Genomic DNA, 72,089 nt, shown 5'->3' with positions numbered 1-72,089 from the left:
CATAGCTTTAACAAAAAATTATGTGTTCCACGGACGGAGTAAACACATTCATCGACGCTATCACTTTATACGTGAATGCGTTGATAATGAGATGATTGCAGTACAGCACATACCCGGTGCAGAGCAGAGAGCTGATATTTTGACTAAAGCGATGAGTAAGATCAAGTTCAAGGAAATGAGAGATCTCATAGGAGTTCAAGATGTGAAGACAAATGACTTCAATCTTAAAGGGGAGAATTTTGGAGTAAGCTTGAAGTAACTTGAGATGAAAGTTACCTAATCCTAGTGTGTTATGGAAATCTATAAGGATTAGGAAATATTGATTTATGTTAAACCTAATGAGTTTAGGAAATTATGAGTTATATACAAGGAGATGCTAATGTGTAGCATAACTTATAAGTTTTGAGATTGAGAGATTGAGAACTTGAGGTTTTGAGTTATTTTCCTCAATAGATTAATAAGAGAGTTATTCTTATTATTGTGATCTATTCAATTCGAGATTCTATAGGGGGCAATGTCTCATTCTTATAAAGGAGAAGAAGAAAGTGTTATAGGCTCAACTTGATCCTACGCGACAGTGATGTCCGCCTTTAGAGCATTTACTAGGTCCTACATGGTGGTTCTTTCTGATTATCCACTTCCAGGTCATCGGAATCAAGGGTACAACTAGAGACCGAACACATGCCCATTGAAGCATGTTTACCACGTCTCTGCATGGGGTCAAGGATTTTTGTCCATTCTCCAGGTCATACATCTCCAATCAGGCTGCAAATCCTTTCACGCCGAGCGCAAGTACATCTGAGCATTACAGACAAGGAAGTTTGATGGCCCAGGCTATGAGCCGACGTCCTACTCCAAACTCAACGAGGAACTTTATACTACGGTGCAACTCACGAAGTCCTATGAAGAAAACTATGTTATTTCCTGCCTTAAAACATGAAACCAGAAAATAAGGGGCAAACTGTTGGAGAAAAATATTCCATGAAGAGATTTCTCCAGCTTCCGGCTTCCAGGTTCCTGCCTCCAGGTCACGGTTTCCTGCCCCCGAGTTTGGGTCCCTGCCTCCAGCCTCCGGCTTCCAGGCCGAATGATTTATCCTGCCTTATGATAAATGGAAATCTCCCTTTAATAAGATACCAGCTTGGACAAGAAGGAGTCTCCCTAGATCCAAGAAAAAGACGAAGTATTTCAATACATATGACCTCCCTTAAGAAAAAGGTAAATATTATATTATCTAAGGATATAATGAATATTTCCAAATCCTAAGAGGGAGGCACGACCTCCACTATAAATATAGGTTTATAAACCTAAAGAAGGGGTCCACGACGTCCATGACCAGAGATCATCAACTCCACAGCCGCCAAGGCGAAATTTCACACCTAGAAGACCTTCTTCTTCGACGAGCCTATGATGGGCAGATCCCGGCGATATCAAGCAGATGAAGATATATGCTCATTGTAGCACGTCTACAACTCTACTTACTGGCTCAGGCCATGATCTCCAGCTCATCAGCAGGGTCCCTCCATGCTCACTGAAGCACCTCGACACATCATGCTCACTGCAGTATATCGACAGGTCTACCATCTGTTCCAGCCATGTGCCCCCTAGAACAAATGACTCCTACCAACTACAGAGCTACGTGCTCCCAAGGCTATGTGCTTATTAGGCCATGTGCCCACTAGAGCCCCGTGCTCCCTAGGCTACGTGCCTCCATTAGGCTACGCGCCTCCATCAGGCTCCGCGCCCATCTAGGTTCCTTGCCTCCAAATACATGAACTACAAACGGCTTGATCCCCCCCCCCTGAAGGGTACGTAGGCAATCCCCACTGAAGGATGCAGCTATAAATCCAAACACCTTCCACGGTTCCACACCTAGACGCTCAGGGACCGCCCCTGGTGGTCGGAACCATCAACTACAGATCAGGAGGCATCCAAGGACCGACCCTGATAGTTGGAACAATTGATCATAGATCAAGAAGACCCTGCGATCTTCACTATCGGTAGGCGGCCCCCGCCTAACGACCAGTCTCCCCTGCTGTTACTAAGGCACCGACGACATATACTGGCCCATACTCATATGGCAGTATCCTAAGAGCAGGATCTCCTGGTTTATCAACTATCAGGGCTGTGAATACATTCAAATTCGAATTAGAACACCAAACGAACATTGAATAGATTGGACTAATGTAAGATCAAGTATCCATTTATTGTTTATTATTCCATAGGTCAAATTGATCGTTAAAAAATTGATTGTTTGAAAATAAATGTTTTTTTTTTTTGCTTAGATTGGCCGGTTACATTGTCAAATGCCGTGGTGGGAAGATGCGATGGTCAACTTTATGATTAGCGGCGGCTACAATGTTGCTTCACATATCAAACTCGTAATGAAAATACTTCACTTAGCTATTCAATCACAACAGAGAACTGATTAATCTAAACTTCCTAGTTAAAAAAAAAAAATCTTTTGGCTGTAATAACGCAGATCAACCACAAGACGCTCGTTGTATGCAGTGAGAATGATCAGATTGTTAGCAACCAGCTTTCAGTTGTAAGTTTCGTTAATCTCAAACATTGAATAGTTTGGTCCTGACCGAATCGCGAAATTGTAAAGTTTTAACCGGCTAGATCGGTCCGGGGTTTGAAATACTGGTTTTAACTGTCATGAAACAAAATACAGAAATTGTTGTGTGAGCTACAAAATGCGGTTTTTCGGGAAGTACCAGATTCCGGTCATCTTCCACATGTTGAGAACCCTGCACAGTTTGTGAAGCTGATATCGGATTTCGCCAGTGGAAAGCTTAATTGATTCTAATATGCTGTAACGATCTGCTTCAAGCTCATCAAGTGGCTACAAAGAGCTGAGTTGTCACCTTATATACTATTCCCTTTATGATTCATGATGTTTATACTAAACATTTATTGAATTCTTAATAAGCGTTAACATTTTAGAAAATCTTACTTTTGGGAGTCTCTCCCACCAAACCAGACTTAGTAGATCCCTGGCAACAACAACAAAATAAAAGCTAAGAACACACAAACTTAAATGAAAAATATAAAGTAGTGTCGTCACTCCTAACCGTGGTTGAAAGAATAAGATGATAGATTCTTTGATTAACTTTGCATGTCTTCACATCCTGAACAAACTTCACCGTCTCGTACACCGGAGACTCCCAACATCTCCGGGAACAAGAGAGATCGTTAATCCTTCTCCCTTCAACTCACTCACCTGACAACAAACAATCAAAGATCTGAATTCCACAAAAAAAAAAGAAAACTAAATTTCACTGTTCATTCTGGTCAAATCAGATTGTCAGATTCACTATTTTTTACTTTTTCAAAATTAACTTTCGCAGACAATTTATGTTCTCGAAAAAATTAAAAGGAAGAATTTACCAGAGTGGCATGAAACTGAAGCTTGAAGACGATTTTGATCTTGTTCTTCTCGCTCCTCCATCTCCCTGACTTAAACATCTTCTTAACCTTTATATTGTTCGATCGCCGTGATCCTTCTTACAAGAGCTCAAAGCATTCTCGCTGAGAGTGAGAAGAAACAGCCATTTTCAGTCCAATGCAGAGAGCAAAAGAGGATCTGCCAGACGCAGAGAGAGTTTTGCTCCACCAGTTGGATTTTTTTTTTATAAATGAGATAAAGAAAATGGAAAAAAGTGGATCTACTCTACATTATTATTATTATTATTATTATTATTATTATTATTATTATTATTATACTACACACTAATTAGTTTATCAGTTAACGTCAATTGCTTAATTAATTTTAGGATTTATTACAAACATAGGCTCAGGGTTGCCAAACCCGATTCCGTTTTCTAGCACACTATTATAGGTTTTGTACATTTTTGTGTGTAAAAAAAAACCTAAAAAGTTTTCTTCAAAAACAAAAAAATTACTAGTGTATTATTTAGTAAATTTGTGTAATATCTGTAGTACATTTTCTATCGTTTCATTACTTGATTTCCCTTTTATTTCAGTATTTGATCATTTTCCCTGTTAATATTTCAGCCATTGTCATTACAAGATCACAGTTTTCTTATTATACTATATGATACATATGATCTTTTGTTTCTCAAGTAAGTATTGTTTATAGAGAAAAAGAGAAAAATAGCAATAAATCAAGTTTATGTTCTCAAACTAGCACTCAAGGTCAAAAGTCACAAAAATAGCACTTAATCTTTTAACGAAAGTCACAAACTTAGGGTTTAGAGTTAAAAGGTGGGGTTTAGGGTTTAGGATTTAGGGTTTAGGGTTTAGAGTTTAGGGTTTAGGGTTTAAATTTTAAGGTTTAGGATTTAGGGTTTAGGGTTTAGGGTTTATGGTTTTGGGTTTAGGGTTTAGAGTTTAGGGTTTAGGGTTTAGAGTTTAGAGTTTAGGGTTTATGGTACGGATAAAACAAAAAAATAATATAACATACAACAATAAAACAAGAATTTGACTCACACAATTGTACGGATATTATTTTCAGTTGATTAAATTTAAAAATAATTATTTATTCAAAAAATATTTAAGAATGGCTATGTTTTAAAAAAATATATGGTATTATTTGCTCATAACTCATTTGTCATTTGCTAAATTGTTAGAAAGAAAATTTTAGCATAATATAACTCAGTTGTCATTTGCTAAATTTATGGTTTTTATTTATATTTTTTATTATTTAATTATAATATTTTCATTTTATATTCGAAAGATAAATGAATTTTCTTTCAAAACAATATTTTTGAAATTTGTATTTTTTTTTAAAAATAATCAATTTAAATTGTTATTATCATTCAATATAATTATTTTTGACATAATTTAAGTTTTCATTTGCATCAAAACTTATCATATTTTAGGATAATTTTAATTTAAAATGTAATTTTCATATTTTTCAAACAAATTCTAAAAATATTTTTTAAATATTTTGTTATAATTTTTAAAAAAATATTGAGTTGCATTTCAAATAAAAAGGTAAATATGTTAAAAATATCCTAATTAAACTATGAAAAATTTAATATAGTTTAAAGAAATGGTCAAAAAAAATTACACATAAAAAAAATAATGATTTTTGTTAAGTGGGTGGATCATTATTTATATGATATCGCACACGAAAGAAAATTTCTGTTTTTACAATTATCTAATTAACTCTATATACTCATTTTTTAATATTTTTTTATATGATATCACACATTCGTAAAAAATAGATAGTTTAAGATGCAAAAAAATATTTACTTAATGAATATAATATGAACGAATATTACAAATACATCATTTAATAAAATAAATAATTAAAAACTGAAAATTCATATCCGCGCGGATCAGAGTCTAGTTACTAATTACTTCACTATATAATGCCTTTTCAATTTATTAAAACCACGAACATTCTAAAAGAAACCAGACATAATTAATATTTCTTAGCAGTCTATTTTCTACCGCAACACTCAGAAAATTGCTTGTCTTGTGGTCCAGAGAATCAGCTATACTGCGCCTTTTGTGTTTCGATGGATGTCGTTTGAGCATTTCTATCATCTGATACCTGCCATTTTTGTTCCTCAATGTCTATTGGTTCAACTAACACAATCTCAGTCTAATGACCATAAGGATTTTACCCTCCTCATTGTTCACTTCTACCTCTTGAGAAACATCTTCTCTACCTCCACAATCCTAGATGGAGAGACAATAATATTTATTGCCAATACATCCTTATTTACAGACCTCCTTTGTTTAGTTGGTGCAACCTTAGACCAGCTACCTTCGTCTGTTTCACACACCACCAAAGCATAATCTGCAACTCCAACATGTGCACATGCTTCCTCCGTAAGTTGTAGAACCTCGATTTTCTTCTATGTTATTTTCCTCCTTATGTCTCCCCCTTTAGTTCTAGAGTTGCAGATAAATCTGAAGCTGTAATCTTTGGAATAGTTTGATTTGCTAGTACCAGTTGCGAGACACATGAGGGATCTCTGTTTCACTACCTTATTTGCATCATTACATTTTTCCCTTCTTCTTAAGAATCCTTATGGTTTTTCCTTTACCTCCACACACTGTGGCAATATGTTCTCATTTAGAACATATAGTACATTTTGATGGCAACCAGGCATAAAAAATGAACATTTGCATTGACACCCAACTTGGACATGAAATTATGATATTTGGACTTCTCTTTGGTCATATCCGCCTCAACAAAAACCTTTTCCTCCTCAAAACTCTAGCAGAGAATAGTATCCAGATGAAGTCATTTTGATCAAACCAAACTTCCGAACATGATCTGCCAGAACGGAGCCACCTTGACCTGCAATGACTGAAACTTCTATGGCTGAGTAAATCCACTGTTAAGTCGAAGTTTCAATGGAATTGAAGAGATTGAAAGTTTATAATTGATAGATTATACAATTTTCATTAAAGTTCTTAACCCGGATTGATTTGCAATGCCCCGACTGCCCACGGGTAATAGGCCTTCCATACCCTCTCACTCGGTCTGTGGATCCCATTCCATGCGACGGCAATCAGGGACTCAAAAGTCTTGTTTACTGACCATGTAATCACCACATGAAATTTTATGTTCTTTCGCCTCACTCGTACGATATCGTGAATCACTTTCCGATATGTCACCCATCCTTCAACTACTCTATCACCAGCACGCTTAACCATGGAGTTTTTCTGGATATGTGACTGAAAAAGTAAGTGTGCTTTGATGATATAGGTAGCCAAATCAATTCACTTAAGCCTTTCAACATATACCCGAAACCGGGATGTTACAACTCATCCCCTCTCAAAAGAACGCAACGTCCTCGTTGCACCTCAAGATCTTTACCCATGTTAGTATGTACCCACACAGAACTCCACACCCATCTAGGTTCAGCTCTGATACCACATGAAATACCCGACCGCCCTTGGTTAATGGGTCTCCAATGCCCGCTCACTCGGCCAGTGGGTCTAATTCCGTGTAACAGGCGGTGCATTAATATTTTGGAGGCTCAAAAATCTTTTTTGCTGACCATGCAATCACCACATAACATTTTCCCATGCTTTGGTTTCACTAGTACGATATCATGAATCACTTCCGACAGGTCACTCAGCCTTTCACAACTCCATGTTAAGCACGCTTCATGCTGGAGTTTTTTTTACATGTGTGGACAAAAATGTAAGTGCACTTTGGTGACATAGGTAGCTAAATCAATTCTCTTAGCCTTTCAACATATACCATAAACCAAGATGTTACATGATCTTTATGCTTGAACTGATTTTATCATTTAATTCATTGTCCTTTGGTTTATTAGAGATAGAAAATTTTGGTTTAATTGCCTAAAACAAATCTTTGTGAGCAAAGTGTCTATATCCGGTGAAGGTTGATGTTAAGACACTTTGTGAACCTATCATAACTTGCTTTTTATGTGTGTTTAACCTCTTTAGTTCAACGACTGTTAGTTCATTAGATTGTTAAACATATAAATTGGAGCAACGACAGTGGAAAAGTTATAAAACGTTATGAGTTCAAGAGTGGTTCTTCATTGATTCCATGACGAAATATCTGCATTCTCGATCTGATTTCCTCTAAATTACCTGACACCTAGCCTATTTCTCTTATAGATTACATCGTCTTTATTTAATGCATTGTTTAATTTCTCTTATAATCAATCTGTATGTCTTCTAGTTTGAGTTAACTGCGTATTTTGTCCGTGTGAATTTGATCCCACATTATTACTTCCTACTTTACTGTGCATTTACATTTAGTTTATCGAGTTTAAACCTGAGTGATCACACTGCTAAATCGTGTTCTGAAATCAAAGACTTTCAATATATACAAGCAGCGCTTTTGTCGCAACGCATTCTACAAATTCTTGTCAGCTATAAAAGGCAATATCGTAATATTGTAACACCTGATTTGAATTTTTCAAAACCTCTTTGGATCAATCCTGGAAAAACAAGAATGAGTCCAACTCGGTCCAAATTACTAACAACACACCAAATTGACGAAGCTCATTCTTGTGTCTTACCAGGTCTGTAAGAACTTACAGCTCATCACCCATCATATGAGCATGTCTTTGAAATACATTCAAATAAAGATCAAAATCGTTAGGCTCAACAAAGTGCAATATCAGATTGAGAAACATCAATCAAAACCGAGGATTCAAGATGATATTTACATTTGATTTGTCCGAAAGAATTTATGATTTGGAAGATTAAAGAATACAAGAAGAAAGTGTCTACCACTAGCAAAATCGACAAGTACGAGAGGCTGGAAACTTAAACTTGTCTAACGTCTAAACTACAATCCAAACCAATATGAATGTAAAGCCGATCGGCTTCTCCTATAGGTTACCTTGATCACACGTAAGACCAAGCAGCCTTTTAGACAAAGGCAAAATTTTGTCATAAAACCCAAGTCAAATCAATATATGAAACAACATACATGCGATGTCAAATTCCTGGGGCATCAGAACAAGTATTGTTGCACGGATTAGCTCATCACTTCTCTATTTAAGATACCTAATCTGTTCCAAGATGAGCATGGAAAGAAACAACAAATGTTTCGCTAAATATAACTAAAGGAGCAACGAGTCTCTACGTAAGGGAACCGTTATGAAGGAACATTATATCGCATAAACATAAGCTCGTCGGAAAACGACAAGTTATGATATAAAATAACTCAATACATGACAGACCACAAGTTCCGCTCAAAACCTTACGTTAGCTATAATCCAATGCGAAAACATCAAAGACACTACAAGGAAAAATGTCATGTGACAATAAACCTTTTGTTGGGTCGGCAGGATATAAGCGTATAATAAACTCGTCCATGACTACACGGCAGTGTCGAGCTTCAGCCTGCCGGAATTAAACGCATAGATGATAGGACCGTATTATATAAACTACTGAGAACTGAATATTGTAAAGAATAAATTTGATAAAATTATACCAAAAGTTAAGAAAAAGATGATTCAACTGCAGAGACGAGATATCATCTATTTCCTTAACTCAAAATACGTCCCGTAGTGCGACGGTTTGATAACGTAATGAGTCCCAAGATAAAACTGCAAAAAATCTTCTAATTTGCGTTACTCTATCAGAAGCCTGGCGAAACTAGTTTTGTGTATACTCTCAGACTCAAAAGAAAATTAAAGAGAAAGATAAAAGAAATATGGAGGATTGTCTGTTTTCTCAATCTTCTTTGCTACACAAGTGCTCCTATTTAAATGGAGAAAGTGTAACACCTTGTGAAATCATGGAGACCACTAACGTACCAATGCTTTCAATTGTAGTAAAAGAATTTAATTCCCATGACTCATTTGTACGTTAGATATCAAAGTCATAATGCATATTTGACCAAATCAAATACACCAATATACTTTACTAGGTTTATATTTTTATATTTAAGAAACATAAAAATATTTTATGAATAAGATTTAAAACAAGTTAATTGATATAATATCTAATTAACATATTAAATCTAAATTCAAACCGAAATATTCAAAGTGACTCATTTGCTAAAATTCTATATTAGCCAAACTAGCTTTGTATGTCATTCACTTTGGACTTCCATTTCTCATTCAACACAACTCCGATTTTGATCAACAAATAGACTAACTCATAGTGTTCACGGTGAGATTACATCGTGCCCAAATTCCGGTCTTTCCGACAGACGTCTCCGTCGAAAAACCCATCGAAAAAATGGTCCACACCACTTTGTCCAAAACGAGTTCCAACACTCCCCCACATGAATAGAAATGACTCTATACACATGACTCAAGAAGAAGAAAAAAAAACTTTTGAGAGTACGAGCGAAAAATCCACTGCGTGATGAGTTGGTAGCAATTTTTCAGCCTTGAACAAGTCATTGTTAATAGCTATCGGATTTACTCGGCCATGAGGTGGCCATGATATCTTGAACCTCCTAGGCTTTGGTGTAAACCTAGACAATAGCTATAACACAACTTCATTCTCTCACAAAACTAATTTCTCTATTGTGTCCATTTTGGCCGTGAACATTCTTGGTAATCATGAGTGAACTTGGAGAATATAGCATTTCCTTCATTCTCCTAGAAACGGCCCCATTTCACACTCATAAGGTGATTTGCCTTTAGTTTTGTTTAGAGGAGTATCATGTACTACTCCATTCATATTTCTAAACAATGGACACAAATCATTAAAAACAAATGCTTATCCTATATTCCTTACATGCAACACTGTTTAGTCATTCTGAGAACTGGGTATAGACCGAAGTCTTACAGTGCTTTGGGCAGATTTAGTTTCACTTAGTTGTCTCCTTGAACCTATTTTTTGGGATCTCTAGTCAGTTAGGTAGAGTTACCGCGAAACCTCATCTTAATTCATAGGCTAAACAACCATTCCTCTTGATGATATAACAATATGATCTCATGACACACCTTTAATATATAAGGATCCTAGGTTGTCATCATAATGAACATAATCTCTTGAGATTAGTCGAGATCAATTGTCTAATGATTTTTTCATCTTTGTTTTTCAAGATACAATTAATCATTGTACACAAAACTCAGTGCATGACACTAGTTTTTTTCTTAAACTATATTGTGATAATTATCGCTAAGTTCATTTGGCCTCTTGCCAACGACTTTATATGGCAAGCAAAGCTTTCCTCACATTTCTTGAGATAGCTCAAAAACATGAATATTTACATTTAACATCTCTTAAGAGTTTAGAAATTTAATCTACAACTCCTTTAGATTTAAATGAATAAAGAGCAATTTTCGAAAATTATTATAATTTTCTTTAAAATGTATTTCAATCTTAGAAATTCACATTTTACATACAACTATTTACATAGTTCTCTCAAGTTGACTAATAAATCCAACTTGTATGTTTTGGATTTTTCCAAAACACATATTTTGCGTTTTAGCAAATATACATATCATTACAAGATATTATTTTTTATACCATCAAAAATAACCATTTTATATGGTTATTCTCAACCATATTGACTTTAGAAACTACAATACACATGTCAGTTTCAGTCACATTGGTCTGAAAATTCTCATTATTTCTGCATGGTCAATCTTCTTAATTATAACTTGCACTTAAGCATTGATGAAATATAAATGTTTTGATCAATATCACCAAACATTTTATTTCCAATGGCAAATGATTCATATGTGGCAGACCTGTCCCAAACTTAATTTGGGGCGTCGACTCACGAAATCCATTTCCATACATACCATACCATGTTGATTTATTTCACCATACTAAAAAACTTCAATATTTTTCTTCTTTCATGGTTATTCCAAAAAGAAAAACTGAAACCAGAAATCAAAAGGTTAGACATTATTGATAACATGCAAGACAAAAAAACGTGAATGCTCTTTGATAATTAAATTAAACCAATGGCTGAAACCAGTTAAAGAAAAAGAACCACACGCAAGTCTAGCCTTTTAACAAATAACATAAACTGATAAGCTCTAATGGTAACGGAAATTTCAGATCAAACGTCTCTTTTTCTACGAAACTCCAATTAAACTCTTCTAAAAACGCAGATATAGATTAGATAACCGATTAAGTTCTGCAATATAGAAAGATTAATCAGAAAATACCAGTGGCATAAATCCTTGCGGTTAAGACACAAGGACAACAACTAAAAATCCGAACAACAATAATAACTAAAGACGATTAGAACCAGTAGAACTGAGCAAAGATAAGCAAACGTCACGTTGCAGGAGATAAGCTAAAAATTCTATTTTAAATAAATCCTGCAGAACAGAAGCATAAGAATAAAGATAAAAAACAACTTCACGCAACACTGAGAAACTACCGGTACCAAACCGTTTTATGGGAACCTGTTCTGGATCGTTCAACACCTGTTCTTAACAAAAACAACTTTTACAATAATCAGTCCGGTTAGTGCAAAGCAATAAACGGATATTTTGAGTTAAGACTGATAGGACCGTATTATATAAACTACGGAGAACTGAATATTGTAAAGAATAAATTTGATAAAATTATACCAAAAATTAAGAAAATGATGATCCAACTGCAGAGGCGAGATATCAACTATTTCCTTAACTCAAAATACGACCCGTAGTGCGACGGTTTGATAACGTAATGAGTCCCAAGATACAACTGCAAAAAATCTTCTAATTTGCGTCACTCTATCAAAAGCCTGACGAAACTAGTTTTGTGTATACTCTCAGACTCAAAAGAAAATTAAAGAAAAAGATTAAAGAACCACACGCAAGTCTAGCCTTTTAACAAATAACATAAACTGATAAGCTCTAATGGTAACGGAAATTTCAGATCAAACGTCTCTTTTTCTACGAAACTCCAATTAAACTCTTCTAAAAACGCAGATATAGATTAGATAACCGATTAAGTTCTGCAATATAGAAAGATTAATCAGAAAATACCAGTGGCATAAATCCTTGCGGTTAAGACACAAGGACAACAACTAAAAATCCGAACAACAATAATAACTAAAGACGATTAGAACCAGTAGAACTGAGCAAAGATAAGCAAACGTCACGTTGCAGGAGATAAGCTAAAAATTCTATTTTAAATAAATCCTGCAGAACAGAAGCATAAGAATAAAGATAAAAAACAACTTCACGCAACACTGAGAAACTACCGGTACCAAACCGTTTTATGGGAACCTGTTCTGGATCGTTCAACACCTGTTCTTAACAAAAACAACTTTTACAATAATCAGTCCGGTTAGTGCAAAGCAATAAACGGATATTTTGAGTTAAGACTGATAGGACCGTATTATATAAACTACGGAGAACTGAATATTGTAAAGAATAAATTTGATAAAATTATACCAAAAATTAAGAAAATGATGATCCAACTGCAGAGGCGAGATATCAACTATTTCCTTAACTCAAAATACGACCCGTAGTGCGACGGTTTGATAACGTAATGAGTCCCAAGATACAACTGCAAAAAATCTTCTAATTTGCGTCACTCTATCAAAAGCCTGACGAAACTAGTTTTGTGTATACTCTCAGACTCAAAAGAAAATTAAAGAAAAAGATTAAAGAAATATGAAGGATTGTATGTTTTCTCAATCTTCTTTGCTACACAAGTGCTCCTATTTAAATGGAGAAAGTGTAACACCTTGTGAAATCATGGAGACCACTAACGTACCAATGCTTTCAATTGTAGTAAAAAAATTTAATTCCCATGACTCATTTGTACGTTAGATATCAAAGTCATAATGCATATTTGACCAAATCAAATACACCAATATACTTTACTAGGTTTATATTTTTTATATTTAAGAAACATAAAAATATTTTATGAATAAGATTTAAAACAAGTTAATTAATATAATATCTAATTAACATATTAAATCTAAATTCAAACCCAAATATCCAAAGTGGCTCGTTTGCTAAAATTCTACATTAGCTAAACTAGCTTTGCAAGCTTTGTATGTCATTCACTTTGGACCTCTATTTCTTATTCAACACAACTCCGATTATGACCAACAAATACACTAACTCATAGTGTTCACGGTGAGATTACATCATGCCCAAATTCCAGTCTTTCTGACTGACGTCTCCGTCGAAAAACCCATCGAAAAAATGGTCCACACCACTTTGTCAAAAATCGAGTTCCAACAATAGATCGCTCGTCAGCTTTACTCTCTATATCTACGACTCCTTGAGTTCTCTTTCTAGGGATCATTAGTCAAGACACTCATTGCAAGTTCGAAGGAACATCCTCGAGTTCAACTCAACTATTAGAATCGTTCCTCAACTTAGCGACAATATTAAAGTCAAGAACAACAGAGAAACGATCATCAAACATTATAGCTGAGGTCAATGACCTATGAGTGGACTTAGCTCACTGTCTATTTAGAAAGAATGATGATAGAGACTGATAAAGACTCAAACCAAAGCTCGTCATCCCGCCCACATAATATATCACTAAAGCTCGTCAACTTCGGAAACAATCAAAATAACTCGATTCAAAATCGAACAACTTCGACTCTCAACTTCAATATTTAAATTCTCTTGTCTGCAAACTGCAACAACTATTTGTGCTCCATAATCCCTATCCAAGTGGGAAGAATATCACAATGATTCAGCATCAAAACATAAACTAACACAAAACAAAATTGCAAACATCAGTTCTTGACGACTTAAGAACAAGCCACAATCCTCTAGGATCAATCTGCTCGCGTAACATGAAACTAAGTTGGATCTCTTCAAGCAAGCGAGTTTGTAAGTCTTTTCTCCCTCTCGCTAAAGTGAATCGGCACCTACTAAGAGAAAGTAGTTAGTTCAAACTTTTTCGAGTTAACCAACCCTCAGCGCCCGAGCTTGTCCACTTACACTCCCCTCGGCTCATCTAACAAAGGCAAATCCGAAGTCATTTAGCTACCGCAATTTAAATCACACAGTAAGTCCCCGACTATTTTTCAAAAAATCTCGCCCGGGATATACAGAAGCTCATAAATAGAAACTCACGATTGCCAAGCCAAACAATACTTCCATAAGTTGATGATCTCAAAACCAAAACTGATTGAATCCAAGCAATATAGTAGCTGTCCACAAGACTTGACAAGAGATGTAATGACTCATACTCAACAGCTTATCAAGGCGCTATATTCAAAATGACGCATTTATGGCTCCACAATTTAACGTGTCGCTTCACCGATACTTCACCATCACAAACTCATACACAAGCTCCCAAAACATGTTTTGGTAAATTCTCAATTTTCATTCCTTCGACGAAGTCCAATATTGAGACAAAATCTCTCTCTCATCTTACCACAATTAAAGAATATAGGATTTAAAACAGGCTGATCATCTTAAAACAAACTCATGCCTAAGCATTGTCTCAATGCGTCGTCTTAAAATTGATCCAACATCGGAATCTCATTGTCGTCCTTGAATCGACAGAAACTGCCGAGCACCATAATTCTCAGAAGAGGTACACAAGAAACCCATTAAAAGATAGGGTTAACTATTCTACCTCGTAAAAAATGGAAGGGAGTGGGTACATATGCTATACTCATACACTCCCACATTTCAAAGCTTTTACGTGTGTTCTCAGATTTTAAAAAAAATATTTGTATATAAAAGCTTTCGACAACAGAAACGTTAAGCAAACGCTTTTAACCATAAAAGACTTAGGCAATAAAATGCTTCTCCAAAAATCGTCCAACGGCTAACAATAATCTAATATTCGTCTGCGCTAGCGGCAATCGAACTTTCGAAACACTAAAGTCTTTACAAACCAATGGTACAAGATAAAATTTTCAGAAATATTATAGAGATACAAAATAAATGATGAGACATGTAATAAATTACTCTGAGACCTGAAGTCATTAAAAATACTCCTTCCGTTTTTAATACTTTTTTTTTTATTAAATATCAAATTTATTGATCAAAGGTGGAAAAAGAATTTACATAAGATGATCTATTGTTCTAATCTGTAAAGAATAAAAGAATGATATGTTCTAATATGTGTAGACAGTAAACCATCTCACTAGTAGCCCCCTCAGCTTATGGTTTCCCATATACTTCAAAGATGAGATGCGCTTCTTGACCATATTCCCAATGGCCTTAGTAGTTGTATCCACAGATGCGCACACACCTCTATGTCGTCTTGAGTTCCTCTCCTTCCAAAGCACATAAATGGCTGTCTGGAAAACTACGCGGAGGAGCATAGCATCGAGTCTGTTCCTGTTCTGGCGTAACAGGGAGGTGACTCTATCTTCCCAGTCCGGTGTTATCGCTGGACCAAGTAATTTCTCTGCAACATTCATCCATACTGTGAAGGTATATGGACAAGCGAAAAACAAATGATCTCTGCTTTCATCCTTCTCTCCGCAGTAGACACAGCATTGCTCCATTCCCCATTCTCTCATTCTAGTGCATGTTGATAATCTGTCCTTGAAAGCTAACCATACCATGAAGGATTGTCGGGGTATGGCCTGAGGGAACCACACAATACAATGCCAGGGAAGCTTTGTCTTTTTAACTCGCAGGTAGTTCCAAGTCTTGGTAGCTGAGAAGTATGGTTTGAAATCATCCTGGTCATGTCTCCATAGAGCTATATCTGGTCCTGCAGTAGCTACCGGTCATGGAGTCTCTGCAAGCGTATCACAGAGATGGGGATATCGTCTCTGTCCACATCCCCGAATGTTCCAGCTGTCGTCTCGGGTTGCTTCAGCGAGCGTTGCGGACCTGCTCACTCCAAGGTAGCTTATGCCCAGCTCTCCTGTTATATCAATCAATCTGCCCATTTCTAACCAGTTATCGAACCAAAAATGCACTGTTACCCCATTTCTAACCTCGAACCGAATGCATTCGTATGCAATGGGTCTAAGTTTGAGCAGTTTCCGCCATACCCACGATCCCTTTTTGTCACTGGCATCCCAGTGAGAGATATTCTTGAGTAGATACTGTCGGGTCCAAGCAACCCAAAAGGAGCCAGTAAGAGAGAATAGTTTCCAGATAAGACTCAGTGCAAATACTCGCGAAGTGTCGCTAAGACGTCTGATGCCTAGTCCACCTTCTTCCTTGGGGCAACAGAGATCCTTCCAAGCAACTTTGGCTTTATGAGTAATGGTTGGCGAACCAGACCATAAGAAGGCACTGCACATACTCTCGATGGTATCTAAACAGCCTTGCGGCAAGATAAACGCTGAGCTCCAAAAATTGACGGCACTTGCGATCACAGACTTTATCAATTGGGGTCGACCTGCAAAAGATAATGCTCGATACGTCCATGAGAGAAATTTTTTGCGAAGCTGATCAATAAGAGGCTCGTACTCCAGCTTGCTCCAAGACTTGGTCATTAGAGGCATACCCAAATATCTCACCGGTAGCCTTCCTGTTTAAGACTTTATGTTTTGGAAGAAATTTTTTGTTCCAAATTAAATAACGTTTTCAATTTACCATGTAAATTATATTAACATAATGTTATATGAAAAATGATATTATACATTTTTTTACCATTGGTTGAATTGTGGTTAGGTAAATAATTAATGATGTTTTAGTTTATAAAATATAAAAAATTAATATTTTCTTAATTTTTTTAACGCTGGATAATCATGCTATTACAAACTATGATAAATATTACATGTCATATGAGAATCCACGTCTGAATGAATCACCTATAGCCGTCCTATAAAATCCACGTTTGCCGGTACTCCATGCTGAAGATTTCATGTAAGCATTTTTTCCACTAATATGCATAATTTAGTATTTTCTCTGAAATTAAAACTCAGAGTTCGTGGTCTATAAATATTAATGATTTTTCAATCTATGTACAATCCTAAAACTTTATCTATCAAAACGGAGAGAGTAAAAAAAAAAATCCATTTTCAGTTTTAGTTAACTTAATTAGGGTAATAAATGGAACATTGACTTTCCATTTTATGTGTTAATAGCTAATAAAAATTATACTATTACAATCGTTGAAAAGAAAATAGTAGTAATACTCTTACAATCTTGGAGTATTTCATAGTATAAAACAATGAAGGCTTTAAGGGTTTTTATATCCTCTTACAATCTTGTAAAAACCAATATTGAATATTCTCTTAATTAGCTTACGAAAAATAATAACAGAGATGTTTCTAGCTATAGCCATCCCAAGCCCAAGCTAGACTAATCTATTTCTAATTATTTCATATTTTCTCCGTTCCCGAAAGTAAGATGTTTTAGTTTTTTTAATTGTTCCACAAAGATAGATTTTCTATATACTTTTTATACTTTTAAGAAACATTAAATGAAAATATTTGAATTGATTAAATTTCATTTGTGAAAAGTTATTGAAAATTGTATAATAAAGTAAAAAAAAATTAAATTATAAACATTTATTGAATTCTTAATAAGCGTTAACATTTTAGAAAATCTTACTTTTGGGAAGGGAATAGTATATAAGGTGACAACTCAGCTCTTTGTAGCCACTTGATGAGCTTGAAGCAGATCGATACAGCATATTAGAATCAATTAAGCTTTCCACTGGCGAAATCCGATATCAGCTTCACAAACTGTGCAGGGTTCTCAACATGTGGAAGATGACCGGAATCTGGTACTTCCCGAAAAACCGCATTTTGTAGCTCACACAACAATTTCTGTATTTTGTTTCATGACAGTTAAAACCAGTATTTCAAACCCCGGACCGATCTAGCCGGTTAAAACTTTACAATTTCGCGATTCGGTCAGGACCAAACTATTCAATGTTTGAGATTAACGAAACTTACAACTGAAAGCTGGTTGCTAACAATCTGATCATTCTCACTGCATACAACGAGCGTCTTGTGGTTGATCTGCGTTATTACAGCCAAAAGATTTTTTTTTTTTAAACTAGGAAGTTTAGATTAATCAGTTCTTCGTTGTGATTGAATAGCTAAGTGAAGTATTTTCATTACGAGTTTGATATGTGAAGCAACATTGTAGCCGCCGCTAATCATAAAGTTGACCATCGCATCTTCCCACCACGGCATTTGACAATGTAACCGGCCAATCTAAGCAAAAAAAAAACATTTATTTTCAAACAATCAATTTTTTAACGATCAATTTGACCTATGGAATAATAAACAATAAATGGATACTTGATCTTACATTAGTCCAATCTATATTCTCTGACAAGGGAGATGAAAAGGCTAACACGTTGGCCAAAAGGCGGAGAGGAAATGACTTCAACAACTTAACCTAAAACAATAGTGTAATATTTATTAAAATACTTTGCAAACAGTAGTGGTCTTGAGATTATGGGAATTATAATGGTATATAATGTGTATATATTTGACTCTTATAAATCTGGGAATCAAGATCATTGTTTCATTAAGTTATGAATATTAAGTTATATTCATGATCAACCTTGTCAGTAAACTATTGAGTATAATAAGAATTTTTCAGACAAACCCCAGCGTAAGCAATTGATTTTGGTAAATCTTTAAGAGCACCGGTTCCTTCTGAATACACATTCGCATTAATGAGAACCAGTTTATCAACCTGAAATTTATAAATAAGAGGATGTTTTTTTTTGGTCGAAAAGAAGAGGATATTTGTGACTGAGAAATGTATAAAGATTGGTTTAACGGAAATAGTAATTTACAGCTTCAGGGTAAGTAGCAGTGAAATCAACAGCTACAGTTGCTCCTAAGCTTGGTCCAACTAAAATCATTGGTCGTTTGATATATGTTTTCCAAAGCTGAAGTTCAAATCAAAGAACACAGATTAACCAAGAGGAAAAAGCAATATCGTATATCTAACTACATAATTGTATTTGTCAGTAAACTATTAAACGGTCCATATTCCTCTGTTTTCTTATAATGTATTGTGTGTACTGACCTCGAATAGATGATGTCGCTTAGATGCTGCATCACATGGTGGAAGTTTCTCTAGAATATTCATTAAATAAGTGAGCTCTTAAATTTGAAATAAAATAAAAATAGTAGTGAGCTATTTTTGGAGATATAATACTGAGTTCTTGGAACAGTAAAACGAAAATAAAATAGTGAGTTTTCGAAATTGAAAACAGAATAAATAGTGAGTTCCTTAAATTGTAAAAGAAGTGATCAAAATTTTTTTTTGTAGTAATCACAAATCATGTACTCAAAAACGATTTCTCAAGAATACTCCCTCCGTTTTTTAATATAAGTCGTTTTAGAATTGTGCACATAGATTAAGAAATCATTAATTTTTTATATTTTCTAAACAAAAACATCATTAATTATTTACCTAACCACAAATCAACCAATAATAAAATATAAGGTATATTTTCATTGGTCATATAACATTAAGTGTTAATAAATTTTACATAAAAAACCGAAAACGTCATATAATTTGGAACATAAAAAATTCTCTAAAACGACTTATATAAAAAAACGGAGGGAGTATAATTTAATTTTCTCAAAAAAAAAAAGTAAGTGCTGTGCAAATCTTACGTAAATCGGAGAAGCCCCAACCAAGAACATCAATAGCCCAAGTCTCAAGACAAGCTTGCTCAAGCAGAGGATACGCACGTCTCCATTCAAGACACGAACTAAGCCAAAAAAAAAAAATCTCAGTAACGTTCAGACACAGTAAGTGAGCACATGGAATTGTCTTTGTCTTGTTGGCAAACGAACCTGTCAAAACAATGGAGAAGAACGACAGGACTTTTGTCCGGTAATTGAACAGTTGGTTTGATACAGCTACTCATTACACAGCCTCTAAAGTTTTCCATCTGCAAACACATTTTCTATTTTGATTTCCCAAAAATCGAGAAACTAAGGAACTAAAATCGAGAGAGAAGATGGATAACCTGAAGAGGAACTGGAATCCGTACAATCTTTTGAGCCAGAGCTCTTGCGAATGGATCTTTTATGTCTTTTACCCCCTTCGGAAGAAATGTTGGGAACCCATCTCCATTCGCTGTTATCTGCCGCTGCAGCCCGAATATAGTCGTTGGAGGCCGTGGAGAGACCATTTTCAAGCTACACATCATTTCTCTCTCTCTCTCTCTCTCTCTCACTCTCTCTTGAGCTCTCTCTCTCTCTTGAGCTCTGATTGTAGTGTACTGAGTGCTTCTTCTTGAAGCTCTTCTTCTTAAGCTTTGTTAGCTGAATATGGAACTACTGGATTATTTATGACATTGACGAGAGTAACTAGAAATGGAAAAGATAGTTATGTTAGAAATTGGACCATTTTCATGGAGTTTAAATTGAAATGCAACTACCCGACTTCGTATTTTACTGTACTTTTTGATTTCTTGATTTTTCATTGATGGATCATTAATTACAATTATTAACTTATTTTTTGTACTTTTCTTTAGAAATGACCACACAATTTCTTCTGACAGCTTTACAAGCTTTCTTGTTTTAAAAGCTTGAAGACAAAAGCAAAAATCAACATTCACCAAGAAAATTCATACTCCGTCTATAATATCTTCCAAAACTGTAACTGAAAATTGTTTTTAAATAGGAGGGAATAGAATGGCTCAATGGTCAATATCCTCCATGTCTCCTGCGGACATGTGACCATGTGAGTTCGAAACTTTCATGTGAGTCGAAAACAATATGGGGTCTAGAGACTCTAGAACACTAGTCATTAGTTTATGGCAAGGCATGTTAAATGCCTCGACTCAAACACAAAATCTAGTGTACCTCCCACCAAACAATATTTCTCTAAGATTTACTGTAAGGCGGGAAAACGGATCTGGATACGCTGTGAGTTCGGTGTATATGTACCTTGTTTTATGTTCGGTTTATACATATAGGATTAGACTGAGTCTGACATATATACATGATTTGGTGTAGACAGTTGTTTAAAGTTGACTAAGATCTGTCATATATACCTGATAAGTTTGAGTCCCGGTTTGGTGGTATAAAAGATTTTGAAAACTCAAAGATTTTTCTGTTATTCCCAGATCTTGTTTTCCGTCTTCTTTTTAAACAGTAACTACATGTATTATTAGCTTGATTCAAACAGGTTAGCCTCTAAAGCTACCAAAACCCGGAATCGAAGATTTACATGGGATAAAACAGAGTTTTGTGTGTAAACTTGTTTGGAAAGAAGGTCCATGCATACATTAAGCTTTTGTGCGATGAAAGAAAGCGGAAAACAGTAAAAGACGAAACTATATGAGTAAAATCCTTCCATTTACCACAACACGTGGTAGCCCAGTTGATTTAAGCGCGCAAACATTGGTATTGTTGCGCTACTTCTTCGAAACACAGTTGGAGAGGGGTTCATACCTTGTCTAGGTATAAAAAAGAGCAATTTCCCTGAATTGGGAAAATTATTTAGGCCGAAGCCGCAGACACTTCATAGCTAACAAAAAAAAAATCCTTCCATTTTGAGACCATGTAAGGCCAATCTTCTTCATCATTGATCAACTTAACCACCTGTAAGCAGTGAAATGCAAAAGACATAGATTAGAATCCCATTTGCAAAGCGGTTTTCATTTCCCAAAGCAAGTTATTAAACTCCACATGCAAAGGGGAGACGACCTGGTCCTTCCCGATGGAGCTATATAGATATGCGTTCCCATTTCCAAGTAAAAGATGAAACCACCACCAAACAAAACCGAGTTTGTTATCCACAATAGTAGAATAATTGGCTATAGCTATGAAATGGTCACGAACACATCATGGCTATTTTCCAATTAGCTACGAAAAAGTCACAGAATACAAAACATAGTCATTCGTATCTAACTCGTGGCTAAGAAAATCACGAAATTGTTACATAGCCACGTTTCACGAATTTGCCACAAATTTTTCGTGACTTGGTAGTCACGAATTAAAATGTGGCAAAAATCATGGGTAATGTAGTCGAATTGAGTTAAGTTATTATATACAGGCAATTTGAATTTAGTTATAATATCTTTGGAACACAAATTCATGAACATTGTTTATAGTAAGTTAGTACATACGACTGGATTTCATTGTGCATCTTGTTTCTGTGAAGGATTGTGTTGTTGGTTTTGATAGCGGGAAAATCATTCAATTTTGCTGTTCTTATAAACAGACACTCTTCTTCTTTTTCATAGATACTCTTATTTCTATGTTTGCAACTTTATTAAGGATAAATATCCCACACTGAAAATTTAAGGCATCTTAGGTAATATATAAAAGGTTGGGGACAATCCACTTATCACCAATTGGTTTTAGATTGGAAGTCCATAATAAACCGATTCTAACATAGTATCAGATGTCAGAGCCTAAATATCTTAAACTCTTAATTAATATAATCCTTCAGACCGGATATAAATGTCATACTTAACCCTTACGACCGGGTAAAAAGATCGTTTAAACTCGCTCGACCGAGTATAGATGTCCTAAATTTCCGAGATTTTTGGCCGATATGAACCATCATCTCGAGGAGGGATATTAAGGATAGATATCCCACATCAAAAATTCAAGAGAACCTTACATAATATATAAAGGATTATGGCCAATTTACTTATCACCAATTAGCTTTAAGTTGGAAGCCCATAATAAAACCGATTCTAACAAACTTTACATCCATTACACTGGAACATCACTCTTCATTTTGCAGGTTCCATCAGCTAATATGTATAATCTAGACTCAGCCATGCTGGCCTTAAAGCATACATATGCGAGCATGAAAGATACTTAGCAACGGTGCCGTAGACATATAAACGTCCCCACTACAAAATCATATACAATGTCCTCATCTCTGTGCAGAAAATAATTCATGGTTCTGAGCAGAAAGCAAGGAGAAAGAATTCATGATTGAGCAAAGGGTGCAAATAGACATCACAAGTTTCCATCATAAAACAAACAAACATTTATGTGCAAGATTGAATAATACACTGCAAAATGTGTTTTGATCACTTGCCAATAGAAGCCAAAAGAAGTTGATTAGCTCACCCTCTACTGAGTTGCTAGCTCCATAGCTGAGAAATCACTAATTGTTCACATCAAAACGGCTTGCATTTTGAAATTAATTTTTAGTGAGACATAATATGTGAGTACACCTTCGAACCATAACATTTTCAGCCCTTCGATCAAAGGTTGTAGGAACACATAAAGTGACCTACGAGGGTGAGCTGGTCCGGGAACTAGTATGGTCAAGAATATAAATTCTTGTTTCATGCAGAGAGTCGGTGGTAGATTATACGGGGTCACAATAACTGGTCATAGTTAATACTTCCAACATGACTTCCCAAAAGGGTTAAAACCGTACGTGCATAACCCAATATACACATTCCGCGCTTCAGCCTCAAAATCATTATAAACATTTCGAAAATGCTTTGATGCTTCTGCATCAGATGGATGTGAAATTCTCCCAGTGAATTCATTTTCAGCGTGCCATGATTTAGGAAAAAATAAATTATATATTTACTTTACAAAAAAAGAATAATAGAAAAGAGTTAATACAAATTCATGAAAATCTATACTAATTTAAAAAAAGTACGGTCAAATTTCATAAGTCAATCTATATAAATTTTCACAATTTACGTAACCTTATTAAATCAATCAATTCTTAAAATTTATAAACTCTATACAAATTCATCACTCAATAACCCCCTTAATTTTAATGTGGCCTCATCAAATGGGTGGAACTGTCTATGGGTAGTATGCATCCAAAATATAATAGTCCGGTCAGGGTTATGGACAAGCCGATATGCGAAGCGGGTTAAATGGGATAAGCTGTAGAATCGCAATGACACACTGTAGAACAGAGAAGTTCCACCCACACTTTGTTGAGTATCTCTCATTTGTCTTTGCCATACTTTGCTTCTAGCTGCCTCAGGTTTTTAGCTAGCCTGCTTGCATCAAAGAACACTGATTTGCTTCAATGTCTCTTGACTCCCATTGGATCAGTATCATTACAGACGTCAAGGATTTGTTGGAATGAAAAAACTTTATAAAGATGGAGAAAGTGTTTAAGTGTTTGAAGAGAAAGAACCTTTGTGAAGAAGAAAGATTTTATAACTTAAAAGAGGATTTTATTACTTGTTATAAACTTGGATTATTTCTTAATGATGCAAAATGAAAGGGGAGTGGAGGTATTTATAGCCTCCAAAATACAAAATATCTTACATATTTTAATCCTAAATCTAGAGAATTCTACCATAATATCTAAGATTTTTTATTATAATTATCTAGATAATTCTATGAGAATATCTAGATTTTTATTCTAAGGAGGTGGAGGATGATTCTAGATATTGAACTAAGTTGGACTAAAATGATTAGTAAATTATTAGCCCAAAATGTGATCCAAATCAAGTTTAACTTTCAACACCCCTCTTAAACTTGATTTGGTTACTTCTAGCAAACTCCTCATCTTGATAAAGTCGTCTCGCTTGAGTGGCTTGGTGAAGATATCAGCTACTTGATCATTTGTCTTCACATATTCTAACTGCACATCCATCTTGGTAACACATTCTCTAATGTAGTGATAACGAGTATCGATGTGCTTACTCCGATCATGGAAGACTGGATTCTTCGCCAATGTTATTGTCGACTTGTTATCCACAAAGATCTTTGTTGGCTCTTCTTGTGGTAGGCTCAACTCCTTTAGCAAGTTTCGTAACCAAATAGCATGGCAACACACATGAAGTAGCTGCCACATACTCCGCTTCACAAGTAGAAAGAGTGACAATTGGTTGCTTCTTTGACATCCATGTGAAAGCGGTTTCTCCAATGAAAAACACGAAGCCACTTGTGCTTTTCCGGTCATATACATCTCCACCCCAGTCGCTATCGTTATATCCAATAAGCCTGTAATCTTCAGAGATAGAGTAGTACAAGCCAAAGTTGATTGTACCTTTGATATAGGGTAGGATCCTCTTAGCTGCCTTGAAATGAGTTGTTGTTGGATGCTCCATGTATCGACTCACAACTCCAACTGCGTGTAGGATGTCGGGCCTTGTGCACGTTAGATGGCGTAAGCTTCCAACTAGACTCTTAAAGAGTGTTGGATCCACACTATCTCCTTCTTCTTCCTTTGATAACTTGACTCCACATTCCATTGGCGTGCAAACTGGATTTGAGTCATCCATCTTGAACTTCTTAAGCACCTCTTTAGCATAGCCTTCTTGAGTAATGAAGATTCCATTTCTTCTTGTTTTACTTCAATGCCAAGGTAGTATGACATCAATCCAATGTCGGTCATCTCTAACTCCTTTGTCATCTCCATCTTGAAATCTTCAAACATAATCGGATTGTTGCCAGTGATTATCAAATCATCAACATATAAGCATGCAATCAATAGATCATTGTTTTGAGTTTTGATATAATGTGCATGCCCATATGGACACTTGATGAAGCCTTTCTCCTTGAAGTACTTATCAATCCAAGTGTTCCATGCTCTTGGTGTTTGCTTTAATCCATAAAGCGCCTTCTTTAGACTTAAGACTTTGTCTTATTCTCCTTTGACTATGTAGCCTTTTGGTTGCTCAATGTAGACTTCTTCCTCAAGGTCTCCATTTAAGAAGGCTGATTTTACATCCATTTGATGTATCCTCCAACTCTTTTGGGCTGCCAATGAAATGATTAGTCTAATCGTTTCTAAGCGAGCAACTGGAGCAAATACCTCATCATAGTTGATTCCGGCTCTTTGACTATAGCCTTTTGCCACCAATCTTGCCTTGTACCTTTCAACTTCTCCTTTAGAGTTCTTCTTTGCCTTGTACACCCACTTCACACCAATTGCCTTGTGTCCATTTGGAAGTGAAGCTAACTCCCATGTATCATTCTTTTGAATCGACTTGATTTCTTCATCCATTGCACTTCTCCATGACTTCTTTTCTTTAGCTTCTTCAAAGTTCATAGGCTCGCAATCCGCAAATAGACAAAATAGAGTAAGATTGTCTTGATTTTCAGTTACCTCGTAGATGTCTTGTAGACTTCTAAAACGTGGAGCCATTTCACTTGAGCTTTCATCTCCTTGAGAACTTGTTGTTGGTGAGGTTGGTGGTGTAGCTGGCTCTTCTCTCAGTTTCTCCACATTCTCGTCTTCAAAGGATGGAAAAAAGTTATAGTCTTCATTATTTGATCTCCAATCTCATTCTCCTTCTTCATCAAAGATGACATTCCTACTAATGATTGTCTTCTTTGTTTCAGAATTGTAGAGCTTGTAGCCTTTAGAGTTAGCATCATACCCAATGAAGATATACTTCTCACTTTTATCATCTAGTTTGCTCCTCTTCTCGTCTGGAACATGAGCATGAGCAATGCTTCCAAAGACTCTTAGGTGTGAGACTCCAGGCTTCCTTCCGCTTCAGGCTTCTTGTGGTGTCTTTTCTAAAACACTCTTTGTTGGAGAACGGTTTGATATATAAACCGCACAAGCAACTGCTTCTGCCCACAACTCCTTTGGTAGCTTCTTACTCTTGAGCATGCTTTTTGCCATCTCAAGTATTGTCCTATTCTTTCTTTCCGCTACTCCATTTTGTTGAGGGGTTCTTGGCACCGTCAACTGTCTCCGGATGCCATTATCTTCACAATATTTCAGAAACTCTTTGGACATGAATTCTCCTCCTCGATCCGATCTCATGGACTTGATCTTAAGACCACTTTCCTTCTCAACATGGGCTTTGAACTTTTTGAAATTTTCAAACACTTCTGATTTTTGTTTCAAAAAGTAAACCCATGTTTTTCTTGAAAAGTCATCGATAAAGAGAAGGAAATAGTTACTCTTACCAAGTGAACTTGGTTTGATCGGACCACATACATCTGTATGTATGAGTTCTAGTGGCTTTCTTGCTCTTGTCTCCGACTCCTTTGGAAAACTCATCTTGAATTGCTTTCCAAGTAAGCAACCTTCACACACTTGATTTGGATGATTGATGCAAGGTAATCCTTTCACCATTTCTTTCTTGGAAAGTAGCTCTAAGCTTCCAAAGTTGAGATGCCCAAATCGAAGATGCCAAAGCCAAGATTCCTCCTTGTAGCACATCTTGAGACATCGTGCAATGTCATTTTGAATGTTTAGGACAAACATTCTATTGCTTGACATTGGCACCTTTGTGATGAGATTATTTGCATTATCTCTTAAAGAAAGGCTATTATCTTTTAGTCGAATGTCATAACCTTTCTCTAAGAGTTGTCCTAGGCTCAAGATGTTGGTCTTCATGCTTGGAATGTAGTAAACATTGGAAATGAATTGATGATCTCCATTCTTCAAGCGAATGAGAATATTTCATTTACCTTTCACTTCCATCTTCGATTCATCTCCTAAAGCCACATCAGTTTTCACCGATTCATCGAGCTCCACAAACATGCTTCTATTCCCACACATGTGGTTGCTTGCACCACTATCAAGGTACCACTTGTGAACCTCATTTGGTTCATCCTTCTTGTAAGTCATCAATAGCATATCTTCTCATTTACTCATTTCTTCAACATAGTTGGACTTCTCTTCAACTCTATTTTTGTTTGGAGTTTTCCATTCAGAAGCATAATGTCCAAATTTCCCACAACTATAGCATTTGATGCTTGATTTATCGTACCTTGATTTTGCGTTTCCTCTTCCACGACCTCTTGATGATTTCTCTCCTCTTTGGTTGAAATTGTCTTCATATGGTCTCCAACCTCGTCCATTTACACTACGACCTCGTCCTCGGAAATGACCGCCACCACGTCTTAGATTGCTTCGGCCACTTTCTTCCTTGTGATCAATTCTCATCTTGAGAACTTGCTCCACAATATCTTCTTTCTTCTTCTTCTTTTCTTCATAAGCTTGTAGTGATCCAAGAAGTTGCTCCATTATCATAGTCTCCAAGTCTTTTGTCTCTTCAATCACGGTAACAATGTATTCGAATTTCGAATCCAATGATCTAAGAACTTTCTCCATGATTCTCACATCATCTAGCTTCTCACCATTTCTCTTTAGGTTATTAGTAACCGTCAAGACTCTTGAGAAGTAATCTGATATGAGTTCCCCTTCCTTCATTTGTAATGCTTCAAATTCTCCTCTTAGAGTTTGAAGTCGTACCTTCTTAACTTGTTCTGCTCCCTTGTAAGATGTCTGAAGCTTCTCCCATGCTTCTTTGGGCGTCCTTGCACCAGCAACCTTCTCAAATGTATCTTCATCTAATCCTTGATAGATTAGACAGAAAGCCTTCTTGTCTCTCTTCCTTGAATCTCTCAAACCATCCTTTTGTGTTTGAGATAAACCACCATCATTCTCCGGTTCAACGAAGCCTTTCTCGACTATCTCCCACACATCATGTGCTCCTAAGATAGCCATCATCCTAAGACTCCAATTGTCATAGTTGCTCTTAGTGAGCAATGGAACTTGGAAGGGAACATCATTGTTTGCCATCTTCAAAAGGAACTTGTAGCTCTGATACCACTTTGTTGGAATGAAAAAACTTTATAAAGATGGAGAAAGTGTTTAAGTGTTTGAAGAGAAAGAACCTTTGTGAAGAAGAAAGATTTTATAACTTAGAAGAGGATTTTATTACTTGTTACAAACTTGGATTATTTCTTAATTATGCAAAATGAAAGGGGAGTGGAGGTATTTATAGCCTCCAAAATACAAAATATCTTACATATTTTAATCCTAAATCTAGAGAATTCTGCCATAATATCTAAGATATTTTATTATAATTATCTAGATAATTCTATGAGAATATCTAGATTTTTATTCTAAGGAGGTGGAGGATGATTCTAGATATTGAACTAAGTTTGGATTAAAATGATTAGTAAATTATTAGCCCAAAATGTGATCCAAATCAAGTTTAACTTTCAACAGGATTTGCTTGCTGGCTACCTTCTGCAATTGTGTCTCATAAGTGTAAGAAGAGAGATCAAAGCTTAAGAATGATGTCTAGATTAACTGAATTGTAAACCCAAGCTCTGATGACAATTGAAAGTGTTCTTTGTGAATCCAGCATTCCCGTAGTAAGAAGGGGAGGTCTTGCATCCTCTGCCAAGAGAAAATGAATCCAAATGACATTATAGCTCAAGATATATCAGTTTAACCAAACTAATGTACTTTCAGTTCGTGTCTTATCACAAGCACACATAAATGGAAGTGTATAACATGTACCTGAACTTAAACTCCTTGATCGTGCACCGAAGATTCGGTTGTACGTTTGAATATCATGAAAAATTTTAACAGTCTCAACAGACACTTTAACGTACTAATCACTAACAGAGATCTAAACATAATGATTTGTGTCCTCCGTTTTCCACTCTTTATCTCCATCTTAATACATACACCAAGATTTTGTTAAAGACGTTGAAGTTTGGTAGCTCCTGATTGGCTAATTAAATTTTCTTAGGTGGACAGACTGAACACTTAGGTCATTGTCCTTTTAGTACAGCAGATATAAAGGAAGTTAGAATTACAGTAGACACTATACTAATGGAACAACATTGAGATTATCTCATTAGAACAATAGTAGTCAATTTTGTTCTATTTTAGCAAATTTCTCCATTAGTTACAAAAAAAAAAAAAAAAGAAGCAAATTTCTCCATTTTTCTTACAGAACCATGTGCTTATTAAATAAGAGAAACACAATACATTTAATTACTCAAGACGAACTTGATACCATTGAACAGAACCTACTTCTCCATAAACCTCTAGTTCACATACAGCTTTAACCAAGAAATCAACGGCTTCATCAAGGTTATCGAACCTTGCCAGGTCCGGTGGCAAAGATTCTACAGGCCAGTTCTCGAGCCAGCCTTTGAGCTTAGCCTTGAGCTCGTCTTCTGACACAAACTGTTCATCTTGTCCTGCCTCTAGCAGTACGTACGTATCCGAGTTCGAATGCACTCTTCTGCTCCTTATTGCAGAAACCTGTGCACAAACCTAAGTTATATATTCACATCCGTTTATTTAAGTTCAAATATTTATCAAGATCTTTTCAAAAAAAATTCTCTATGCAACTAATGAATTTAGCTAACATAGGGTATGGTTAAGAAGTAATAGAATCATAGAAATTAGAAAATGAAAAATATGCCAAATAAAATAACAAAACCTATTAAGTGATTTTATTGTAAAATTCAAATGACAAACCAAAAAAATCTTTGTCTTTTTGTTCTAAACCACAAAATGTCTTTGAATTTAATTAATCAACGATCCGGTAAATTAAAATAAATGGTAAAGTTCTGTTTAATAGCAAAAGCATTTTCTGGGTTCCAATGAAACTTATACAAGTTCTGTTTAATAGCAAAAGCATTTTCTGGGTTCCAATGAAACTTATACATACATATATATATTTATAGATATATTAATTTCTGAAAATTTTAGCAATGTTTTACTATCAAAATTCAGTTTATATATCAACACTTACACTTAAATGGTTTTTGCTCTTTCTTGGAGTCAAAATGCCCAACATTGGACAACTTATGGGATCATGAAAAAGGTTTGTGGAGTTTGCAGGAAGAAATTCTGTTGCTTGAAATCTTTCAATCCAAGCCCACTGGTTTTGTCGAGCTGAGAGTAAATAAAGAAACAAGGAAGTTGAAAAATCAATTTGTTAGGGTGAGAAGACAAAAGTCTAGTTGAAGAAGAAAAGTATTACGAGCTTACAGTTGAAGAGCTTATCTCCACTGTTAAAAAAATGTTTCTGCAGAGAAATCTCCATTTTGATTTCCTGGCAAAAATACTTCAACACTCTTTTGTATTGTAGTAGGAGCAATATAAGCTTCTTGTAGATAAGATGATATGACGACTAGCATACACCAACGGATTTTTCTCATAATTTCTAGTGAAATCTATATATTAATGGGCCGTTAATGACCTTAATTGGCCCAAATATAGTTGTCCTTTTCCATAATTAGTTTTTATCCAATAAAAATCATAAAAATTAGACCATTTTAGTTTTACTTTTATCAATTCTCATGCCGATTGTGTATCCGCTCGGATTCGGACCAGACAGTTTGAGTTTAGCCTCTTCAGCCCCAATCGAATATCATTTTAGCAGAGGTTGGATAAATAACATTTTGGGTTTTGATATAATTTGTAACTCATACCAAAACTCATTTATGCTCGTACTTATCTTGGATTTGATTGGGTTATTTTAGTTTGGGTTTAGTTACTTTTAATATAGCATACCAAATAAACCTGAAATTGATTATTTGAAGTATTTATTCAAATTTTATATATTTTTAGATATTATATCAAAATAAATATATAATTAAGTATTTGAAATAATTATTAAATTTTAAAAACTTATTTAGGATACTAAGTCGATTGGAGTTTTCGGGTTATTCATTCAGGTTTGCTTAATACTATTTTAGATTCAGATACATTTTACGAGAAAATAATTATGATACACATAATGATAATACTATATATTTTGGCTATTAAAATAACTTGGTAAGTGAGTTATATCATCTAGTAGCTAAAGTGTAAAAGACCATTTCCCCTTTCCAACTAACGTATACGATGCTTTGTTACCAGATCTTTTTAACAAAAATATGAGTAGGAGTGTGCTGTTTGTCACTCCATATGCTAATATCATTTAGAAGATTATGGATTGTCACATTTGCAGAAGCCGGATAACCGGACTGACAAAAACGATATAATAAAAGCGATATCTTAAGGAAATTGACGATTGTAAAAGCGAATATAAAAACGATAAGAGATCATATTCGCGACTGAACATGGAGTCGAGATATAATCTCTTTCCTCTAAATATTCGCTCCGTTAGTGAGACGGAACTGTACGAATATCGAGTCCCAGGATACAACCATAGCAGACGATTCACGCTTCACTCGTGAACGCCCTAACGAACTAAATACTCTATGAAACACTCTCGGATTTTATGACTTACGGTACGTGAATTTTTCTGTTGGTTTCGATGTGAGAAAGCTTAGAAATGAATGAAGAGGAGAGGCGATATTTAAAGAGAAGAACGAGAGCCACCTCCCGCAACAGTTGCTGCACGCCGTCTTCCTCTCTCCTTGAGCCGTTTAACCACTCATAACACATGAACATATATATATTGCTCATCTCCTCTCTACTTCCCCGATGTGGGATGTTCTTAAGTTCCATTCACTAAAGCCAACCAGGCTTTTGCCATGTGACCCGTAGGCCCATGTGTATTCACATTTTGCCTTTTATTAATTTAGCCATTAGGCTATAATATTATGCCCAACAATCCCCCACATAAATAGAAATGAATTTTCTAAACATATGCAGACTAAATGCAGACTTGATAAACTCTAAAAACTATATTTATTCTAATCCTGGCTAGACTAGACAAACTTATCGAGAGTGTTTGCGAAAAATTCATTGTGTTTGAGTTGGTGGCCTTTTTAAGCCTGGAACCACTCATAGTTAATATCTGTCGGGTTTACTTTACCAGAAGGTGAGCATGATGTCTTGAGCCAACCAGTGTTTAATGTAGACCGAGACAACATGCATAACGCAGCTTCATTTTCTCGTAGAACTTAGTTCTCTATTGTGTTCATTGTGGCCCTGAACTATTCCTGGTTTTCATGCGTAAACTTAGAGAATATAGTCTTGCATTCATTCTCCTAGAAACGGCCCCATTTCACACTCATTAGGTGATTGACCATGAAAAGTATTGAGTGATACTCCGCTTTAGAAGCTATGAAATCATTAAAAGCTTATGCTTATCCTTCTCACATTCGTTAGCACTTTTATCATCTTAGAAGTTGGGAAGAGACTACTTTGTCTCAAGTGCTTTGGTTAGATTCTGTTTGATTTTGTTTTCCCTTTGAACCTTTGTGTTGGGATCTCCAGTCATGATAGGTAGGGTTGCAATCAAAAATCCTCATTCGTTATAGGCTTTAAACCCATTCTTTTTGATGATTTAGCAACAACATCTCGTGGCAAACCTTTTGTAAATGGATCCGCTAAGTTGTCAGCCAATTTGATGTAGTCTATTGTGATTACACCAGTTGAGATAAGTTGTCTAATGGTTTTATGTCGTCTTCTGATGTGACGAGATTTACCATTGTAGAGATTACTCTGATCCCGAGCTATATTTGATTGACTATCACAATGTATGCGTATAGCTAGCACAAGTTTCTCCCACATAGGAATATCTTCCAAAAAATTTCTAAGCCATTCAGCTTCTTATGCTGCTTTGTCTAAGGCTATGAACTCAGATTCCATGGTGGATCTGGCTAACACTGTTTGTTTGGTAGATTTCCATGATATTGCTGTTGCTCCTAGTGTAAAAACATATCCACTTGTGGATTTTGAGTTTTTAGAATCTGATATCTAGTTAGCATCACTGTATCCTTCTAAAACTGTTGGTTCTTTACTATAGTGAAGCCCAAAATCTTTGGTGTAGCACAAGTAATTGAGTACCCTCGTTATAGCTTTCCAGTGTGTATGACCTGGATTACTTGTATATCAACTGAGTACGTTTACTGCATGCGCTAGATCTGGTCTCGTACAATTAGTCAAGTACATGAGACTTTCGATCACATATGCATACTCGTTTTGCGAAACCGCTTCACCTGAATTCTTTGTCAAGTGCATTTGGGGATCTAACGGAGTTTTTGTTGTACTTTTAGAGTAATTTTTAAATCTCTCTAATATTGTTTGAGCATAATGAGATTGGGTTAAGGTAATTCCATTTGAATTTCTTATGACTTTAACCCCAAGAATTACATCTGCTAATCCCAAGTCTTTCATCTCAAATATTTCTTTGAGCATGTTCTTTGTTTGATTGATAATGTCTTTATTGCTTCCAATAATGAGCATATCATCTACATATAGACATAGCAAAACATACGCATTTTTGGTTGTTTTGTAGTATATGCATTTGTCACATACATTTATTTTGAAACCATTTGACATAATAGTATCGTCAAATTTTTCGTGCCATTGTTTAGGAGCTTGTTTAAGCCCATATAGTAACTTTACAAGTCGGCATACTTTGTCTTCCTGTCCGGGAATGACAAAACCCTCAGGTTGTTTCATGTAAATTTCTTCTTCCAAGTCACCGTTTAGAAAAGCGGTCTTTACATCCATTTAATGGATTTCTAGGTCTCTTGAGGCTGCGATTGCTATAATCAGTCTTGTTGATATTATTCTCGTTACCGGAGAATATGTATCAAAATAGCCAAAGCCTTCTTTTTTTCGGAATCCATGAACTACAAGCCTAGATTTGTATTTTCCACCAGGTTTTTGTGTCATTATCCATCTATTTCCTAATGCTTTGCAGCATGTGGTAAATATGTTATGTACCATGTATAATTTTGCATGATAGAATCAAATTCACTTCTAACAGCTTCGTTCCAAAATGAAGCTTCTGGTGAAGCCATAACTTCTGCCAAAGTTTTTGAAACATTTTTTTACAAAAAATATCATTAAAAAATCTTCACCAAAAGATTTTTCTTTTCGAGCTCTTTTGCTTCTTCGAGGTTCATCTTTTTCTTTATTTTCTGAAATATTATTTATAGAAATCTCGACGTTTGTCTCAGTTTCTGAGTCCTTGTCATTTTCTCTTTCTTTCCGCGTTCGTTTTGAACCTTGTTTTTCCTTGTATGAAAAAATATTTTCGAAGAAAGATGAATTTCATGATTCCATGACTGTATTTTCATGAATGTCTGATATTGCAGATTTATTTACCATAAATCTATAAGCACTACTGTTATGTGCATATCCGATGAAGATGCAATTCACTGTTTTAGGTCCAATAGTGACCTTTTTTGGTGGCGGTACTGCAACTTTTGCCAAGCACCCCCACACTTTGAGGTATTTATACGAAGGTAAATTCATATGGAGTTTTGTCAGTTACTTTGTGTGGAATTTTGTTGAGGATATAATTAGTGGTAAGCAACGCTTCCCCCCACATGTTCTGGGGTAACCCAGATTCCTGCAACATTGCATTCATCATCTCTTTTAGAGTTCAATTTTTGCATTCAACAACTCCATTAGATTCTGGTGAGTAAGGGGCTGTAGTTTGATGGATTATTCCATGTTGTTTACAGAATGCATTAAATGGATCATCATACTCGCCTCCTCTATCGCTTCTAACTACTTTAATAGTTGTTTTAAGCTGATTTTCGACCTCGAGTTTAAATTCTTTGAATTTTGCTAAGGTTTCATCTTTGCTATGTAATGAATATACATAACAATATTTTGTACAGTCATCTATGAAGGTCACAAAGTACTTTTTCCCACCTCAAGTTTGTATTTATTTTAAATCACATAAATCAGTGTGAATTAAATCTAGATGTTTGTTTGTTCTTTCAACATGAGGTGATGGCTTTTTTGTGAGCTTAGTCTGTACGCATACTTCACATTTTTGTTTACTTATTTTGCATTTAGGAATTAGATTTAAATTCATTAATCTTTGAATAGATTTGTAGTTTACATGGCCTAATCTTTCATGCCAAGTATTAAAAGACTCAACCAAATAAGCAACTGGCTTCTTATTCATTGAAACATTTGGAGCTACAACTTTCGGAGGGACTGTCATTACATTCATCTTGACAAGTCCATCCTTAACATACCCCTTTCCAAAATACATCACATTCTTCTTAATCACGAGCTTGTCTGCTTCAAGACTTGTGGCGAATCCATTCTTGCTGAGCAAAGTTCCCGAGACCAAGTTCATCCTCATGTCAGGTACATGCTTTACATTCGTCAGAGTGACTTCACATGCAGATGTCATCTTCATAACCACATTGTTGCGGCCTTCAATCTTGGAGACTGCAGTGTTTCCCATGAAGAGCTTCTCATGAGTATTGCTTTTCTGATAAGTGATGAACATCGCCCTATCAGTGCAAATGTGGGTGGTCGCTCCTGTGTCATACCACCATTCCTTGGGGTTGCTGCCTTCAACAATGTTGACCTCAGTCACCATTGCAAAGAGATCCTCCTCAGTGAGATTCGCTTGATGCTTCTCATCTCTGATCTTGCTGCAACACTCAGCAGTCTTGTGTCCCACTTTGTGGCAATAGTGACACTTCCCCTTGAACTTCTCCACATTCACATTGATTTCGATGCCTTCGTTCTTGAAGTTTTTTCCAGAAGCCTTCAAGGCTGCAGCAGTTTTGGAAGGCTTGGCAGGAGAATGGGCGTGTGCCTTTCCTTTGCCTTTGTACTCAGCCATGTTGACACTATGCTCCTTAGCAGTGACCTTGTCAGCAGTTCGGTTTTTGGATTCCATCTGAAGCCTCATGATGAGCCCTCGAGCCCCATCTTCTTCTTCTTGTGCTTCAAGTAGTTATTGAAATCCGCATAGCTTAGGGGGAGCTTTTCAATGAAGCTGAGAGTTTTCAATGTCTCGCAGATGGACATTCTTTCAGCATCAATTTCGTGGCAGATGAGCTGAAACGCTTGCACCTGGTCCATGATGGGTTTTGAGTCTACCATTTTGAAGTCGTGAAATTTTGAAACCACATACTTCTGGCAGTCAGCGTCCTCACCTCTGTACTTATTGTTGAGGGATCTCCACAGCTCCTTCACAGTGGGAATCTCACAGTAGACTCGGTACAATGGGTCGATGAGGTGACCCAAGATGTATCCTTTGCAGACAAAGTTGGAATGCACCCAGATGTCAACACTTGCGAGAGTGTGTACATCATCAATCCCGTAAGGGACAAGGGGCTTGTCCTTCTGGATGAATTTGTCCAGCTTCAGTGTTGTGAGGAAGAATAACATCTTCTTCTGCCACGTTTTGAAGCCTTTGCCGTCAAACTTGTGTGGCATCAGTCCGTGAGTGAACACGCTAGGTACAGACGGAGGAGTTTGAACTGCCACCGGACCACTTGTGGTTCCTGAAACTGAACTTGTCTGATAAAGACCAGCCCCGAATAGGCTACGGCGTGTGGTTTCATCAGCAGCATTACCCGCTGGAAGGGTAGTAGTTGTTGTTGCTGCAGCGATTGACGCTGTGTTGGTTCCAGCGGTTGTCAGACCAGTTGCATTAGTTGCTGCAACTTTGAGTGGAGTCTGAGTGACAGTCGTGGTGTCAATGGGGGTGTTACTATCGTTCGTCATTGTTTTTTCTGTAGATAAAAATATGAAAGCGAATCAGTACTCCATTCAACAAATAACATATTTTTTTTAAAGAAAAAAGAATAGTTTAAAATCGATGGTCATTTTTGGTGGTTGAACCAAATCATATCGATATTAGTCTGGAAAAAACGTTTTGCAAAACTCGCTTAGAAAAGCGTTAGCAGAAACCATTTTGTATAGACTTAGAATGTTTCATAAACTCGCTTAAGGAAGCTGTCATGTCCCTGATTCTGGATAGGATCGTCCGGACGGACTGCGGTGCGTGGAAATGCACCAGTATGGTCATATGGCCCAAAGACAAGCGTGTCATAGCCTGGAAGTAAGGTTAAGGGCATCAGGAAGCTAAGGCATAGCTAATCCAAGAAGGAGACAAGCTCAAAGGAGCTGGACAAGCGAGCTGGTAGCTGGACAAGATCCAGGTGAAGCTCGATGAAGTGAGTGATCAGAATGGATCATGGGAAAACTAAGTCTAGGTCTGGAAATTGACCAAGGGACTTAGAAGGATTGAAGAAGATAAAGGAAACAAGCTGGACACAGTGTATAACAGCTGGGTGATGCAGTAAGCAAGCTCGACCAGCTAGGTAAAGTGTAGTGCAGCTCAGTGTAGCTCACTGAAGAGTGTGTCAGCTCCCTGAGCTAGATGGACTAGCTCACTCAGCTGTGACAGCTGGGGATCAGCTCAACTCAGCTGGACTGAGTGTTCAAGTCATGGGCAGTTGGGCCGGGTCTGGACAGTGGCCGGGCCACATGGGTGACCCGTGTGTGCCGATGGGCTGGTGGGCTCTTGGGATTGAGCCAGGAGCATGGGCAATCCGTGTGGGCTTGCTTTGGACATGTCCAGGAGTGCTTTGACAGTTCCAAACCGTGTGGTAACTGCCAGAGGTGAAAAGGTGTGATCTGGACCATTGATTTAAATCAATGGCCAGGATTGAAACCGAAGGGATGGAGTGGTTAAAAAGTAACCACCAAAAAGTAACCACCCCTTCTCCTATATAAGGAAGGCAAGTCCGTGCCTTTGCAGGCACACCAGGGACTTCCTTCTACACCCTGAAACACAAAGAAAACCAGAGAAAAAGAGAGAGAGAGTCGGATTGCTCCATCCAAGATCAAGAGTGGTGTGAAGGCAGCAAAGAGGCAGTTTTGTGGGCAATCACAAGGGGAGTTGAGAACGACCCTTTGATGGTGATTGATCATGGATGATCATGTCCTAGGCTTCCTCTGTGGCCTGGGAACACACTCAAATGGTCAGGAGGGAAGGGAGAAGGCCGGACTCCACTCTCAATGGCATGAACAGCCTTAAGGGCAGATGTGTGTAGAAAGGCAGTTTCATGGGCACTGAAGGGGGAAATGATGGACGACCCTGTGAGGATGTTTGATCATGGATGATCACATCCTGGGCTTCCTCTGTGTCTTGGGAACACACGCAAATAACCAGGAGAGAAGGGAGAAGGCCAGACTCCACTCTTACAGGCCAAGACAGCCTTGAAGGCGGATGCAGTGTAGAAACTGGTTTCATGGAAGTTCCATGGATGGGAAGTTGGTGCGACCCTTGAATAGATCTTATCAATACTGGAGGTATGTGATAGGACAATGATGGAGGCGTTCCCTGGAGGAGCATGGCCGTCCATGATAAGGGAAGGCACATGATCTAATCAGATCATGTATAAGGTAACCGGTTTTATGATTCCCTTTTGAATTCCAATTCTGTTGACTGAGGAATTGATCATGGCCAAGTATGGCACGTCCTTGAGGAATATATATATTATGAATGATTATGGTGTAGTCTGTTGGATCAGACTTGATGACACTAAACCATGGCCTTGGCCGGTTAGGAGAAATCCTCCATGGCCTTGGTTTGGAAGGTATGATCAGATCTCATAGTTCCTGAAGGACTTGAGGGGATCTGATGATTGATTCTTCTTAGTGGGTATTTATAATGAATTATCATGGTATTTGGGGATTTTTATCTGATTGATTTCGAGATGGTCAAGGTGGCCGGTGGGGCTGTTCTAGGTCAAGATCTATAGGATCGAGATCGGTTCTTGGAATTCTGACTTGACCATTCTCTTAGTTAAGATTTATCATGAATTATCATGAATCCTAATGAGTTTTTAGGGATTGATTTAGAGATGGTCCCTTGGGCCGGTTTGGCTGATCTTGGCCGAGATCTAGGGGCTGGAGGCCGGTTCTGGGAAATCCGATTGGACCATTCTCTTAGTTATGATTTATCATGAATTGTCATGAATTTTAATTGATTTTTGGATCACATTTGAAATCGGCCAGATTTGGGTTTAATGAGAAGATGATCGGTTAGTTATGGAACCAGCCATGCAATGATAGATCCTTGTGTTAGGTTATCGGATCATATGCATGTGTATTGTGAAATGTTTGTCACTTATGATTATTGATCATAAGGAATGTTAGTTATCAACCTTGGGTTGGTAAGCTATGTGCAAAGCATTGGCTATGTTTTTGGAGCAGGTTTGCTTGCGGTCGAAATTGCACCTGAGGGCATATTGGGGTCAGATCCTTGTGTTAGGATATCTGATCATATGTTTGTGTGCTGGAACATATTGTCACTTATGATATTGATCATAAGGAATTGCTGGTTATCAACCTTGGTGTTGGTAAGGCAGGCCGTGTGTGATCTGATCATGGGTAAGGATGGACGACCTGATCCTTGGATGATGGATCAAGGTGTCTGATCTGATTGATCAAAGGATGCACCGGTGGTAAGAGCAACACTAATCAGGTTCAGTGGGACATGGTTCCATGACTGATTAGGAAGTGTGAAGACTCATCAGTTCTGAGTCATGTGGGGTGGTTGGTTGATTGACTCAGGATCTGATGGGCATTGTTAGTCCATGAGCTGGACTTGGTATCATAAGTTGAAGACTTCTCAAGGGTTACTTATGTCTGTGGGGACGGTTGGCTGAATGACTAAGTACCCAAGGGAAGAGTTTATGCAGGTATAAGGGAGTTGGACGAGTGGACGGGGAGTTGGGCAAGGCTACCTCGCAGCTCGATCAGCTGGTTTATGAGTTCATTCAGCTAGTGTAGCTGGGCCGATGAGCTAACAAGCTCCGTGGATGTGGCAAAGGTATGATCTAGAAATGTTGCATAGATCTAGATAGAATGGTTAGGGGAATGGAACCTCTGATTGTATGACTTGGTCTAGTCTCAGGAGACCTTGGAGCTAGTTGGCAGTTGTGTTTACTGACCAGTAGCTGAGGTGATCTGACCAGACAAGTGTTAGATTGGATTTAGTCCAATGGATGATAGATGTTATTCCGCTGTGCATAAGTTGAAATGATCTAAGTTAGGGAATGACTAAGGTAGTCTTGAGCTAAGATCTGAATTAGCCCTCGCCAATGGGCGATATTTTAAATAAAGGGCAAAATTTTTAGAGGTTCGGTCCGGGTATGGACTAAGCGACGTGAGGCATCGACCGCGGCCTAGTCGGCCGGGATCGGGTCTTACAAGTTGGTATCAGAGCATGCTTGATCCTGTTACGGACAGTGCTCAAAGATGTTGAGTTCCAAACCGAATTATTTCTGAAAACTGAGATGACTTGGAACCTTAGTTGTGGTGAGCCAAGTGATGGTTGAGGTAAGTTTGGGTTTCATGCTTGTGAACGGGGAAGTTCCAAGATGAGCCGGCTTAGCCAAGATACACTCTTCCACGGCAAGACCCTGAAAACATAAAGGTTAGTTTATCTAGTTATTTGGGAATAATGGACGGATTGGATGATGGAGCAATGCAAGATCTTTGTATGGACGACCTAGACAAAGGAAGTAACATGGACCAGAGAGTGGCTTAGGTTGAAAGAAACGTGCAGCACTCTCTTGGAGGTAAATGTTATCCCTTGGTGGCCGTTCAAAACAAGTGAGCATATGCAATGTTCATGTTAGTCTAAGGGAGACGCTACATGGCTAGTACATGAGTGGGCTTGTGATCAGATGGATCAGCTTGGACTCAGTGTAAGTCAAAGTAGGATTCCTTAAGATTGAATGAATGGAATGGATCAATTCCAAGAGGAATTGGAAACACGATGTTAAGTATCTTAGTATGAGGAGGATTGAGGTATACTATAAACACTTTTGTGAATGGTATGGGACGTTCACAAATGTGTGATGCTTTGGAGAATGGTATGGGACATTTTCCAAATGTGTGATCAAACCGAGATCCTACTCATCTAAGTACTTAATGATTGTGGTGATCTTGGATAGGCCGATGCCTATAGATCTGATTGTGGTGATCTTGGATAGGCCGATGCCTATAGATCTGATTGTGGTGATCTTGGATAGGCCGATGCCTATAGATCTGATTGTGGTGATCTTGGATAGGCCGATGCCTATAGATCTGATTGTGGTGATCTTGGATAGGCCGATGCCTATAGATCTGATTGTGGTGATCTTGGATAGGCCGATGCCTATAGATCTGATTGTGGTCCCCCTCAAGTATCATGAAGTGATCTTGGGCATGGACTGGTTGGGAAAATATCGGGCAACTCTAGATTGTCACCTGGGAAGGGTGCAACTTGAGAACGAGTTTGGACCCCGATTAAGTACCAAGGAATCAAGCCAACCTCTTGTATTTTGGTGGTTTCAGCAGTCCAATAGAACGGATGCTTGGAAATGGTTGTGAGGCCTTTTGGCTACCATTTACACTGATGAGGTTGTAGGGGCCTGTGACCCGGAGGGTATACCGTTGGTTCGGGAATTTCAGGATGTGTTTGGGGCACTACAGGGCATTCCCCCTGATAGGGCTGGCCCATTCATCATTGAATTGGAACCTGGAACGGCCCCATTATCTAAAAGTCCATATAGAATGGCACCAGCTCAGATGGCAGAGCTGAAGAAGCAACTTGAGGAGTTGCTTGAGAAGGGGTTCATATGCCCTAGTGTATTGCCTTGGGGAGCACCAGTTCTTTTTGTGAAACAGAAAGATGGTAGCTTCAGGCTGTGTATTGATTGAGACGGTTGAGTCCCTGAGTGGACCAGAACCGTAATATGATCAAGTCCGGTAAGGGACGAGGATCAGGACACGACCTACTCGGAGATGGACCTATGGTCGGAATGCACGGTCGAGTCCTTCAGTGGACCAGGACCGGAATATGATCACGTCCTAAATGGACCAGGATCGAAATATGACAAAGTCCAGTGATGGACAGAAGTAAAGATAAGGCGGTTAGTCTAGTAGGGACTAAGATCGCAATATGGCCAAGCTGGAAAAGGCTGTGGTCGGTTAAGGGATGATCCAGTACGATTAGGCTGTGATCATGAACCCTTGGTGTCTGTAAGGACATAAGGAAACAAAACAATCTGTTAGGACTTGTGGTACAACAAGCAGCCTAAAGATTGGAACGAGTTCATTAAGACTTGACTGATACATTGAGTGGCTTGGAGATTGGGTAAATCTACTAAGACTCGGGTATGCAGTAAGTTCTTAGGGACTGAAGATGATCTAGTCATGGACTAGGGTCAGAGAGTAAGAGACTTGGTGTCTACTAGGACCCCAACCTGGAGAGTTGGGTCAGTGACACAAGTCATGTCTTTGTATGGGTGCTTGATGGACCACTTGATAAGATTTTGGGTTAAATATCTATTAAGTGGGGGAGACTTGTTGTGTATATGATGACCAGGACGTGGTCAGTGAGAAGGAACAAGGTGGGAGATGCAATGAATTGGTTAGAAAGAACCAATCAAGCATGCTCCATGTTCCGGGTACAAAGGAGTTCGGATGGAACCTTTGTCATGAGACAAGAGGTTAACACCACTGGATTCGAGGACGAATCCTTCGTAAGTGGGGGAGACTTGTCATGTCCCTGATTCTGGATAGGATCGTCCGGACGGACTGCGGTGCGTGGAAATGCACCAGTATGGTCATATGGCCCAAAGACAAGCGTGTCATAGCCTGGAAGTAAGGTTAAGGGCATCAGGAAGCTAAGGCATAGCTAATCCAAGAAGGAGACAAGCTCAAAGGAGCTGGACAAGCGAGCTGGTAGCTGGACAAGATCCAGGTGAAGCTCGATGAAGTGAGTGATCAGAATGGATCATGGGAAAACTAAGTCTAGGTCTGGAAATTGACCAAGGGACTTAGAAGGATTGAAGAAGATAAAGGAAACAAGCTGGACACAGTGTATAACAGCTGGGTGATGCAGTAAGCAAGCTCGACCAGCTAGGTAAAGTGTAGTGCAGCTCAGTGTAGCTCACTGAAGAGTGTGTCAGCTCCCTGAGCTAGATGGACTAGCTCACTCAGCTGGGACAGCTGGGGATCAGCTCAACTCAGCTGGACTGAGTGTTCAAGTCATGGGCAGTTGGGCCGGGTCTGGACAGTGGCCGGGCCACATGGGTGACCCGTGTGTGCCGATGGGCTGGTGGGCTCTTGGGATTGAGCCAGGAGCATGGGCAATCCGTGTGGGCTTGCTTTGGACATGTCCAGGAGTGCTTTGACAGTTCCAAACCGTGTGGTAACTGCCAGAGGTGAAAGGGTGTGATCTGGACCATTGATTTAAATCAATGGCCAGGATTGAAACCGAAGGGATGGAGTGGTTAAAAAGTAACCACCAAAAAGTAACCACCCCTTCTCCTATATAAGGAAGGCAAGTCCGTGCCTTTGCAGGCACACCAGGGACTTCCTTCTACACCCTGAAACACAAAGAAAACCAGAGAAAAAGAGAGAGAGAGTCGGATTGCTCCATCCAAGATCAAGAGTGGTGTGAAGGCAGCAAAGAGGCAGTTTTGTGGGCAATCACAAGGGGAGTTGAGAACGACCCTTTGATGGTGATTGATCATGGATGATCATGTCCTAGGCTTCCTCTGTGGCCTGGGAACACACTCAAATGGTCAGGAGGGAAGGGAGAAGGCCGGACTCCACTCTCAATGGCATGAACAGCCTTAAGGGCAGATGTGTGTAGAAAGGCAGTTTCATGGGCACTGAAGGGGGAAATGATGGACGACCCTGTGAGGATGTTTGATCATGGATGATCACATCCTGGGCTTCCTCTGTGTCTTGGGAACACACGCAAATAACCAGGAGAGAAGGGAGAAGGCCAGACTCCACTCTTACAGGCCAAGACAGCCTTGAAGGCGGATGCAGTGTAGAAACTGGTTTCATGGAAGTTCCATGGATGGGAAGTTGGTGCGACCCTTGAATAGATCTTATCAATACTGGAGGTATGTGATAGGACAATGATGGAGGCGTGCCCTGGAGGAGCATGGCCGTCCATGATAAGGGAAGGCACATGATCTAATCAGATCATGTATAAGGTAACCGGTTTTATGATTCCCTTTTGAATTCTAATTCTGTTGACTGAGGAATTGATCATGGCCAAGTATGGCACGTCCTTGAGGAATATATATATTATGAATGATTATGGTGTAGTCTGTTGGATCAGACTTGATGACACTAAACCATGGCCTTGGCCGGTTAGGAGAAATCCTCCATGGCCTTGGTTTGGAAGGTATGATCAGATCTCATAGTTCCTGAAGGACTTGAGGGGATCTGATGATTGATTCTTCTTAGTGGGTATTTATAATGAATTATCATGGTATTTGGGGATTTTTATCTGATTGATTTCGAGATGGTCAAGGTGGCCGGTGGGGCTGTTCTAGGTCAAGATCTATAGGATCGAGATCGGTTCTTGGAATTCTGACTTGACCATTCTCTTAGTTAAGATTTATCATGAATTATCATGAATCCTAATGAGTTTTTAGGGATTGATTTAGAGATGGTCCCTTGGGCCGGTTTGGCTGATCTTGGCCGAGATCTAGGGGCTGGAGGCCGGTTCTGGGAAATCCGATTGGACCATTCTCTTAGTTATGATTTATCATGAATTGTCATGAATTTTAATTGATTTTTGGATCACATTTGAAATCGGCCAGATTTGGGTTTAATGAGAAGATGATCGGTTAGTTATGGAACCAGCCATGCAATGATAGATCCTTGTGTTAGGTTATCGGATCATATGCATGTGTATTGTGAAATGTTTGTCACTTATGATTATTGATCATAAGGAATGTTAGTTATCAACCTTGGGTTGGTAAGCTATGTGCAAAGCATTGGCTATGTTTTTGGAGCAGGTTTGCTTGCGGTCGAAATTGCACCTGAGGGCATATTGGGGTCAGATCCTTGTGTTAGGATATCTGATCATATGTTTGTGTGCTGGAACATATTGTCACTTATGATATTGATCATAAGGAATTGCTGGTTATCAACCTTGGTGTTGGTAAGGCAGGCCGTGTGTGATCTGATCATGGGTAAGGATGGACGACCTGATCCTTGGATGATGGATCAAGGTGTCTGATCTGATTGATCAAAGGATGCACCGGTGGTAAGAGCAACACTAATCAGGTTCAGTGGGACATGGTTCCATGACTGATTAGGAAGTGTGAAGACTCATCAGTTCTGAGTCATGTGGGGTGGTTGGTTGATTGACTCAGGATCTGATGGGCATTGTTAGTCCATGAGCTGGACTTGGTATCATAAGTTGAAGACTTCTCAAGGGTTACTTATGTCTGTGGGGACGGTTGGCTGAATGACTAAGTACCCAAGGGAAGAGTTTATGCAGGTATAAGGGAGTTGGACGAGTGGACGGGGAGCTGGGCAAGGCTACCTCGCAGCTCGATCAGCTGGTTTATGAGTTCATTCAGCTAGTGTAGCTGGGCCGATGAGCTAACAAGCTCCGTGGATGTGGCAAAGGTATGATCTAGAAATGTTGCATAGATCTAGATAGAATGGTTAGGGGAATGGAACCTCTGATTGTATGACTTGGTCTAGTCTCAGGAGACCTTGGAGCTAGTTGGCAGTTGTGTTTACTGACCAGTAGCTGAGGTGATCTGACCAGACAAGTGTTAGATTGGATTTAGTCCAATGGATGATAGATGTTATTCCGCTGTGCATAAGTTGAAATGATCTAAGTTAGGGAATGACTAAGGTAGTCTTGAGCTAAGATCTGAATTAGCCCTCGCCAATGGGCGATATTTTAAATAAAGGGCAAAATTTTTAGAGGTTCGGTCCGGGTATGGACTGAGCGACGTGAGGCATCGACCGCGGCCTAGTCGGCCGGGATCGGGTCTTACAGAAGCGGCTTTGGAAACGATTCGTATACTTTTGTTTTAAGAATCTTATATCAAAAAATGTTTGGTGATAATGCTTGAAAGCATTCCGCAAATCGTTATGAAATACATAAGAAACGTTTCGCGGAAGGGCTATAAAGCAATTTGCAAACACGTTTACAAAAGAACAAAGAAACGTTTCACGGATAAGCAAATAGCAAATCGTAAACATCGTTTCAATGAAACCATAAAAAGTCTCTTCGAGTCGTATATAGATAAACGTTTTTCAGTAGTGCTACAGAGCAAAACGCAAACCGTTTATGAGATAATTAAGAAATGTTTCGTGGAAATGCTACAGAGCAAATCGCAAACATCGTTCTAAAAACCGTTAACAAATCCTTGTTAAACCGTTTTTCAATCCGATCAAACGCTTTAAATAGAAAGCGAATTTAGAGTTAAGATTGTAGAAGCCGGATAACCGGACTGACAAAAACGATATAATAAAAGCGATATGTTGAGGAAATTGACGATTGTAAAAGAGAATACAAAAATGATAAGAGATCGTATTCACGAACGAACATGGAATCGAGATATAATCTCTTTCCTTAACCCTAAATATTCGATCCGTTAGTGAGACGAAACTGTACGAATATCGAGTCCCAGGATACAACCATGGCAGAGGATTCACGCTTCACTCGTGAACGCCCTAACGAACTAAATACTCTACGAAACACTCTCGGATTTTATGACTTACGGTAAGGGAATTTTGCTGTTGGTTTCGATGTGAAAAACCTCATCAATGAATGAAGAGGAGAGGTGATATTTAAAGAGAAGAAAGAGAGCCACCTCCCGCAACAGTTGCTGCACGTGGGCGAAAATCTCGCGGAGATCACGGGAAGTTGAGTTTCGAAAACTTATTCCCAACTCTCTCTCGTCTCGTTTAAAAATTTCGAGAGGATAAAATGCATGACGTTTTTATTTTCTAGACCAACTACTTGTCATTTTAAATAAAATTGCATGTTGTTTTTTTCCGAATTGAATGGCAAAACATTGAGCTTAACTTGGTCCAAAAAAATTTTTATTGGGCCAGAGACCCTCTGTCCAGTTGAACCGGTCAGACGGCGGAGGTTCGCGCGTGGAGAGATTTTCTCTCTCCTTGAGCCGTTTAACCACTCATAACACATGAGCATATATATATTGCTCATCTCCTCTCTACTTCCCCGATGTGGGATGTTGTTAAGTTTCATTCACTAAAGTCAACCAGGCTTTTGCCATGTGACCCGTAGGCCCATTTGTATTCACATTTTGCCTTTTATTAATTTAGCCATTAGGCTATAATATTAGGCCCAACAACATTTTCATGTGTACCATTTAAGGTATTAATCAAAACTTTTGAATCTCCTTCGACAACGATTTGAGATAATCTTGCACTCCAAACATTTTGTATTGCTATAACCATCTACTTCAAAACTCGGTCCAGCGTTAATTACCTGCACAACCTGATCCCCACATTTTTGTTAAGCCTTGACAATCCCTGACGATCCAGCCACCAATAACGGTTACCCGTATGGAGACCGAAGGCAGCTTCATAATTGCATTTGAGCAGACCGGTAATGGGTATGGTCCATCAGGTCTTTTGTGATAGTTGCCAATGGGTATTGTTATGGTGATTTGAGCTCATATATGCCATCCATTCTTCAACGTCAGCCATTGCATAATCCACTGTTTCATGAAAATAAAATTTCTGCTTCCTGAATAACAAGAATTTGTGTGATTTCCATATCCGCCATAACATTCCAAAACGGTAAGTGTTGTTGATGAGTAGTAATTGATGTTTGTCCGTATAAATTGGCCAAAGTATATATTTTTCGTCAACACTATAATTTGTGTTTAACAAATAATGATAAGGGAGTTTTGATAGTCTCCATATCCCCACAATTCTAAACATGTAAACAATGATCAATAGATTCTGGTTCAAGGGCACATTGCTGAAAAATAAGATCTAGATGCATTCCTCTATAGTTTAACCTTGTAGAGTTGTGCTTAAAGCTTTGATAGAATTTACGAGAGAAGACGTTTCAGTTTTGGCACTATATTGAGATTCCTTTTTTTTTTTTGAGAATTGGATCCCTAGCTACATGGATGGTTCACAGGATTGAAAGGCAGGTGTTGACATAGAAACCCATACCCCGAGGAGACATAATAGTTACAATCATGTGTGTAGTTCTATATCAATTGGTCATGTTCTTGTTTTTGAGAAAGATGGATCAATTTTACTGAAGTTTGATCATCAGGAGGAAGAGCTGATTGCATTATCTCCAAATTCTAATGTTTATATGGTGATGTGTTAATAACTGGTCTACACAAAAGGTATTGGAAGTGGTCATATTTGCTGGCCATGGTGGATATACTGGAAACCAATCGTCTCGAGAGGCAGTAATATCTTTCCCATCTCCAACTATAAACCTTGTCCCTTGCTTAAGTATAATTCTACACCTGATAATATTGACTCCCAACCATATGATTGATTGCGTCTTGTTTTTGCTTCAAACAGATGACGATCTCAAAAATATTGGGTCTTATATAGTTTCGCAAATGAACAGTCCGGTTTATTGAGTAACCTCTATTCTTGGTTTGCAAGTAATGCATCATTAAATTGGGCCAAATCTCTGAAACCAATGCCCTCTTCTTTCTTTGTATATTGATTTTTTTTTCAGGTTACACATGGAATACCATGTTGTTGATCGTGGTATTGGCTGGTAGATTGAAACACGGCAATCGAATAAACTAGAGTTTCAATTGCCACTGTTTTCAACATAATTTCTTGACATGTTTGACACAAAATTCTGGAAATCAAATGGGAAGTATGTTGTTTAACTCGATTTACAACTACGGTTACATTTACTTCCTTTTTCAAATTGTTCAGATAAACCTAAACACTTTCTCGCATCCACCAACCACCATGCTAAGAAATACTCAAAATACTTTTCAAGAAATCTTGCTTATCTCCATGGACTCTTGATCCAAAAGTAATCTTGATTGATCTTTTGACCCGTGCAATGTTTGCACAAGATGAACACATCCTTTAAATCTCAATTCTTCTTCTTGCAATCCAAAAGAAAAAAGAATCATCAGCACAGAAAATAGGTCTTGTAGCTGGAACTCCAACGACCACTTTAATGCCATTGTTTTTTCTTTCGTATCAGAACAATATTATACAAATACGGAGACAGAGGATCCCGTTGACGTAGACATCGACGTGATATTTTCTTTGCAGTATTCCATTAATTAAGACAGAATTGGAATGTGAATATTAGAACCACTATCCAACTGAGGGGTTGATTGGTAGAACTGATGATAAAACAGTAATGGAATTCTATAAAAGAAATATGATGTAAGATGTATGCTCTCATTAATGTATTTAATAAAAGGATTGGTAGGGAATTAATGATTCATATTTAAAATATATGAGGGGGAGGTGAAGGAGAGAGAGAGGAAGAAAAATATTTTAAATATGTGCTAGAATGAGATATTCGTAGTAATAACAATTTATATATTTTGAAAGAAATAAATATACGTTTGAAAAATTTAAAATACAGTATATGTAAAAAAATGTATGATTTATTCTAATATTATTATTTGGCTAAACTATATTGGTAAATAAATTATAGATCATATTAAATGTCAGGGGAAATGAAGAAAAGAGAATAAGAAAAAAAGCAAAAAAATTGAATCAAAGGTTGAGATTGTTTAGGGACAGATTTAGTAATATCACATAATAATGTATTGCATATTCTATCCATATTGTTCATATGGTTATTTGGTGATTTTTTTTTATGGTTATACATGCTAATTTCCCTTATATATAATCATTTTTGAATTTTTATATATTTTAAATATAAATTTTCTACCAAAAGCTTGAGAGCATTGATAGCATTGATCAAAGATCAGTAAGAGAGTATTAGCATAAATGTTATCCAAATTCTTTTCCAATAACTTTTGATTGGATAATAAAGAGGATGATGCTTTTACAATGCTTGCCAATCAAACAATCATAAGATTTCATAGCTTCTACATGTTAACTATCAATCAAATTTTAATAAATACTTAAATTAACATAATAAAAATTTATAGTTAAATTTCACCCACCAAAATTCTAAAATCACGGCCTAAAACGAAATGTTAAACCAATCAGAACTATTATCTGCGAAGTTTGAAGGCTGCCGGCTTTTCTTTCTGAATGAATGTTAAATTGATTCAAAAAGAAAATACTGTTTTTACATTTCTTTCACAAACATAGCCTTATGATACTCATCTTGTTTCTAGCCACACTTGGTAACAGTCATCATACTTCCTATCTCCCATCAGTTGCGGATCGAAGAAACTCTATTTCGCACTACCCTGTCTAACATCTTGGCGATAGTTGAAGAGCTCTCTGGTATTTCGCCATGTCGCCTTCCATTCCTTTCCTTCCATATGATGTGTATAGCCAACTGAAACACATATCTTGTGATAAACTTATGCATTCGCAGCTGGTGTGCAGCTGTTAGAACCTGCAGCAGACCACTCCAGTCCTGTACATAATGCTCCTTGAGCAGTCCCTTCATTAATTTTCCCCAGCTCAGCAGAGAAAGTACACTCGAAAAATAGATGGTTCCTTGTTTACATGGCTAAATTGCATAAAACACAATCTGTGTTTGTGCTTTGGTTCCATTGACTCATTCTATCACAGGTTGAGTGCCTGTTTTGGATCGTGACCCACTCTAGGAAAGCTAGGAAAGACTACTTTAGTGTGGAGTGTTTAAACCAGATTGCTCGGGCCCAATCTACGGTTGGGGCATGTCATCTTAGCTGGTTCCAGGTATTTTTCAAGTTGAAACTGTCCTTGTAACCTTCAGTTCATGGCAACCACGATGAGAACTCAAATTTTTTAAAACACTCAAATTTTTTTAAATTGTGGAAACAACAAAAGTCTCCAAGTTTAAATATTCAAAATTGGTGTTTCTCGATCAGACATCTTTTGGATAACAATGACGTGTATGTAGCTTGTCGTTTTTGTATATTTCTTTGTTTACGTGTTCTAACTTTGCTATTACTTGTAGTTTTTGTTTTTTTTGTTTTTTTTTCGTAAATCACAAAATCGTATAAGATTAATATTTTACCCAAATCCCGTCAAATTCCGACTCCGTTTGCTAGCTCCTTTGAGCTTTGGTTGTTGGAAGCACTTTCTGTTGCATGATATTAACACCTTCGAACAAGGCTCTTAATTAGCTTTTTGATTTGTCCCAATTCTTCAACAAACAAAATTTTGGTTATAACTTATAACTGAAGTCCACACGTTTTATCTTTACAATTAACTCTCTAATGACGTTTGTTTATTTAATTACTTTTGTTATCCAACGAAAACAACAAAGTCATTATTAAGGACGACACAGTTATAGTTATAACATAACCGAAACCCAAACTTTCTGCCTTATAATTAATCCCCTTAACGGAGGATTAGTTCGTTAGGTAAATTACATTTGTTATGATGTGTAAATTAGATCATTATGGTTACAAATATTCCGTTTCTGAAAAAGATAACCTAGTTTACATATTATATATTGATCTCTAATCGTTACTTCTATTTCTTTTTCTTGGGAGACAGACACAATTATGGATCAGGGAACGAAACCAGGCTATGAACCAGATCGGATTCCACCATCTGTTTTCGCAACCACAATGACTTCTAAACAAGAATGGAGTACTCAATCTAACGATTTGTTTAGTATTCACATGGGAGATCAAAGTTTCACCAAAATGTATAAATCTGGAGAACTCTCCAATTTCGACTATACTGCTACGTATATTAACGACAACAACAACATTGATAACAAGACTAATTTGACGGATGCTGGAACAAAAGAGGTCAACATCCTGGAAGCGGAAACCGGACCAGAAGCCGCTAATCGAGATGGCCGAACCAATGTATCTAAACCGGATCAACCTCGGCAACGTCAGTTAAGTCCGACCAAGTCTTATCGCTCCGACACCAGCAATAACAGCGCAGCTTCTTTTGCATTTCCCATGTAAGTAGTTGTCCAATCTTCAGAACGGGCTACATAGTAGGAACCAGATTTGTTGGACCAAACCGGTTTTGAATTAGTTATTAGTTAAGCTCTAATATTTGCTTTAATTTTGTTTCCAAATTTATTATATTTCTGTAGATTACCTGAGTCCCAACAAGATCCAAAACCGGCACTTCAGGTGAAGGATGAAAGTGGTAAAACGGATATATCAAGACCAGAACCAAAGCCCATTTCTTACTCGGATGATCCCAAACCAGGGGACGGTGGTGGCTGGCTTTCTTGTTTTTCATGTTTCTCGGTGAAAAGTTGAGATTAGTTCTCTTTGTCAAGCCTATTTATTTAGGTCGTAGTTGTCGAAGAGACACGAGACACTAGACAAGATAAATTACTGATTTTATCTTATGTCACACAATTTAGACATGTACTATGTAATCGTAATGTCTGGACTCTGGATGGAAGCGAAAAAAAGAGTGTTATTTGTTTTGCTATAGACATTTTTACTAGCACCTTTTATTTGTTATAGATTTGCGACATATTTACTAGAGATTTGTCTCAATATGTAGCAGTCATAGAACTGTCACACTAGTACAAATTACTACGGTATTAATTGCGATATGTTATTGTCAAATGTATATACCTTTATTTGACAAAACTTATATTTTCTGTAAATAAACAAATCTTACATTATTTAATGTCAATACTAGTTTACAAAAGAGGAAATTAGCATCTACCTCTAGGAAAATAATTATTCTTGGGTTCACCAACCAATAAGATTGTGTTATTTCATAGAGTTATTCTTGGGTTTACCAATAGAAATTCGTTATTTTATATTCAATATCTTTTAAAAAAGGAAACAAAATATTATCAATTTGTATCATAATTTTAAAATTAAGTAAAAAAATAAAAATAAATAAAAATAGTAATAGATGCAAAAAAAATATATTTAACGCCGTCAGCAAAATACTAAACCCTAAACCCTTGGATAAATCATAAACCCTTGGATAAACCATAAACCCTTGGATAAATCCTAAACCCTAAATCAAAAATACTAAACACTAAATTTTAAAAACACTAAAACCTTAATCTTAATCCTTAAACCCTTGGGTTTAGTGTTTTTAAGATTTAGCTTTAGTGTTTTTGATTTAGGGTTTAAAATTTATCCAAGAGTTTATGGTTTACCTAAGGGTTTAGGGTTCACCCAAGAGTTTAGGGTTTAGGATTTAGTGTTTTGCTGACGGCGCTAAATATTTTTTTTTTTTGAATCTAGTACCATTTTTTTTTACATTTTATTTATTTTAAAAACATGATATAAATTGACAATATTTTGTTTCCTTTTTTAAAAGATACTGAATATAAAACAATGACTTCCTATTGTTTGATGAACCTACAGATTCACCCTTGGGGGTGAACCTACAGATTCACCGTAGGGGTGAACCTACAGATTCACTCTATTTCATATGCAATATCTTTTATAAAAGAAAACAAAATATTGTCAAGTTATATTATGTTTTTAAAATAAAAAGATAAAAATAAAAAATAAAAAAAATAGTAATTACAAAAAAAAATATATTTTAAACCAGAAAAACACTAAACCTTAAATCCTAATCCTTAAACCCTAAATCCTAAACTCTAAACCCTTGGGTAAATCCTAAACCCTTGTATAAATCCTAACTCTAAATCAAAAATACTAAATACTAAAACATTCAAGGGTTTAGGGTTTAGGGTTTAGGGTTTAGGATTTAGGATTTAGGATTTAGGGTTTATGTTTTAGTGTTTAGTATTTTTGATTTAGAGTTTATGACTAATCCAAGGGTTTAGAGTTTATGATTTAGGGTTTATGGATTTGCTGACGACGTTAGAAATATTTTTTTAATTCTTTTTTATGTAACTGCTATTTTATTTTATTGTTTATTTTACTTTTTTATTTTAAATACATAATATAACTTGATAATATTTGGTTTTCTTTTCTAAAAGATAGCGAATTTGAAATAATAAAATTCTACTCTATGGGTGATCCCAAGAATAACTCGTCAGAAAATTAAATTTCATAGAATGTATGATTAACGTCAGAGAAACTCACGGTTTACAACATGTAGGAAATTGGTAATCTTAGATTACACTCTCAAACACGGCTGCACGTCCGAATACTTATGTGAAACGTTGCAGACTGAACCAAGAAAAGGAGCATCTTCCCTCCGACAAGACTTCTTCTTCAAACCTGGTTTCGAAGGAATTTTTCGCTACACGATATCGACTTTTATAACTTCGATTTACTCATTGAGCTATCTAGAGCTTAACTGTCGTCACTTTACTTTTGAGTATATGACTCTTCCTCCCATGTACCAAATCTCGTCCATCATAGTCTAAAACCAGACCTATTTATTCACATAATTCATATCCGTACTAATTTAACACAGATAATCTAGAGGTAAACCAGGAAAGAATTAAAGCCACATAAACCAGTACGTACAGAATTAAAACCAGACATAAGATTAATTTTATTTTTTTGAGGGCCTTCTATTTAAAAATAACTTCTTCTTTTTTGACATCATGTGGATCCAAAACTAATCCTAGTCTGGCTTACATTATTTTGATATGTGGATCATACCATTTTAAAAGTGAGTAAACAGGATTCCATACTCCAGTCTATATGTTGTCTTTTTCAGGAGCTAGAGAAAATACATCTCAAGTACATCAATTAGTAGGTATGGTAAAAATATGTGAAGTTTTAGAACAAAAATTCCTACGGGTAATAAGGTAACTAGTTGCACGTTGTTTAAATTTTCGTATTATCTATGTTAAATGTGTATATATATATATATATGTTGCAAAAGAGAAATATAATTAAATTCACAGGTCACATTTTAAGCTTGTTCAGTAAAAACAAATATATAAAATATAATTAATTTAAATTTCTACTATGCATTCTCATTAATATTATAAATCTTTAGCTAGCATATTTATGTTTCATTGGCTTTAACTATGATGAGTTTGGGCCTTGGGTCCTAATCTTTTCCATGGTCTGGAGCCAGACTTTGATGATATGGGGTGTAAAGTATTCTTTTCACCGGGTTTCAAACCAGGAGCACAATAGTATCAACACATGTGCTTAAACTCACGTTCGATGATGAGGATCACACAATTAAATATAGTTTTCTAAAGAGCGCAACATGAAGCACTTAAAGCAACCAAAAAAAACAAGCATGAAGATAGTGGAAAGACAAAAAAAAGTCTAGACAAGAACGTCAACTGAATGTTATGGGTGGGATCCAAAGTCATTGCTATATTTTCTTCATAAGGGTTGTCACGATTCTCGGAGTCTAGCATTAAAGACAGCATTATATATGAAACCGAACCCTCGAAACAAAAGCAGTAAACCAACGGAAGATCGATTGGACCATAATAGGTGAACTATATCATCAGCGGATATAGTCATATAGATATAGACTCGTAAACCACGATGAGGCAACTGAGAATTTGAGAATCGCAAACCAGGACCACGTTATTGTCGAGATGGATTGATGTCTTGAGATTTTGCATGGTTTTAAACATCATTTCCTTACTTATTTAGATCATTTAAGATGCATTTAGAGTCTAATTAGGTACATAGCATATACATGTGTAGTATTTGAGGTTTGTAAAAGCTAAAGTTGAAGTTTGGAGAGTTTGATGGGCAAGCATGAAGAAAAGTGGCAAAAGCAAGAAAATGAACCAGGCCGCAGACGACCAGGTCGGACTGGACCAGGCCGCGGAATTGCTCCCAAGAGATCAACCGAGACGGACCATCCCGCGGACGGAAACCGCGGACAACACCAGTCCGCGGATTCGAACCAGAGAGCTTGAGGTTCGCGTGGATAGGCCGCGGACGTCGGCCGCGGGTGAAGGCTGTCCGCGGAATTGGACGAGGGTGGACCGCGGACGTCGACTGCGGGTCGACTCCGTCCGCGGATTGCGTCCCGAGAGGTCGAATATGGAGTGGGTGAACCGCGGACCACGGCCGTGGGTCAAGCCTGTCCGCGGCCAATTCCGAGACCACTTTTCCATTTGGTTTTCCAGGTCGAACCCGGGTTTGTCGGGTCGACCCGGTTCAAGTTTTAAGCTATTTTAAATACATTTTAGACCTAATTTTATATGGTATCTCATTTTCTCTCAAGACTTTGTCTAAACTTGTAAAAGCTTGAATCTTTTGATAATCTAAGGAAGTACTTCATCTTATATTTGTGTTTCTCTTGCTAATTAACATGATTAGCCTTGATTCTTACATGGGTTTAAGGTTTCTCATGGAGATTAGTGAGTAGTCACTTTGTGATTCATGGGTTAGATAGATTAGGGTGATTAGGTGGATATTTATGATGTTTCTTGCTTGATTAACAATGTTCTATGCTTACTAAGTGTTCTTAATGTTTGATTTGATTTGACTTGATCACTCTCATCTTGATATTAAGCTATTTTAAGCTCGGAAGGTGTTTGTTAAAATGCTTGAATGAACTTAGTATTGCTCTAGCTTTAATAACCAAAGGGATTTGATGTTAAGATTGCTAGATGGTTAGTAGACTTGTGATTTATGTATGGTTGAATGTGTTAGCCAACGGGAGTTGATGTTTAATGCATGACTAGCATAGGGATCATTATCACGGGAGTGGATTAATCTATTTTGAATGAGATCTAGACCTATAGACTTGTTGATTATTTTGTTTGAACATCCTAGATTGAACCTTGATCACCTTATATCAATTATCTTTGCCCATGGATCCATCCTTAGCATTTGATTGAAAGTTCTTGCACTTATTTCTTGATTGGATTTGAGATCACCTTGTTTATATTTCTAGGACATTAGCATGTTACAAAATCATCCATCTTCTTGTTTGCTTGGATTAGGAAAGTTTGTGTATTCTTGGTGTAATAAATCTCTAGTTCTCTGTGGATTCGATCGTAAAATGCTACAATGACATACCATTCGATTGTGGTATTGTTGGCACATTAAGTTAATTGGTGTGTGCTTAAACGCTTAATCAATTAAACGCTTAAAAGATGTAAAAATGCAAGACAACAAGAAAGATGTTGGAGAATAAAGAAAGGGGAAGGATTGAGATGGAAAGGCAACCTGATTCTCTTTCCACCAAGATAAATGCTAATGACAAAGCTCTTAGCTCAAGGTTTGATGGAGTTATAGCACATGTGAAGTCTTTCAACAACAACATCTTTCACATGAATGAAGATCAAGAAGAAAGCATCACTCCTCTTTACAACACCAACACTTATGAAGAACACACCATGGATTTGGAAATTGACGTTGAAGAGGATGTTCAAATCAAGGATGGATTCCAAGAAGAAGCTGAAGACTCTATACATGAGCTTGAAATACACCTTGGATGCATGGTAGATGAGAAACTTGTTGTAAAATATGAAGAGCAAGTTGAACCAATTGCATCCATGGATTATTCAACAAGGAGCAATAATAAAGAAGTAGGCTTGGTTGAAAGAACACTTAAAGATCTTTGGGGTGATGGTTTGATTGTCGAGTGCATGAAGAAGACAAGATAGATCTCATTAGTTATGGATGAGTTCTCAACAAAGGAGGAAATGCATGTTAAGCTTACTTCCAAAAAAGGAACAAGGGGTGAAGAGTCTAAGGAAAATCAAGTGCTTCACATTGAAGAATCTCCCAAAGAGGTGCAAGAAGTAGGCTTTCCTATGGACAAACCCTTTGACAAGCATCTTGGTATTCTCTCCACCAAGAAACTCATTGTTGATGATCCAAGGAAGATACCCTTTGAAGAGATTAGAATGAATGAGTTTAGGGGTTGGTTCTATGATGAGTATGATCCTGGTGATCTGGGCTTTAGCAAGAAGGTCTACATGGGTAAAGCGCTTGGATACATTCCGCAATCACTTTTCCGCATCAGCCTGTCCCTTCCGGTGGAACAAATCTGAGGCCAAGGGTCATCTACCACCCAATTCAGCCCATAACTCCAAGTAAATGTCACTCCAACCTTGTACATATTTAGTTTTCATGTTTATGTATTCCCTTTAGATCTCTTCTTTGAGCTTACTCTCACACAAGGGACTGTGTGAAGTAAGTTTGGCGGAGAGTCTACTATCTCACATCATTTTCTCTTTTGTTTACTTTCCATGAGTCTCATGCATTGAACTGCATGCCTCTTTGCATAGAAAACCCACAAAAAATTGAAAAATTTTGAAAATCACAAAAAGAAACATTTAGTTGCATCATTTGCATCTTTAAGATTGAGTCTAGAAGCATTTAGATTGCATTCATGTATTGGGAGAAACCTTGTAAAGAACACATGTCTAGAACTCAATTTGACATCATAGCTAAACATACCAAGTAGCTTGAGCATCTTTTGAAAAAGCTTGTAAGCTTCGAGCCTTGAAAACTCTTCTTGAAACTTGTTACTTGCTTGATGATTGACATTGTTCTTGAAACCAACTCCAAATGAACTAAGGCTTAATGAACTTAATCTCTCTTGCATATGGGCATTTGCACACTTGATCATGGATATTATACACATTTGGGTTATCTTTCTCTCTTTGTACCAATCTTTGTTAACTCAAATGGCACTCTCATACCCTTTAACCCTCACTATTCTTTGAAGCCAACATTAATTTGTATGAGTGAGGCCTTTTATTGATAGCATGTCACGTGCAAAATCTTGAGAGTATTAGGAGCGACAATGGGTTGTTCTCATCTGTGGCTAGCATTAGGACCTCATTTGAGCTAGCCTCTAGGATGGTTGTTGGGTTTGTGAATTTAAAATTCTTTTGATCTTGGGAACGAGAGAGATTGAGTGAGAAAAAAATGAACCAAAAAGAGTGCTTAAAGTGAAGAAACCCCTAGGGACAAAGAAAGTTAGAAAAGAGAAGCTCTAGAGTATAAATAGAACCCCCTTAAAAAAAAAGAGAATCACAGAAACAATAAGTGAGTGGAGAAAAGAAAAAAAAAGAGCCGGACCAAAAAGATCTAAAGTCTAAAAAAAAAAAAAAAAAAAGGGAATCCCTAGTTGGTTTAAATCAAATGAGAGAAAATAGTGTTCATTGGGTGAGAGATGAAAGTGAGTGTATTTTGGGTTTGAGAATGAAGAAAAATATGGGTAGAACTTGATACTACTTAAGAAAATGGAAGAATGATGAGAACAAAGCATTGTATGCATGAATTGCTCATTTTCTTAGATAAATTTTGCATAATGATCTTGCTCTCATTCTTGAGTGTGAGTCACTATAAATAATGCATTTGAAACCCATTTTTCTTCACATTAGACCTTCTTCTCTCACCAAACCAAATGATTGAGATCAAATATCCATTTGCAAGAATTCACCTTGTGTGTGTGTGTGAATAATGTGAAGGTTGGATATGCTCCAATTCCGCGGCCAGGTCTAGTCCGTGACACGTACCCGCGGCCATCACTGCTTAAACTCGACCTCACTGCCTTGAATCCACGGACGGCTTCATCCCGCGGCCTCCACCCGCGGTCCATCCTATCTTTGCGGTATAATTGATATGACTCCAGTAAATCGATTATAACTTCTTCAATACAGCTCCAAATTACTTGAAACTACCTCCATTAGAAAGATAACTCAATTTCCTATGTCCTTGCAAAAGATGAGCTTCAAAGAATATATTTAAGACCTTCATCCATGTTGATATTTCAACCTTTTGTGGCTTAATCTCCTCCAAAATCATTAGAACCACTCCAAAACCTGAAAACATACAAATAAACATGCAAATGCACTATATAATACTAAATCAAATCTAAATGAGCTAGAATGCGATGAAAATGAATGCTTAAAAGATGTAAAAATGCAAAACATCATGGATCAGGGCTCCAGTGATGTTCTTAAGAATCAAGGCGTCTCAGCTCAGCAAATGTTGGAGCCTCCATCTGATAATCTGGTCAAAGAATATCTCTAGAAGCCCTGAGGTTAAAGGAACTCGTTCCTTTTAGAAAGATGATTGCTAACTGTGGTATGATTGAATTCCCATATAGAGGAAGATGTTGTTGGCGGGTTTTAGGAGCTCGGGTAAGGTTCAATGTAGTTTGGATCGTGCTATTGGTAATGTAGAATGGCACCATTTTTTTCCCACACAAATGTTAGTATCTAATAACAACTAGAACTGTTAAAATCAAATTTTAACTTCAAATAGTATAATAATCAAAAGTCTCAGTGCTAAGATCTGTGAGTTTTAGCCGGGACAGAATAGCCTAGTGGTAACACTAGAGTGAACTGGATCCCAAGGCACCCGGGTTCGACTCCTCCGGGATTCCAGAGAGCAACCCAGTGACAAAAAAAAAAAAAAAAAAAAAAAAAAAAAAAAAAAAAAAAAAAGATCTGTGAGTTTTAAGAACAGTTCAACAACATGAATCTAGGTCGCTAAATTTTTTTTCTCTTGCTCAGAAAAAATATTATAATTGATTTAAATAATTGATTGTAGAATTACCTTTTACTTTATTTTAACACGTGAAAAACGGAAATACCTAACTGTCAAAAGAGCATTTTTGTGTAGATCCAAATGGTTGGAGGCTTCTATAGTGCAGATATTGGCTTTGTTGATTTGTTTTACTTATGTTTCGTTGACTTTTTTATCGTTTTCAACTTATTTTAAATCTAACAAAATTTATGATGCTCTTTTATGTATTTGTTTCATTGAATTTGGGAAAACAAATGTTTTGGATATAATTAAAATAATCACCTTTTATATTTACATATGATTAAAGTATTCAAATCTAAAAAAAAATTAAGAAAGTAGATTGCAGAATTAATTTTTGATTTAACACTGACAAAAACAAAGAAAAATATATAATCGTCAACCATTAATATTCGAACAATTTTTGAGATTTCACTTGTGAATGTATATGTAACCAAAATCACTTAATTAACTTCTCTTTTAATATATAATAAAAATGTGATATAATTTTGTTTGGTTTATAAATACTTATAAAGATAAATTTATACAATTATAAATAGATTTATAAACAAACATTTTTTATAAATTGTATAAGTTTTTGTGATTCACTTTGTCTACAACTCTTTGATTACATGATTTAATAATACAATCTGTCGTTAAAATTTTGTTTTTTACTATAGATATTATTAACTCAAATCTAAAAATCAAACATAATTGATTTCAGAACTGATAAAAATAAATAAAATTTTATATCCCATCAAAATTATAACAATTTTAGGATTTCACCTATAAGTGTACATTTAAGTATTTAACCAAAAGTTACTTAAATGACTTTCATTTTAATATATAATAAGAAGTGTGGAATAATTCTGTATGATTTATAAATCCTTATAAATATACATTTACATAATTTTAAATAGATTTAAAATCATTTATATATGGTTTATAAAATTTCTATAAGTCGGATAAATAAAATTATAAACCTTTATAAATTATTTAATAAAAGTCTTATAAATAATTTAGAAACTCTAGTAATATGATTTTGTTCTCTTTTGTGAGCCTTTGGGATTCCCACAATTATCAAAAATATTGTTTTAAAAATGTATATAATAATTTTAAAAACATTTATGAATCTAATTGTTTAAAATATACAACTATTATATTTATTTCTATAAAAGTATATTAAATTATTTTATATCATTTTAAATAAAATTGATAAAAATATCAAATTGATTAAACATTATATATTATTTCTATAGTTCTGCATTTTGTTACCGTAAATAATTATTTTTAATATTAATTGTGTTGTTTGGTAACTTGTATTAACTAGTTTTAGAGTTACATTTTCGTTTTAGATCTACATAAAATAAATAATAAATAAAAATCATCAACCAATTAAATTATAATATTTTACTTAAACTTCACATATGAGCGATACATAATAAAAAAATCATTTGACAACAGAAAAAAAAAAAACTTCTCATTTGGTTCCTCTTCGTTCCCTAATAATCTTCCGTATTTCCTTTGTCCAGTCCGTTAATGCATCTTATACTGACACTATTTGCAATCTAAATCTTCCCTGTGACACTTCTGTTGTGTTTTGTACATAATTAAATGCAAATTCGATTACATTTGTTAGATAAGTTAAGCCATTGTGGGATCTCTCCTAACATTATAGGCTTATAGCCTACGTTATTTTGCCATCTACCCATTTGGCCAGTATCTTCCATTCTTCCTAAAGGAATTCCAACTACCAGTCTCTTTTGTTTAACTTTTTTTTTATGTAACTAAGAGTCTACCTGATTCGCTGTAATCTCATTAATTACTTAATGCATTTTATTAAACAATCTGAACTACCAGTTACAACATGTTAAACACGAAAACATAAAATAATAATTTTAAACCATGTCAAATATAATATATATGACTTATGAGCTTGTCCTATAAATATAAAGCACCATGCTTCGCAAACCACACACGTAAACGAATCTAGAGAGAGCATTCACATATAGCCTTTTATCTGAAAAATGAGGTTTTTTCAGGCTCTCATCCTCATCCCTATTGCCATATTGGCTTTGGTAATTTCCTTTGCTGAAGCTTATGATCCAAGTCCACTCCAAGATTTCTGTGTCGCCATTGATGACCTAAATGGTGGTACGAAAAAAAAACCCATGTTTCATCTATTTCTCTTATTTTCTCCATTCAAATTGATCCTAACGTTGTAATAATGTATGATCTTTGAAATATATTTCTACGTGCAGTTTTTGTGAATGGTAGGTTCTGTAAAGACCCGATGCGAGTCAATGCAGAAGATTTTTTCTTCTCTGGCCTCAACGTGCCTGGGAACACCAGTAATCAAGTTGGCTCCAATGTGACCACGGTTAATGTTGATCAGATCCCAGGGCTAAACACCATGGGCATATCATTGGTGCGCATAGACTACGCTCCACATGGACAAAACCCACCTCACACGCATCCCCGTGGGTCAGAGATCCTTGTCCTTATCAAAGGAACATTATACGTCGGGTTTGTCTCTTCCAATCAAGACAATAACCGTTTATTCGCCAAAGTATTGCATCCTGGCGACGTATTTGTGTTCCCCATTGGAATGATTCATTTTCAGGTAAATATTGGGAAAGTCCCTGCCGTTGCTTTTGCAGGATTGAGTAGTCAGAACGCCGGTGTAATCACAATCGCAAACGCTGTGTTCGGATCAGACCCTCTTATATATCCAGAAGTTCTAGCCAGGGCGTTCCAGTTGGATGCAAATATTGTCAAAGAACTTCAGGCCAAGTTTGGTCCATGAACTTCTAAGTCGTTATGAGTGCTTATCATTGCTATATGCACTTAAACAATAGTGTACAACTAAAAATGTTATGTCAAATAAAAATAAAGAAATAGTGTTGTTTACCTGATTATTTTTTTAATCTTATATTTTACTTCTAAAATAAAACACAATTATGTCTAATAAAGTAATATAGGCATAGTAAAATTTTCATGGATACCTAATCAGGTCTTTAAGAGTTGTTACAAGTTACAATGTACTCATTCCGATAGGGTTAGTGAAAAATAAAGCCACATATAAATAGAGTATTACAAATAATGCGCCAATGGGCTACTAAATCACATCTACGCAGCCTGGCACTCTCAGTCCCAGAACTAACATCATAAGATACTATTTAATTTATCTAAACTCATATACTATATTATTTCCATGTAAAAATACCTATATTATATCTTTGTCTTATGAAGGAAAACCGTACGTAAGAATTTTGTTATTACTAAAAAGGGCTGAAATCCCCTCAACTGAGGATCTTTTAAAAAATTAAAATTTTAATTTTATATTAATTAAAAAACCTTCATTCCATGTGGCACTTCTAGATGTCTTCTAAATCCTATTTCTAAAAATTCTAGAACACCTAATATAAACCATAGTTTAATATAACGTTGCCGCATATTTCCATAACTATATATCATATCAAAAGTTGCTTTTAATTTTTTTTGTTATACCGGTATTAAGACCAACGAGTGCCTTATATATCAGTTCTTTGTATATTATGAGTAAGGTTCTTGCTTGTTAAAAGTTTCTTCCAAAAGCTGAACCTACACCAAAGATAAATGAAGAACAAATCACATGATTATTAAACAAATCAAAGAAGACTGTTGCGAATGCGACTCTTTTTGGATAAAAATATACATTATGTACAATCAGTCTAAATCCATTAAAAACCGAGTAGTAAACAAAAAAAGAATCGTACAAACTGTTCATTATTATTAGGTTCATCACATATGAGTTGAGTAAACTGGAGTCTCTATATTAGTTGAATTTTTGTTATTCTATGTTTTTTTTTTTTGTAAACAAGGCTATTGTTATTCTATGTTGAAGACAACAATATAATTGGAACTCTATAAAATATACTCGAGTGGACATTCAATCTCCTATATAGTATACCATATAGTAAGAACGAGTATGTATTTAACTAATCAAAAAAAAACTTTTATATTGTATACAAAAAATATTTCAAAACCATATCAGTATGTATAAAACATAATTAATATACGGTTTGTCTATTATTAATGTTTTTAAGCCATTTTAATTCAAACTGAACCAAACCATAATCAGTCAAATACTTTTGGTGGTTTCGGTTAGAATGCACAAATTTTATGTCAGTGATATACGCACAATATAGAATAATAGAATTTTGGTAAGTATAATTTATATTTTTTGCTATTAAAAGAAACAAATCAATACAGAATATTTATATATATATCTAGCTAGAAGGTCACCAAACGATCGTATATATTAAATATTTATGCTTGGTACACAATTCTTCATTTGGTAAATATGAAAATTTATATTGAAGACTAAATATGACTTCAGAACTAAGGTATGAATTGCCTAAATGTTTTTTGGTAGTTAAGGAAAACGCTAATAATGTGCTTTCGTAAAAGTTAATGATAATGAATGTATCATGTAAACCTAACTATCAGTCTTATATAAACTAGACCTGAGTATTCGGGTCCCAATCGGTTTTCGATTTTGTCCAATCGAGTTTCGATTTTTCGGGATTATCAAAATTAGCCTAATTTGGGTTAAATAGAAGTTTGGTTTGAGACAGGTTCAGGTTCTATCGAGTTCGAGCCGGAGTTTAACCACTATATATTTACATAATTGTATTTTGAGCAAGTGTAACTTATTTACTAAATGAAAGCAATATATTTATTTACAAGACACCAGTTCAAACAAAGCAGATTTTTAAATCCTAATAAGGTATAGTATTAATGTGTATAAGTTTCAATTGAATGGTTAACTTTTTCCAAATTATATTTTATTTTTAGATTAGTTATTAACCTCAACACTAACAATACCAAAGCACCATACCAAGAAATCTCAATCCCCTATATATTAATAGAGAAACATTTAAAAAATTATAATATGTAATTTGTGCTAATTAAGAAGTGTAATGCTGAATTGTGACATAATTGGAATGAAATTTTTCTTATGTGGTGAATTTATAATCAAATGAGAATTTTGTTGGTCCAAAATTAAATTGCTAGAGGATATTATATTATATAGTATGTCCACTATGGACCATTCATTTATCAAGTTGAAATTTATTATCTATTCTTTCTTTAAATAAAACCTAGGGAATTACCTAATGTGATTAAAATATATATGGCAATTAATGATGATTTAAATAATAAAGATTTGATAACAATCTGTATACTTTTTATCATTTTTATTTATTTATTTATTATTAAAATAAATAACACAATTACATTAATCAAATAAAAAAACTAGATATTTTTGTATATGTTGTATTTTGAATTTTTCAAAACGAGTATAAATTACTAAAACTGTTAAAAGTCTCACATAAACTTTTGCGATCAAGTTTTGAATTTTTTTTCTATATTAAGATATAATGATTATATGACCATATGAATAAATGATTTTATTTTAATAGGTTTTTATTTTAATATATATATATTTCATATCATTTAAATTAAACTATATATCATATGAAAATACATACTGATATTTTGATATTTGCATTAAACATATATTGAAAAGTTAATATTTTAGTTTTGAAATCTTCATTGTTTTTTTGAAATGATTATAAATTATTAAACTACTAAACATCCCACATTAAAAAAAAAATCGTTGGTGTACAATTTTGTTAAATAAAAATGCAAATAATCTTAAAATCATATAAGTAGAAACCCCATTTAATAAACATCCATATTAAAAGTATACTATATATATATATATATATATATTAATATCATTTAAATTTAATTATATATCATATACAATAGATAAGATTGATTGTTTTGATTTATTTACCATAAAATAATTGCGAATAAACAAAAATGATTTTTGATTTATATGCACACGCTAATTTATTAAATAGTAGTAACTGATTTTTTAGTTATTTATTATATATAATTATTATTTTAAAATATGCAGAAAACATAAATCTGCAAAAGATGCGGATCTTAACCTAAGTCCGTATCTCTTTGATAATTTTAAATATTAAACATTTTCTGAATCTGAGACCAAAACAAACAAACTAAATGAGAATAAACTCCAAAATCAATATTTATATCGAGCAATAACCAAAATGAAAAAGAGACACAAAAAGAAAAAAAATATTGAAGATACATAGGATTGGCATGTGAACGTAAATTTCTCACAACCATAATTAACTTTTAAATTTCTAAATCATGATATAAAACTGAGCTGACATAGTTTCATTTAACCAAATAGTAAACCCGAAATTCTTTGGCCTTAATGTTAAGAACGTTCTTATGCGATAAGTAATTTTTTGACCTAAAACATTTTTTAAAATGGGATCAGCTCATCTGTAAATAAATTATGTAATTAAGAAAAAGTTTAAGAAAAAATTAAGGGTCAAAATATTAATTTGATCAAGAATATAAAATTATTTTTCCATACAATATTTCTTAAATAATTTTCATATAAATTTACTCTGCGCAAGGTACAGGTCTTATCCTAATAACTTTAATATATTATTTTCTTTATTGTGCTGACAGATAGTGGTAGCTTTGGCAAGAATTTTATTATTGACACTTTCACAGTTGCCAGCTAAAATTCCATATATAGTGGAAAGATTCCTAACACTGGCTTCCCAACATAAATTGGCTTGAGAAAATAAACTTCAATTTTTTTTTATAAAAAAAAAGAGCAAACAAAACAAGTAAATGTTGCCATTAGTCAAACATCATCTGGACGCATACCAAACCTTATCTCCAAGAACGCCATGAATGCATATATAGCAAAGAGGACTCCTTTATAAAAAAACATTCGAAAAGAGAGCAAGAGGGGAGAGGTGTGAAGATGTTGAGGACGACTTCTCAACCGTTTCTTCATCTCCTTGTTCACTTTCATCTCATAGTTGAGAATCCTTTTTCAAGGTTTTTGGTAAGCAGTTAACTTTAAGAAATTCAAATTTCCTCTTTGCTATTTTGTTTATCAAATATTAAAAAAAAAAAAGATAACATGCAAATAACCCGATGATGACGATCTATCTAAACAAAATACTAGGTTTAGCTTCATCAAGAAAAGGCCAAATACAATGATCACTATTAACCATTCAAACACAACGATCAAAGCTAACCATTCAAACACAATGTTTTGATAACAGCATGAAGCCATAAAGGAAGTGATTAATTCTCTAGTTAGTCATAAACCCCTTTTTCACCCATATACGTCGCCGCCGTCAACGGAATCCTAGGGACGGCGGAGATACAGTTCCTGAAATATTTAAACGGAGCCACGATGAGGCTTCTGCAATCCACGGCGAATTTGTACCCCACGCATCTATTGGGATCACAGCCTCGAGCTCTTACCAAGCACGTGAACGTGATATGAACTTCGACAAGCGTAGGCTCTTATGATTCTCTCTTGATGATTCTCTCTTGAGCAGCTCACGAAGCGTTTGGATATTTTCTCGAGTGAGCTTTAACGTGAAACGGACAATGCCAGGATCAATCTCAACCGCAGCGGTTGCGGTTGCGGGAGTTTGCGGATCCGGGTAGTTGCGATTTTAAAAGATATGTACGACTGGTACTGCGGTTAGATGCGTTTGCGGGATATTTATGACTGGTTCAATAACAGTTAAATAATAAATTAACAATATCTACATTTTATATAATTATTAAAATATCAAACATCATAATATTATGATAAATATAAAAATTATATTTTTAATTTTTTAAAAAATTATTGAAAATATTTTTACTTTAAAATTTACAATATAAAATATAATATAATATAATAGATATATTTTAGTATTTCTATTATTTCAGTTTAAAATTTTTATTTTTATTTTTATTTTTATTTTTGTATTTATATTGTTTTTAGAGAAAAGAAAAAAAATTTTACCCTCCCGCAACCGTCCGCAACCGCAAACGCTAGATGAAACCAGCTTTTCAATTTAAGAGGTTAAGAGCCGTTTGAAACGGTTTAGAGCGGTTTGAGTGATTGTTGCAAAATGCCAACCACCGCTATAAACCGCAAAAGCTGTGTTTGCGGGTGGTATCGGGGAAACCAGTCATGGTTGCGGTTCTTTGCCGCCAGCAAACGTTTTGGCAAACGAGTTCAAGGCGTTTATCATATATACGTTTCAATCTCTGGTGGGATATTTATGACCGTACGATCGTAAGATGGACTTAGATCCTCCGGTAGAAAATGATTTGCTTGGCTACATATATGGGCCCATGAATTGAGAAACATGCTTGTCGTTTTTCCATCTGAAACGCCATTGTGTGCGTTTACGCGGATGCAAAATCCTTGGAGTATATGAACTATAAAACTATACTAGATTTTGATCCATGTACCTACACATGTGTTTACTTTATCTTTTATATAAATATATATTTGTTGTACGTAGATAGTGTTATATGTTTTCTATTAAATGTTATTATTTTATAACTATAATATAATATTTCATATAACTTTTTTTCAAAAATATGTTGCTATTTATTTTTCATGTCACTATTATATATCATATATGTGTCATCATATAAATAATGTATTTTATACGTACCATCATATAAGTACTCATATAATTAATTGTATTTTATACGTACCATCATATAAATAATCATATATATTATATTTTTTTAAATTTAATGTGAAATATAAAAACCATAATTTAAGTTGGTGTTTGAAGTTGCACTTTGTATTGTATTTTTCTTATATATATATAATTAAAACATTTTTTTTATAATGGCTATTGGAAAATATTTTAGTAAAAATCAATTTCTGAATATATGTATATTTTTAAATCAATTTTGATATAACGCAATTTTAAATTAATATTTTGATTTGAAATATGTATATAAAGTTCTAATTTTTTTTATGATTATTTTTGACAAAAGATATTTTTAAGTAATTAGCTTTGGCCATTTTTCGTATATTTTAAAGTTAGCCCAAATATATAGTTTCTCATAGTATAATGGATTTCCAAATTTTTTATAATAACATAAACACATTACTCTTTTTGCTTAATATACTTGCTATCCATGTTTCCAAACAATATTATAGTTTTTTACTGCTATCTATGTTTCCAAACACTTTCTAAAGAAACTTCTACTTTAATAAGATAGATAAACTTTTATATTGGATCGAAGAAGAACAATCATATGAAAATAGGAATATGTAAATAAAAATAAATGACAATAAAAAGTCTTATAAATAATAAATGATACAAAATTTGGATGTGGAGTTCAAAAAAAAAAAAAATCTTAACACAAATAAACAATAACCAATTAGTCCAACAAAGAAAAATATTATAAATACAACCAGAAGCGCTGTTCAAAAATAAAATTAAGATCCATATAACAAAAATCAATATATATTATGCAAAAGAATGTACATATATATGGATTATAGAAAAACATAAATGTGTAATTAAAATACAAAATAGAAGAATAAATTATTATATATAAATGAAACTAAGGATTCGATTGCTAACAACAAACAATAGAATTATATAAATAATAAATAAATAAAATTTTGAGAAATGAATATTACAAATATTTCTCTACAAATTTTATAGAAATTGGTGTGAATTAGATGAATATGTATTCAAAATCAAGAAAAATTATAGTTCTATATTTTTACAAAATACACAAATAATATTTAAAGAATAATTGAAATTATTTAGTAAAAAAAATTAATGATTCTAATCATATTTTAACAAAATTGTTTTGAAAGGAAATACATTTGAAAGAATGAAAGAAAATTTGTCTACAAATATTGTATTTTTTTCCCAAGATAGTAGTATAAAACTTTGAAAAACATTATTTTTATCTTTTTTAATAGATCACTAAATAAAGCTGAATTTTGTCGTCTAAAGATTTCATTCATAAGCAATCGCATACAACATAGGGCTATTTTAAAAATACCCTATTTGTGTTTTTTAATTGGACAAATACACCTCAAATTTTATTTTTAAAAAATAACTATTTTATATGTGATAAGAGATATTTTCCCTAATTTAAATTTGAAATTATCATTAATAAATAAAACTCAAATTCAAAAATATTGTTATTGCTATTATTTAAAAATAAACACATAATCAAATATTAACTAAAGCCAGCTGACAATTATAAACGATTTACATTCTTAATAATGAATTAGTTATTATATTTTAATAAATAGGTTTCGAATTATATTTGTAACAAAAAATAAACATATAATGTAATATTAAAATATTATCAAAACTAGAAAGAAAAACTAAAGTCAGCTTGACAATAGACACTGGAGCCAAGAGCTCAACAACCACCCAAATCATAAGAATTAAGCAAACACCAAACCTATAAAAACAAGATTAAAACTGAGATATTGCCACAAATATCACATTCATAGTATCACTTTTCTTGTTTACATTAACAATTTTTACATTCACTTTTAATGAAAAGTAAAAGACGCTTATACCCCTAGGTTTAACTAATCTAGACTTAGGTTTTATAGTTGAGCGGTGGAGTAGGGTTTTTGGAATGTGAAATTTAACATTCTAATAAATACATAAATAAATACTTCAAAAATATAAAAAAAAATTTAAAAATAGTTTCAAACATAATTTTTGATTTTCAAAAAAAAAATGTTTTGAAAAAAAAAATTCAAAACAAAATTTCTGAAAAAAAAATTTATAAAAAAGTTCGAATTTGAAAAAGTATAATTCGAAAACATAAAAAATATTTTTATTTTATTTTTTAAAATAATGATTTATTATATATATATAACAAGGGTATAAAAGTCTTTTACCACTTAATAAAGAATGTATTTTTGAAAATATTCATTTACTGGTAATAAAGATGAAAAGTGGTACCACGAAAGTGGTAAACAAAAAAAATTTCTTTTAAAACTTGTGAAGGCCTACAAGCTACCATAATCCTTAACATACAACAATAATAAAAAAGATAAACAGAATTTAAACGTGCAGGTGTGTGACTGGGTGGGATTGGTATCAAATTGAAGAATGGAGGGTGTGACTGTAATACCTAAATATCGTAAATATTTTCGCTACAAGTCTATTACTCTCGTTTTAGCTCATGAATTCATCAATTAGGTGAAAAACTAATAATCAATATTTTATTTGTTTATTCTGATTACTATTTAAATGACGGTAAAATGTCTTTATTTTTCCTCATAGTTTTTTAAGAGAAATTC

General features: G+C 35.6%; 7 protein-coding genes across 8 annotated transcripts; 3 read left to right on the top strand and 4 right to left on the bottom strand.

Annotated features, from left to right (window-relative positions):
• The first annotated feature begins 2,177 nt into the window (after positions 1 to 2,177).
• Positions 2,178 to 3,022, top strand: LOC106395903 (putative carbamate hydrolase RutD). Its single transcript, XM_048756242.1, has 4 exons — positions 2,178 to 2,186; positions 2,286 to 2,381; positions 2,483 to 2,548; positions 2,678 to 3,022. The coding sequence occupies exons 2-4, from the start codon at positions 2,307 to 2,309 to the stop codon at positions 2,804 to 2,806; spliced, it is 270 nt and encodes an 89-aa protein (XP_048612199.1). The 5' UTR covers positions 2,178 to 2,186; positions 2,286 to 2,306; the 3' UTR covers positions 2,807 to 3,022.
• A 12,402-nt stretch (positions 3,023 to 15,424) lies between these two features.
• LOC106393220 lies at positions 15,425 to 15,880 on the bottom strand. Its single transcript, XM_013833947.1, has one exon. The coding sequence runs from the start codon at positions 15,878 to 15,880 to the stop codon at positions 15,425 to 15,427; it is 456 nt and encodes a 151-aa protein (XP_013689401.1).
• A 1,891-nt stretch (positions 15,881 to 17,771) lies between these two features.
• LOC106395338 (putative 2-succinyl-6-hydroxy-2,4-cyclohexadiene-1-carboxylate synthase) lies at positions 17,772 to 20,625 on the bottom strand. Its single transcript, XM_022703758.2, has 10 exons — positions 20,227 to 20,625; positions 20,051 to 20,148; positions 19,868 to 19,965; positions 19,272 to 19,321; positions 19,036 to 19,131; positions 18,843 to 18,932; positions 18,540 to 18,629; positions 18,347 to 18,442; positions 18,179 to 18,244; positions 17,772 to 18,049 (listed from the first exon to the last, which is right to left on the bottom strand). The coding sequence occupies exons 1-10, from the start codon at positions 20,407 to 20,409 to the stop codon at positions 17,921 to 17,923; spliced, it is 996 nt and encodes a 331-aa protein (XP_022559479.1). The 5' UTR covers positions 20,410 to 20,625; the 3' UTR covers positions 17,772 to 17,920.
• A 6,517-nt stretch (positions 20,626 to 27,142) lies between these two features.
• On the bottom strand, positions 27,143 to 29,180 carry LOC106394846. The gene has a single exon (XM_013835404.3). It carries the CDS (start codon positions 28,698 to 28,700, stop codon positions 27,759 to 27,761), a length of 942 nt encoding a protein of 313 aa, XP_013690858.3. The 5' UTR covers positions 28,701 to 29,180; the 3' UTR covers positions 27,143 to 27,758.
• Positions 29,181 to 29,745: 565 nt separating this feature from the next.
• On the bottom strand, positions 29,746 to 31,104 carry LOC106394418 (protein CHLORORESPIRATORY REDUCTION 7, chloroplastic-like). 2 transcript variants are annotated; one of them, XR_007322799.1, is made up of 4 exons: positions 30,921 to 31,104; positions 30,682 to 30,824; positions 29,853 to 30,185; positions 29,746 to 29,812 (listed from the first exon to the last, which is right to left on the bottom strand). XR_007322799.1 is itself a non-coding variant. In XM_013834990.3 (3 exons), exons 1-3 carry the CDS (start codon positions 30,973 to 30,975, stop codon positions 29,913 to 29,915), a joined length of 471 nt encoding a protein of 156 aa, XP_013690444.1. In that variant the 5' UTR covers positions 30,976 to 31,104; the 3' UTR covers positions 29,746 to 29,912. The 2 variants fall into 2 exon arrangements, 1 of the variants encoding a protein (XP_013690444.1); XM_013834990.3 differs by having other exon boundaries at positions 29,746 to 30,185.
• A 20,880-nt stretch (positions 31,105 to 51,984) lies between these two features.
• LOC106393221 lies at positions 51,985 to 52,610 on the top strand. Its single transcript, XM_048756241.1, has one exon. The coding sequence runs from the start codon at positions 52,055 to 52,057 to the stop codon at positions 52,469 to 52,471; it is 417 nt and encodes a 138-aa protein (XP_048612198.1). The 5' UTR covers positions 51,985 to 52,054; the 3' UTR covers positions 52,472 to 52,610.
• Positions 52,611 to 62,790: 10,180 nt separating this feature from the next.
• On the top strand, positions 62,791 to 63,807 carry LOC125586295 (germin-like protein subfamily 1 member 16). The gene is made up of 2 exons (XM_048756240.1): positions 62,791 to 63,043; positions 63,151 to 63,807. Exons 1-2 carry the CDS (start codon positions 62,917 to 62,919, stop codon positions 63,693 to 63,695), a joined length of 672 nt encoding a protein of 223 aa, XP_048612197.1. The 5' UTR covers positions 62,791 to 62,916; the 3' UTR covers positions 63,696 to 63,807.
• The last annotated feature ends 8,282 nt before the right edge of the window (positions 63,808 to 72,089 follow it).

This window comes from Brassica napus, chromosome C4, assembly GCF_020379485.1.
Source record: "Brassica napus cultivar Da-Ae chromosome C4, Da-Ae, whole genome shotgun sequence".
Classification (NCBI taxonomy): domain Eukaryota; kingdom Viridiplantae; phylum Streptophyta; class Magnoliopsida; order Brassicales; family Brassicaceae; genus Brassica; species Brassica napus.
This window is presented reverse-complemented; position numbering and strand designations above follow the sequence as displayed.

Excerpts from the sequence above, each read along its gene's own strand:
- LOC106395903 (XM_048756242.1), top strand. The coding sequence starts at position 2,307 with ATGCCGTGGTGGGAAGATGCGATGGTCAACTTTATGATTAGCGGCGGC. Across the intron at positions 2,382-2,482 it reads TTGCTTCACATATCAAACTC|ATCAACCACAAGACGCTCGT; the intron begins GTAATGAAAATA and ends GTAATAACGCAG. Across the intron at positions 2,549-2,677 it reads TTAGCAACCAGCTTTCAGTT|AAATTGTTGTGTGAGCTACA; the intron begins GTAAGTTTCGTT and ends AACAAAATACAG.
- LOC106393220 (XM_013833947.1), bottom strand. The coding sequence starts at position 15,880 with ATGGTATGGTTAGCTTTCAAGGACAGATTATCAACATGCACTAGAATG.
- LOC106395338 (XM_022703758.2), bottom strand. The coding sequence starts at position 20,409 with ATGATGTGTAGCTTGAAAATGGTCTCTCCACGGCCTCCAACGACTATA. Across the intron at positions 19,322-19,867 it reads TTGGGGCTTCTCCGATTTAC|AGAAACTTCCACCATGTGAT; the intron begins GTAAGATTTGCA and ends TGAATATTCTAG. Across the intron at positions 18,933-19,035 it reads CTGCTACTTACCCTGAAGCT|GTTGATAAACTGGTTCTCAT; the intron begins GTAAATTACTAT and ends TATAAATTTCAG.
- LOC106394846 (XM_013835404.3), bottom strand. The coding sequence starts at position 28,700 with ATGGCAAACAATGATGTTCCCTTCCAAGTTCCATTGCTCACTAAGAGC.
- LOC106394418 (XM_013834990.3), bottom strand. The coding sequence starts at position 30,975 with ATGGAGATTTCTCTGCAGAAACATTTTTTTAACAGTGGAGATAAGCTC. Across the intron at positions 30,825-30,920 it reads TGGAGATAAGCTCTTCAACT|CTCGACAAAACCAGTGGGCT; the intron begins GTAAGCTCGTAA and ends ATTTACTCTCAG. Across the intron at positions 30,186-30,681 it reads AGAGCAAAAACCATTTAAGT|GTTTCTGCAATAAGGAGCAG; the intron begins GTAAGTGTTGAT and ends GTTTGTGCACAG.
- LOC106393221 (XM_048756241.1), top strand. The coding sequence starts at position 52,055 with ATGGATCAGGGAACGAAACCAGGCTATGAACCAGATCGGATTCCACCA.
- LOC125586295 (XM_048756240.1), top strand. The coding sequence starts at position 62,917 with ATGAGGTTTTTTCAGGCTCTCATCCTCATCCCTATTGCCATATTGGCT. Across the intron at positions 63,044-63,150 it reads CATTGATGACCTAAATGGTG|TTTTTGTGAATGGTAGGTTC; the intron begins GTACGAAAAAAA and ends TTCTACGTGCAG.